Source organism: Triturus cristatus, chromosome 6 (assembly GCF_964204655.1).
Source record: "Triturus cristatus chromosome 6, aTriCri1.1, whole genome shotgun sequence".
NCBI classification, from domain to species: domain Eukaryota; kingdom Metazoa; phylum Chordata; class Amphibia; order Caudata; family Salamandridae; genus Triturus; species Triturus cristatus.
The window spans coordinates 843,086,231-843,158,319 of record NC_140589.1 but is presented as its reverse complement, the minus strand read 5'-3'; positions in this window follow the sequence as shown (position 1 = coordinate 843,158,319).

The following is a 72,089-nucleotide window of genomic DNA, read 5'->3' as shown; positions in this document are numbered from 1 at the left end:
TCTATTGGGCTTTGGGTTAGGTTTCTGATTGGCTGATAGGTCTGGGGTTATGATTGGTCCTGGGGTAGTGATTGTATTGAACTTAAGACTTAGGATTCTGATTGGTGGATAGATGTAAGGTTTATATTGGTTCCTGGGGCAAGGGTTTCTAGTGGGCCTAGGGTTTAGGGTTTGTTCTATGATTGGCTGATAGAACTTGGGCTGTGATTGGCTGTAAAGGCCTGGTCTCCTATGGTACTAGGGCTAGTGTTGTGACTGATTAGGGCTAGGGTTCCCATAGGCTGAAGCTGTCACCAGACCACTAGGGCTATTTAATCATAGGGTTCAGGGCATCTCAGTCCAGGCGTCGAGGCTAAAGGTGGAGACGACAAGGGAAGTTGCCTGTTTGGGCCTGGTCAAGCATAGGGCCAGATATGCTGCCCTTTTTTCTATTCACCAGCAACCACCTTAAGCCATTAAAAACCACAAACATATTAATACGCTCACAACAAACACACTCTACTCTTTTACTACAAACAAAACCTAACCAATTTTCATTGTCACTAAAACCACCAAAAACACCACATACTACATGTATGCACCCTTCCACCCCAACTACCATACAATGGCACCTTCACTCACACACAAAACACCACACTATTCTATACCACTAACAAATCCACACATCGCAAACACAACCCAAATCCACACTACACCTAATTATATCTCATCTAGACACACACTCTATGCTCATACAAAGCTTATATTCAACATTCCATCATTTCATCCACCAACATCCTCTTTTTACTATTAAAATATTACCACACAATCGTTACATTCCACTCCAGCACACATATTACCTCTTTCAGTGATCATTACTAACACAAACACTCTTAACTCTTGTCCATCCCCTCTCACACACCACATGCACTCCTTTCCAAAACACATCAACACTCCCTTTACCCTTCAGCTTCCAAACACCAACAATACTTTACATATAAATACTTCTCAAAAAGAAAAAACAACTACATCATCATATGCTCTCACTACTCCTTAAAATCAAAACATAATACACACACCAACAGAACAAAATCACACACACACTACTTCATAATACTTTCCATTGCAAACTAGAAACATGCACCCACTCTTACACTCCTGGCTGCACAAATAATGCACACCACAAACCAACTCTACTGCCAAGCTTTCTCTCTTTCTCCAAACCTAACACATATACAGCAATACAACAACTCTCTGTCAACCACTTGTCATCTATTAAACCTTGCAACATGACCCATATGTTGCACCACCACCCCTAACTCATATGCCTTCCACCCAGAACATACACAAACATAATAAACAACATGCCACTCTTCACAACTTTGCATCTCCATGTCTACTGCACAACAAGGCTACTCTACATAAACAGCACAGCTGATCAACTCACTCTCAACCACCCATCTCCACCACCGACACATGCACACCCAACAAAATGCCTTCTTAGCCTGCTGGATAAGGACTACGATACACAAAAGCTACACTGTTGCTTTCCTCATACAGCTAATACCAGCACTAAAGACACACCTGCTGCAATTCCACAGAATACTACTCACTCTTCTACCAACCAAATTCACACCATCACCAAAACACATTTTCTAAACTGCCTACTAATTAATTTTCGATCACTCTCTAAAACAAGCATCACATCTATGGCCTTCTCACTGACAAACAACGTGACCTACTCTTCATAACTGAATCATGGTAGGGAGATGACATGACTCCAGTGTTGCATGAAGCTGTTCCTCTAGGCTATCACACTATCACCCAAAAATGTATAGACAAAAAAGGAGGTGGCCTAGCTGTTGTACTCAAGCAAATATTAAGTATCACTAAAGATGACAACGTCTCCATGGAAGGTTCTGGGTCCCACTTCACCAGTTGTATTCCTTCACCATCTTCCTCCTGCAACTTCCTTCTCCTTTGCAGACCTCCACCTAGCAATGCAACATTCCAACACTGACTTCTAGGCACAGTTTCAAACCTGATAATACTACACTCCAACCCATGCGTTCTTGGTGACCCAAACATTTGGTTTGACAAATCCAATATGCCCCATCCGAAAACAATCATCACTGGCCCAGATGCACTGAACTTACATCAGAGCATCCACAAACCCACACACATTGCTGGACAATGGACATATCCTAGATGCCATATTTGCAAATACAGAACTAGTTACCTTTCAAACAATGATTCCAGTCACATGGTCAGACCACCATTTGTTTGCTTTCCATCATAAAAAAGCCCAAAGCAACACACCAAAAGCCACCTTGCATGCATCCACCTATCAACCATGGAACAAACTCAATTTTGAACACTTAGAAACACAACTATCATCCAATTCAGATCTAGGCACAATAAATTCAGTTTATAAACTATATGACTAGCTACAGGAAGCTTTTGATACCCTAATACCACTAAGGACAACAAAACAGGACAAACGAAAACAGGCACCTTGGAGAGATACAGAGCTAAAAGAGATAAAACAGCAAATTGGAAATTGCAAAACACATGGCTCAAAACAACCACCAATCAAGACAAACTTCACCTACAGAAGCTTAACAGATTATACAAGTCAGCAATCAAAAAAGCTAAAGAAAAAAGATACTATTTAGACAAAATTAGAGAAAATTTAAAATGCTAAATATGCAAATAAAAAATTCAATAATTTCTTAAGCCAAATTGCCTAGAAGGAACTCATTCCATTGCTCAAGAATTCACAGACAAACTGGCAAATCATTACACAACCAAAGCAGACCCATTGGACTCCTATTTAAAACAACGGAAAAGCACCAGCCCCGCTGCATTATTTTTAAAAAAACTCCAAGAGTAGTCTAACCCAGCCTCCTCATTCTTTCCAACACATATCACACAGCATGGATCTGGTCAAAGCAAGCAAGCCTGCTGGCAGCCCTTCTGATCCAAGTCTACCACTAACCTTCAAGAAAATTATTCTAACTACCACTGCTGCCTCATCAGTAAGAAGAATCATCAACAATTCCTTAACTATGGGCATATATTTAGAAGACCTAAAATAGACATACTTACGTCCATTAATAAAGAAATCAAACCTGGACCCCCTTAACTTCGACAATTACAGACAAATTACAAATGGACCTTCCTTGGCAAACTGATCAAAAGAGTAGTATTCACCCAGATTTGCCAATTCATTGAAGATAAGTGCATACTCTCAGACTTCCAAATGGGATTCCATCCAGGAAGGGGCACAGACTCTAACCTAATTGCCATCTGGGATGACTTTAAGAACACAGTTGACCCGGAAAAGGGTTGCTGCACTACTTCCCTTGGACATCTCAGCTGCCGCTGACATAGTTGACCATGATACTCTAATACAAAGACTCTACAAAGCTGGAATAGAGAGGACTGCTTGTGACTGGATCACATCCTACCTTCAAAACAGAACACATGACATCCATTCTCCCCTGTTCTCATTAAAACCATACTTCACAAAAGTAGGGGTCCCTCAAGGCTCTATCATCTCACCCATGGTTTTCAAAATCTACATGAAGTCATTATTGGCACTGATCAATGAATTTTACCTCACAGCTATAACTATGCAGATGACACACAAATACTCCTTAAACTGGAAATCCTCAAAGACATGGGACGCTCACAAATGTTCAGTAGCCTCAGAGCTGTGGATCAGTGAATGACATGGAGGCATCTCAAATTGAATGTTTTCAAAATAGAAATACTCAATTTAATGACTTGAAAAGTTATGACCCACTCGCCACCTGGCTTGACCAGCTGGGAACACCATATAAAGTATCTAAGGAAGTAAAAACCTCAGAATTACCATGCAATTCAAGCTATTAAGAATGCCCAAGTAGACAAACTCACAAGATCAACCTTCATTACTGTAAAAACTTCTGAGATGCATCTTCCCCCACCCGTGATTTCCATACAAGTTCCAGGCTACCATCTCTTTTGTACTGTATAAACTCGACTACGCCATTAGCTTCTACCACGGATGATCTTTAACAACCATATAAAGACTACAACAGATTCATAACTCCACTGCCAGACTACTCCTACATGTAAAGACACAAGCCCATATCTCTCCTGCCTTAAAGGCCCTACATTGTTTACTGGTTGCCAGAAGATCCACATTCAAACTGCTTTGTATCATCCACAAAGCAATACATGTAACAGGGCCTACGTTCATCAGGAATAAAATCACCAAATACTTTCAACAAAGGAACCTCCATACTAGATTGGCACCTCAGCTCAAAATTCCAACATACAAGAAAAAACCATAGGTGGCACATCCTTCTCTGTTCAAGCAGCAAAACTATGGAACTATTTACCCCCAAACATAAGATCCACGGATTACTATCTGATCTTCATAAGATTACTCAAGAGTTGGCTCTTCCCACATAACCGCCATTCTCAAACATAAATGTACAACAAATCCTTGTATATAATAATTTTGGGGATTATATGTATGTATCTAGACATGTCTATTCCTTTGTATAAATGTGTATAATATTCATGTTTATAAATATATACATATTCATTAGGTGTGCTTAACAAATATAGATATTACTCATGGTTATATTATTCTCTATTTAACATGTATATCGGTCACTGCATAAATAAGCACATTTTTATCATAACTATCTATAATAGCTTTACTATTGAATATTGAAAGGAAAAAAATAAGAAAAAGTGAAAGGAAACATTTACAAAAATTAAAATAAATTGGCTTAAAGTACAGCAGCACATGAAAGTCTGAGTTTATTAAATACAACTTAAATCTAGATATATTACCTTCCTTATACATATATGCCTTCCTTGTACTTGTGTATCTTTATATTTATTACTTTATTCCTAATTCAGCATCTGAAATGCACTACCCTATATCTCACCCTGTACCTCTCTCAATATATCCTCTCATTCCTCTCTCTGACTCATTTAAAATCCCATTCTACTGCTATGATCTCCAAAATAACCCTTTCTAGTCTCTTCCCTCTTCTACCCCTCAGTGCACCATATCAAACCTATTTTACTACTCAGATCCCCCAAACAAGCCTTTCTAAACCCTTCCCTCATATATCCCTCCTAAACCCATCCATTATCTCAGCTTTCTCCCTAATCGAATTCTAGAGAGTCTTCCTTCCTCCTTCTCTCCTTTACCAATCCCACACCTTCTCCTACTGCTATGATTTCCAAATAAACACTTTCTAGACCCTTTCCTCTTCTATCCCTCCACTATCCTTTTCAATCCAAGTAACAGACCCACATGTCCACTGCTCAAATTAATTTCATATTTCCCTATATCAATTTAACGCTAATACTGTTTGGGTTCTGGAGTAGCATGCTACTCGCCAAAAAGAGCTGTAACACCTCATCAGGGGTAGTAAGCACTATATAAATGCAATTACAAATGTATTACATGTAAAACCAATCAGGGATACTATTCTTTCTAAAACCTCATTTTGTGATCATCCAAGGATCTACAGGTCTACAGGAATATTACTCTGTGCTTCAGTTGGATTGCCACAGAAACTCAGCCCCAGCCTGACACATGGTTTAGAGTGGGCAAAACCCATTGCTAGGCCTTGATTTCTGCAGGATGAACATACTGATCCCACATGAAAATTATATTTTCACCAGCTCAATATATTAAAGTTCAACATGTAGCCGTCCAATATGTGAGCTCAAGGCTGTGTGATACTCTGAAGGGGTCTGTGTGTTATTGCTAGTTCCCAGGGGGAACAACCTTTACAACGCAACTTTTACAACGCACTACCTTTACAACGCATTTTTTACAACGCATAATCCATTACAACGCATGACATTACAACGCATGACACTACAACGCATTTTTAAAAACTACCTTTACAACGCATTCCATTACAACGCATACTACCATTACAACGCATACCATTACAACGCATAATATTACACTACACTATCCAACACTTACCCTACTGTTGCACCCCCTGGAGTTAGAATAGTAATTTTTACCCCTATACTATCCAACACTTACCCTACTGATGCACCCCCTGGAGTTAGAGTAGTAATTTTTACCCCTATACTATCCAACACTTACCCTACTGATGCACCCCCTGGAGTTAGAATAGTAATTTTTACCCCTATACTATCCAACACTTACCCTACTGTTGCACCCCCTGGAGTTAGAATAGTAATTTTTACCCCTATACTATCCAACACTTACCCTACTGTTGCACCCCCTGGAGTTAGAATAGTAATTTTTACCCCTATACTATCCAACACTTACCCTACTGTTGCACCCCCTGGAGTTAGAATAGTAATTTTTACCCCTATACTATCCAACACTTACCCTACTGTTGCACCCCCTGGAGTTAGAATAGTAATTTTTACCCCTATGCTATCCAACACTTACCCTACTGTTGCACCCCCTGGAGTTAGAATAGTAATTTTTACCCCTATACTATCCAACACTTACCCTACTGTTGCACCCCCTGGAGTTAGAAAAGTAACTTTTACCCCTATACTATCTAATACTTACCTTAAATGTAATTTAATATTATGCGTTGTAATGGTATGCGTTGTAAAGGTAGTATGCGTTGTAATGGAAATGCGTTGTAAAGGTATTTTTTAAAAATGCGTTGTAGTGTCATGCGTTGTAATGTCATGCGTTGTAATGGATTATGCGTTGTAAAAAATGCGTTGTAAGTGCATGCGTTGTAAAAGTGTGCGTTGTAACGTCATACATCCGTTCCCAGACAACAGTTTGGCAACCCCCCCTGATCTAGGCTGAGTTATATGTGGGACTGTACAGATAGCTACCATGATCCTCAACTGATTTTTACAGACTACATACACAGCTCATGCTGCAAAGGCTATACATTTGTTAGCATATTTAGCATTGTCTGATTAGTAAATATATCATAGGTACAATGAAATGTATACATACATAGATGTGTACATGCACCACAAGGAGAATCTGGGGCTTTCGTAATAGCACACATCCCAATGGTAATGTTAAGTACAACATGTATAGTTCTCAACAATCCCTGACATCATTGTCCTATGTAGGGACCACAAAATGTTGAAACAGTAATCAGACTTAACTCTGGAGCTCGAGGCACATTGGAACCCGTGGGAATGGAAATGATGGAATTAAACAGAGTAACATATGTATGTGAGATAGTTACCTGTTCTTCTGGTAAGCCATACAGCTGGTCATACAGGGAACGGACCTAATCAGCCAACAGCTCCAGCTCCTCTGCAGAGAAGGCATAGGCACTCTCACTTACTTGGTCTGATTGCTCCAAAAGGTGTAAAACAGTAGCTAAAGTGGCGGAGGTCTTGATAAAAGCGGTGTCAGGAGTCAAGTGTGGTATTTTTCAAACCAGGACATGCAGGTACACATTGTACGCGGTCATCAGCATATACAGACACAGCCATTGGCCCTCTATCATCACAATCACTAATGTTAGCCTATGGCTGTGTCCGTTGTGGAGTCAACCACCTGCTGCGCGGTCAACCTCTGGCGGCGGTGTCAGATGCACAATGTCCAATATACGAGGTCAGGCAGCCGACATTATAGTGATTGAAAGTACTGTATTGGTGACTGCTAACTGTGTCACGACCACGCCAAATGAGGGGTTACATGTTTCAATATGTACAAATTCATTGCCATTAAAAGTTTACTACACTTTTAATTTGTGTAGTGTGTTACTGTGCATTAAGGTTATATAAGCGCGGTGTAGTGTACACCGCCATTGACGTTATTTGGCCCAAAAATTTTAAATAAGGGAAGAAATAATATATCCATGATGTATTATTTACACATAAATGGCCAAGACACGTGTCAAGGCCACAATGAGAATTTGAGATGGATGTTGCAAAATATACTATTTAAAGTAATATATGTATTTTGCAATCTGAAACATTTATGTAAAATTTGGTTTACTCTTCACATATGTCACTGTGGACATTGTGACCAACATTCAAAAACAGTTTTCAATTCACACATAGGTACCCTGGGAGAGGGAGGAGATGACAACCTCCAGTGTACCACCCATTCCCAGACCTTCAGACCATGGAAGACAGGGATATCATCAGGAAGTTTCCTTGGAATAGGCAAATCATACTGGATGTCATCAATTGGAGCCTGATCTCCTTCCTCACAACACTAATCCCACATGTATCACATCAATTGTGAAATGTATAGCAGTATTGAATTTTCTGGCCACATGTACCTTTCAATACACAGTGGCAATATCTGGTGGTATGTCACAACAAAGTTTCCGTGGAGTACTACAGGACGTGTTTCCGGCAATGATGAGGCACAGTGACACTATATCCAGTTCCACAAACATGAGGATTTAGCCAATGTGAACATTGACTTATATGGATTTGGTCGCCTCCCACATGTGGTTGAAGCCAATGATGGCACCCATATTGCCTCAGCTCCACCGCAAGCCAGGTAACAAGTTTACCTTAGTAGGAAGCACTTCTATTCTATCAATTTGCAAGTTGCCTGCTTACCAGATTTGTATATCTCAAACATTTGTGCCTGATTCCCAGGATCAGCCCATGATTATTTTGCACTGCAGAACATATCCATACCCCAGCTGATTTCAAAATGACTACAGAAGAGGGCCTGGTTATTGGTAAGTATGATCTGTCCTAACTTTTTGTGGGTAATGTCAGTTCATATATTCAAAAAGTGTGTAACTTATTGTTGCACTATGTCTGTCTTCCATCTAGGAGACTCAGCCTATCCCAACTGCCCATGGCTGTTGGCACTGCTGAAGAATCCAACAACGCCAGAGAAGTCCACTTCAATGAGGGCCATGGAAGGACACTGCCACCATTGGAGCGGGCTTTCTGATTCCTGAAGACCAGATTTAGATGTCTGGACAAAACTGGAGGAGCCCTCCTCTACTCACCCGGGAAAGTGTGTCAAATCATCGTGGCTTGCTGCATACTTCACAACATCACCCTGCGTCGGAACATCCTGGGTGAGGATCCTGAAATACCAAATGACGGTAATAGAGGTGAAGAGGAAGGAGCTGACTTGCATCAAGATCTCATCAACAACTTCTTCTCATGAGTGCAAGTATTTTGTCAAATGTCATGACTTTGAATGTTAAAGCAACTCTTGTTGTGATAATGAGAGAAGTATGTTAAGGTGTAATTTTTATTTGTTTTTTATATTTCCCCTCATATCACCAAAGAGCAACTGTAATAATCGAAAAAAAACACATTGTCTAACTATCCGCCCAGCGGTCACTGCATTTGCCGGGGTGGTACATTTCCAACCTGGAAAGTCACCTTTACCAGTGAGTCGGTGTAATCATAGGGACGGAAAGCCAACACCCACGGAGCGATACCAGATTTAGGGCCAGATGTAGGTGGCCAAATAGTGAACGGTAACACTGAAATTTGCAGAATTCCAGCGTTTGCTATCACTATTTGGCTGCAAGCAATGTAGGTGAGTTTAAGCGTACTAGCAAAATAAGGAATCGCAAAATTGCGTTTCCTTATTTTGCTCTTGCATTTGAGGAATCGGAAATTACGATTCCTTAAATGCAATGTAAGTAGCACAAAAGTAAGTGCACTTTGGCCTCAAGGAATCGCTAATTACCACCAACTTCAAGTTGGTGGTAATTAGCGATTTCATTTAAAAAAACACTTTTTTGCTTTTTTTAAAGTGCCATGTGGCACACATTCATGCCCTTAGGGCATGTATGTGCGCCACATGTGCACACATGCACATTTCAGGGGTGCAACAGGGTGTCCTTTTTACACCCTGGCACCCTTGAAATAGCGCCCGCTATTTGCCATTCTTTAATAGCGAATCGCTAATAGTGAATATCTCCCCATTCATTCCCATGGGCCTCCTAGCCCATAGGAATGAATGGGTAGGTATTCCTTCTTAGCTAATCTCAATTTGAGATTCGTTATTAAGGAATGTTAAGGAATTGCTAATATTTTTGCGATTCCTACCTACAATCAATTTTGCGAGTCCTTAATAGCAAATCAGTAAAATTCGCTATTAAGGATTTGCAAATTTGATTTTACCTACATCTAGCCCTAAGAAGTCAGACCATATAGTCAAATTAGGGCTCTTTGCTGTTCTGTGGTGTAAACAACAGATCCTAACAGCGGCCCTGACTCAATCTTCTACTCTCGGAGGCAAGGGGCCCCTCCATTTCAAACAGATTTCCCTCCTGCCAATAAGAATCAGATAGAATAGCAACCTTCTGTGGGACCTCCTCGACAACATAGTTAGGGCTCCATCTTCTCCTAGGAGGATAAGCGTTGCGTTTAGTTTGATCTCCCGATCAAAGATACCTTTTAGTGCAAGTTCTATACTGCCCCAAAATTTTCTCAAGCACGAACATTCGAAAAAAATGTGGAAATCGTTAGCTCTTACGCAACCACACCTCACACACTTAGTAGGGGTTGAGGGGCAAACTTGGATATTTTGTGTGGAGTCCAGTAAAGGTGATTAATAGTGAAGAAATGGTTCCTCTTCAAATTAGCTGGTTTAATAGTTATGTACAAAGTCTTAAATGAATTGTCCCACATTGACTCAATATCGCCCTCTAGGAGGGTTCCTCTCTACACAGAATAGTGGGTCAGTAGCATCTTTTCCTCTGCCACCAGGAATCTTCCATACCACCTTCCCACCTCCTTGTTCTTTTGTCTAATATCCTGAAGAGATAACTTCAATTTATGGTCACCCCCAATCTCCTTTTTTTGATGCCACAAACCAGGAGGATAGTTGGATAAATTTAAATCTGGACAACTCATTGCTGGTTTTAGGCTTTAATACTTCCCAGGGGTATACTCCCTCCTATGAAAACATATCTGACCAAATAGTGGCCCCCGCCTTTCTAAGTGGAAGACTTAAGGCATCCTTTAAACATTCTGGGGTTACGGGGGAGTCCCAAACTGGAGGTAAATCTGAATAGTAACCAATGCTTCACCTCCTCCTGACTCTACAGATATCATTTTTGAAAGGGCAAGCTCCGGGTTATCCTGATGAAAGGTTTTGACACATGGTCATTTTGTTTGTGTTGCTTTGTTTGCTGAGATTTTTGTCACTGACTGTGTTCTCCAGAAGTTGACTATGTTAATTATCGAATATACATGGTTTGATAGCTAATTTCTTGTTTTTGGTCTGTATTAGGTACTTTCACCATGGCATCTCCATGCTCCATGATGCTATTGTAAGTGCAAAGGGAACATGGGTTGTTCCTGGGAATGTTGAACGCAGACTTTGGGTGTACAAATCATATATAAAGAACAATGGGAGAGCTAGGGAAAAAAGGGGGGGGGGTTCGTCCGTATCCCCTGGATGTAAATAAATTTTGTCAAAGGTGGACAGACCCAATGTAGTGTGGTACGGTCAAAATGAAGCAGTGTTTGGGAACCCACAAGGTGGGTTAAAAGGCCCCTCACACACCAACCTGGTTGGTGTCATGCTTCATCATTGGGGCCCCAACCGGGTGGCCGAATGCCCCCCGGTTGTGCTGCAACGCCTGACTACAGCGGAGCTGGTGTGGTGCAAGAATGTGATGTAGTGGTGATTAAAAACATATATCTCTGAGAATCCTTACCATTGGAAGATTTATTATTGGCGGCTCAGGATATAGACTAAAAAGATATGTGATGCAACTAATGAAGAAATAATTATCTGCTAGTTAGCTGTGTTGTGGGTCTACATGTTTCAGCTCACGTATAAAAATAATAAGGAGCTTTCGTCAGGACCAGTGTATAGTGAGTGGCAAAAAGTGAAGTGCCACGTGGTAAGTGAAAAAATATTAAAAAGGTTATTTACCTACACACTCGCTAAGGTGTGTGGACACAGTGTCGACACAATTGTGGACACTGCGGCGCAAACCTGTGGGAGAAAACAAGACAGCACAAAAGACATATATGAGAATTACATTTGGTGCCCTGGAAGGCAGGCAACAATCAAATAGATTTTTAAGTGCTGTGATTAATCAAACCTGTCTTCAGAGAACGTACCGTTGGTGACACACACACTATTGAGGTGTATCATGCTGCTAAGCGAAAAGGCGGAGGCAAGACCATTAGAGATGCTAGGTAAGACGCGAAGCGCTCTGTGAACTAGGGGTGCCAGGTGGTAAATAACACGGCAATACTACAATGAGCAAATGGTGAAATGTACACGAATAGCGCCAGGTGATTATACCGGTAATGGTCGTGAGACCTCTACATGAGGTGTGTACATAGTGAGAGGCCCACTGTGCGCTAGTGAGAAGAGGCTAAATGGAGCCCGTGAGCGCTAGAGGTATGGGGTGGGCACAGTCTAAAGAAGAGGAACACAATGCGCAAAACAGGGAGGGGAAAAGGGTAATTACATTATGGCTGAGTGAGAGCGCTGTGCAGGAAGCGGGAGGGGGGCGCTCCTTACAACAATTCTGTGGACAAAAGAAATAACAAGTTAAAAAGCGAGGTAGGAAGGGATGTAATGGTATCCAGGGTGAGTGAGTAAGAGACACCTTACTTGGTTGTGAAGCTACCATCGCCTGGCACCTACTGTGGTCTCCCGAAGTCCCGGATGCTGAGGGACCCAAGGGAAAAGGAGATCAAATAGGGAGGTACTCCATTGTGTACGTGTGTGTATGCTGGTAAACTCGGGCGGGGCCGAGTAGACAACGCATGCGTGTAGGGGTAGCGCGTGGCTGGCGCGCATGCGCGAATGATACCCGGGGGTTAGGAGCAAAAGCGCCTGCTCAAGGGAGCGATGTGAGTTCTGCGCGCATGCGTAGGAGAAGAGAGCCTTGGTGGGTGTTTCACTGTACCCGTGCATGCGCGGAGGCTGGGGATATATCGAACCCATTGGTAGGACGGAAATTACACAAAAAACTGATGCCCACTAGGTAGTTTAAACCTGTACTTGAGAAAGTCGGGAAAAATTCAAAATAATGAACGAGGTGGGGATGCTAGATGAAATAAAAGCTGGTATTGTGGAAAAGCCACAGGAGTGTACATAAACATCTGGGGCCAGCTGAGTAGTTGAAGCCAAGGCCTGTACGGTGGTGGAAATATCAGATGGCAAGATAAGCCGGTACTGAATTGGGAGAAGAGGGAAAGAAGGGGTGTACCTGACATGTTGTGGGTAAAGACCATGGATTAAGCATTAACCTGTGGTTCCAGATCAGAATGTTTAAGCCTATTAAGAAGATACTGTCAGGACCTTCTCAAGCAGTTCCAGGGGATATTATCGTTCAAGCCAATGATGTGGCTCAAAAGGCGATATATCCATCTTTGTTCCTGTTCCAGGAGGCGGGTCTGAATGTTGGGAAGGTTGTGGTCTAGGGCTTCGAGTATGACCCATCTCATATCGTTGGTCATGTGGCCTTTTTCCAAGAAATGATTGGTCATTTTTGTAGTGTTTTTCTTGCAGCGTATTGTGCTGCGGTGCTCACAAATGCGGGTTTTGACTTTGCGGGTGGTCATACCAATGTAGGTCAGATTGCACGGACATATGATCCGGTATACAACATTCTCTGTGTTACAATTGGTATGTTTGCGTAACTCCCATGTCCTACCAGGTTCCAGCTTCAGGTATTTGGTTGTCTCTGTGATATGGCATACGCTGCAATTACCGCAAGGGTAGTGCCCTTTGATGTTGGGGAGGCCCCAGGCGTTGAGCACCGTGTTGGAAGGTCTGGCGGGGACATCCGGTCTGGTAGACACTATGGTGTCCTTGATGGATCTAGCTCTTTTGGTTGAGAGAAGGGGAGGTTCCCATTTCAGGTGGCCTGTGTTGAGGATCTTCCAGTTCTTTTTAATGATCTGGGAAACTTTGTTGGTCACCGTGTTGTAAGTGGTAACACACGTGAGTGGAGGAGGGGTGGGTTCTTTGGGGTAGGGTTCCAGTAGAGCTTCACGGTTTTGATTTCTGGCCCTCTTACTGGCGGTCTTAGTTATGTGTTTCGGGTAGCCGCGTTGGTGCAGCTTATGGCAAAGGTCTTGGGCTTGTATTTTATAGTCTCTAGGGTCACTGCAGTTTCTGCGAAGTCGCAGAAATTGACCATACGGGAGGTTTTCACGGAGGGCTCGGGGGTGAAAACTGGAAAAGTGCAGGAGGGAGTTGCGGGCAGTGGGTTTGAAATGTGTTTTACTCATGAGTCCTCCTGAAACTGCTTGGATGTCAAGATCTAGAAAGGTGGTTTGGTGTCTGTCAGAACTATGTGTGAAACGTAAGTTTGGGTCACACGTGTTTAGCCAGTCACAGAAGGTGGTGAGTGATTCGCTCGATCCTTCCCAGATGAGGAATTCGGCCACCCGGTTGGGGCCCCAATGATGAAGCATGACACCAACCAGGTTGGTGTGTGAGGGGCCTTTTAACCCACCTTGTGGGTTCCCAAACACTGCTTCATTTTGACCGTACCACACTACATTGGGTCTGTACAAATCATATACCAAGACAACTTGCACAGTGATAGGATGGAAGTTATGAGGAATCACTTGGACTTGTTCCCTGTAGTGTGGTGGTCCTAAGGCAATATGTGTGCCATCATGTGCTCTAACAAAATGTTGTGGAGCCAAATCATGCAATGCGACCTTCACATTGGGTAAATCCTCATTTCGTATAAGGTGTATGTAGCCTTTGATGTGTCTCCTCATTGTAGGGCAAAGTGCTTGTGGCAATAGCAATAGAGCATAGTGAATTGAATACAGGTTTAGAATGTTGAGTTTGTAGTTACACACAGAAAAATAAATACATGTTATAATAAGCTCAATGTGTGGCGGGAACCATAGCTGGGGAGGATGTTGCACCACCCACCAAAGTAGCCTTCTAAAACATGTCTCAGGCCTGGCACTTCTGCCTGTATTGCAGTTTTAAACTGCCATTTTGACCTGGCAAAATAAACCTTTTACAGGTCCTAAACCTTCCTTGTTTATACATAAAAGTGAGCCCTAAGGTAGGGCCCAAAGGCTTATAGAGCTGGGTGCCTTGTATTTAAAAAGTAGGGCAAATGTGGGTTTAAGCTTTTGATATGAAATACTCCTCAAGTCATTTTCACAACTATAAGGCTTATCTCTCCCATTGACTAACATGGTTTTACCATATTGTATGTTATACGTGATAAAATCTGATTGGGAGCAGATTGAGATATGCTGTTTAGACTATAATGAATTGTAATTTTAAATGTTCTTTAATGGTTAAGATGGATTTTAATTAAGAATTCTGAAAATTCCACTTTTAAAAAGTTGTTTTCTTTGTCTAACCATTTTTTCCTTCTGCCATTATCTGGGGTCACATGACTGTAAACATCTCTGCTGTTGGGGCTTGTGTATTCCTTCCAGACAGTAGCACAAAAAGGGATTAGGATGGGCCATCCTGCCAGGATGATTAGGGGGCTGAGATGTACCCAGCCCCAATTAAATTTAAAAGGGCTTTGTCTCCTGCACACACAATTAAACTTGACATTAATCTTTTGTCACCCCAGACTTCTTGGAGCTTTAATAGGGAAAAAGAGGAAATGTCCAGAACCTAATACGGGGGTAGTATAGGGAATCCCCCCACTCTTCAGCACACTCTTGGACCTGTAGACATAGCAGAGGAAGCACTGCCCTGTTCCCCCGAGAGTGGCCCTGCTGCTTGAGGCCTGCCTTGTTCCCCAGAGGCCTTCATTGCTGCTTGAGGCCAGCACTCTTCTCCAGAGGTATTCCCTTCTGTTTAAAGCCTGCTTTGATCTCCAGAGGACTTCTCCACTGCTAGAGGACTACCTTGTTCCCCAGAGGACTGCCCTCCTCACTGCAGCCTTTCCTGCTCTATGAGAAGAAAGACTGGACCTGCTCCCTTCATTTGAGGCGAACATGACCCCAAGTATCACTTGTTTGATCTCCTGTCAGAACTACTTGGACACAAGATCCTGGGTCTCTCTGCAACTGTCCAGCTGATCTGCTGCACTGAACCTGCCTGCACCTGCAACTGGACCTGACTGAGCCCTTCTGGCCTCTGCTGGATTGACTTTACGATCCCCGTGAGGTGCCTCTCCAGGTCCAGGACCCTTGGCTGGCATCAGTTGAGCTCCTTTTGTGAAAAAATATAAAAACCCATTCATGCTAAGACTTCCGCCTGGGACTACCACCAACGCAAAGCTTTGGTGAAATCCGACTCTTCACGCTACAGCCACTGCCTGCAAAGACCGACAATGTAGGATTTGCACTTTTTGTGCTTAGAGGGGCTTAATCTACTTGAAACTTTTAATTTGTACAGCTCTGCTTTTACTTATTAGATTTGTGTCTTTCTGGTAGAATTGTTTTTACTAGAAATTACTCTATTTTCCTAAATTGGTTTGGGATTTTTCTTGTGTTATATTTTCACTTTATTACTCTTTGTGTGCTACATAAATACTTTACCCTTTGACTCTAGGCTCAGCCTGACTGCTTTGTGCCAAGCTACAAGAGGGTTAAATACAGTTTAATTTAGTGACTTTTGTGGTTCACCCTGAGAAAGGATTGTGGCTGTTGCCTGGGTAGGTCTTCCAACTCCTTCAACAAATTACCTGATTTCTTATACTTTATTGCATACGTTTTTAAGAATTAATTCAAACCAAAACACTAACAACACACATAAACGCATTTGAATTTAACATATGGAAAATGGAAAACAAAAATTTAAAATATTACAAACATTCCAACAACCTTACAAACAAATTAAAATGCCTTTACTAAAACATGTGAAAAAACATACACAATATATTAAGAAAATTATATAAATGACCCGAAATTTCTTAAAACTGCCCAAACACTTATACTAACACATTAAATATAAATGCTTTGAAGTGAAATTCTAAATAGTTATATAAGTTAAAGTAAAATTATTAATTAATACAATATAATTTACCAACCTAATTTTAAAATTAAAAATTATCGTTAACATATTCTACTCTTAATTTCTCAAATATTTAATAATTGATTTACATTCAAAATAAACAATACGCAAAAAAGTAACAATTAAAAAGTAAATCATTGTGTTTTAATTAATTTCAATGAAGTTAAAAAAATAATAATTAACCATTTTTACTAAGTTAGAAAACATCGCCACTACTAGCCTTACAACTGACTCCTCAATCACATAAAAATTATGGGGCCGATTCACAGAACTAATCTAATCTAAAATCCTAAACTTACTACTTTTGATATTCACGGAAGGCATTTTGTAGTAGTAAAGTTAGGACTCCTAACTTTACTACTACTAAATGCCTTTTGTGAATACCAAACGTTGTAAAGTTAGGATTTTGTCTTAGTTTAGTAGCAGTAAAGTTAGGAGTCTTATCTTTACTACTACTAAATGCCTTCTATGAATACCAAAAGTAGTAAGTTTAGGATTTTATCTAAGATTAGTTCTGTGAATCGGCCCCTATATTTTCATACATTACAAAATCAAATCAAATATTTGAACTTAAACAAATAAAAAGTGCATAGCAGCAATATTTAGAAACACAATACTATGTAAAATATATATTTTTTCAAAGTAATAAACAATATTCTTACTTCTAATATGAAATGCCACAATATAAAATACATCATAATATTACTGCCACAATACTAATGACTGATGGGATTTTTTTCGTAAAATTAAGTTTGGGCAGAGTGCTGAGTGTTCTCTCCCGCTCAGAAATGCATACCTTCACTGCACTTGCCAAACACAGCAGACATATCTATTACCTTTGTTCAGGGCAGGTATTACAACAATCCCTTATTTGTCACAAACAGCAGAGCTGCCAACATTTTGTTACAAGCAGCAGAGCCTCCACTAAAGTACTACAGAGAGCAGATCTATGACCTGCTCAGCACATCTATCCCTTGATAGGTGTGTACCAGCCCATCCATCTGTTTCTCGTATGTTTTTCTCTCTGTTTACTAACCACAATGTATCATAGGGAGCACTGGAATATACAGACTTAAGTACAAGGACTCAGGACAGCTGGGGAGACAAAGCACAGGTGGTCTATTGTACAGGGAATCTCAGAGCTGCCACTGTAGGGGCAGATCTATTCAGAGACACTGGATCTAAGCAACAAAAGCTAAAAAGATCAGTTCCAACTGCAGAAAGACAGTGGAATGAAATATTGGACAGGCCTCAAGCAGTGGAGGAATCCTCTGGAGACTGTTAGAACCTATATAATGAAGATACTCCTGACTGTGAAGGTCTATATACAACTCACACACAACCCCCTACGTAATTTGAAAGGACACATTGTCTGTGCATGATAGCACTGCCACAGCTAACACAGTTTTATTTTCTTAAAATGTTGTTATTTTCCATTTACCATAAATAACAAAAACATATAATCAAACATAGTCAATCAAACCAGCTAACACAGTTTTGGTGGAGAGCAGCAAGCACTGCAGCAGACTCAGCAGGTATTGCCAAGGTTGAATCTCTGACTCATGTGTTAGGCTAATGGGATATCCACTGGTAATACAACACCAGATTGAATAAATACATTATACAATCACATGAGCAACATTTACCAAGTGTTTTTGGCTCCTAATGTAATCTGTAGAGCTGTGATGCAGGTGTCACAGCTTAATTCTATGAAAGCTTGTTTTAAAATGTTGAGTTTGCAGTTACACGCAGCAGAATAAAGATGTATAATACTAAGCTCCATGTGTGGTGTAGTCATTGGCAGGTACCCAGGCTGGGAAGATGCTACAAATGGCTATGAGATAGGGGATAAGTAACCCCAAGTATGATCATCAAACAATCAGGGGGCTTATATAGCGCGCTACTCACCCATGAGGGTCTCACGGTGCTGGGGGGAGTAGCTCTGGATCAGTTGAAGAGCCAGGTCTTGAGGTCCTTCCTGAATGTGTGCAGGGTCGGGGAGCGTCTGAGGTTCACGGGGAGCTTGTTCCCGTTCTTGGCTGCGATGTAGGAGAAGGCTCTCCTGCCAGTTCTGTTTCTGCGGATGCGAGAGACCTCTGCCAGGGTGAGGTCGGTCGAGCGTAGGTTCCTCTTGGGTACGTGGAAGGATACTCTCTCGTTGAAGTATTTAGGTCTGATGTTGTTGAGGGGTTTGTAGGCGTGGGGGAGGAGTTTAAAGGTGACCCTCTTCTCGATGGGGAGCCAGTGGAGGGCTCAAAGGTGTTGGGTCAGGTGTTCGTGATGCGGTGTCCCGAGGACGAGTCTGGCTGCGGCGTTCTGGATGGCTTGGAGTTTGTGTAGAAGAGTTCTGTTGATTCCGGCGTACAGGGCGTTTCCGTAGTCCAGTCTGCTGGTTATGAGTTTGTGGGTGATGTTCCTTCTGCAGTCGGGGGGTTCTATTTGAAGGTCTTACAGAGGATGCAAAGGCAGTTGAAACTAGTCGAAGCGAGGGTGTTGACCTGGCGGTTCATGGAGAGCGAGGAGTCGAGGATGATGCTGAGGTTCCGAGCGTGGTCTGTGGGAGTGGGAGGGTTCCCGAGGGTGGTGTTGTCCCAGGTGGAGGTGCAAGGTCCGAGGATCATGCTCTTCTATAGAGTTTGCGGTGGTCCAAATAAAATGATTGTGCGTACCGCATGTGTTGCTGTCTAAGAACTGGATCAACGCTTCATACAAGTGAATCAAAGCATCACTTTGTGTCCTTCAGTCTTTTGTTTCGGCTTATTTTTTATACTCATGACTGATCCACTTTTGGCACCTCCAGCCTCCATGCCCGCAGCTTGTCTTTAAGCACACTCCTCAGCTCTGGCAGCCATTAACACTCACTCCAGACTAAGAGTTTCTCTCAGTATTCGGAGTCTGAATGAATCTGAGAAGCATCCAACAGTAACTCATTTTTAAGTTTTTTATAATTCCATTTCCTAACTATAACGTCCCTGGAACCTTTGTTTTTTTCAGTAAATTTCTAAGGTTTTTTAAATGCTATTTTCTAACTATAACGTTCCTTTAACCTTTGTTTTTTTTCAGTGAATTCCTATGTTTTTTTTAAACTAGTAGTCACATTTGCATAGTGGTGGAGAAAGGAGACTGGGCCTCTAATGACCTCTCAGGAATCACACCATGTAGGACTTACATGAGGTACCAGGAGGGTTTCTTGGCCTCCAAGGACACTCAGGAGTAAAATGGACTTCATCCCCCAACAAGTAGTGCATCACAAGCCATGTTTGAAGAGTGGTGGAGAAAAGGCCGTGGCCTCCAGAGACCTCTTAGCAATCCCACTGTGTGGGACTTACTGGAGGTAACAGGAGGGTTAGTTGGCCCTAAGGATGTTCTTTAGGGCCAATTACCCCTCCTCTTATCTCCAGTAAGTCCCACACAGCAGGACTGCTGAGACGTTGTCAGAGGCTAGGGCCCCTTTCTCCCCCACTCTGCAAACATGCCTCCTGGCACACTACTGGTAGGGGTATTAAGATCCCTTGGCTCCAGAGGGTCCTTGGGGGCCAACTACCCCTCCTGTTAACTCCAGTAAGTCCCACACAGTGGGTTTGCTGTAAAGTGGTTGGTTGCCATGCCCCCTTTCTAAACCACTCTGCAAACACATCTCCTGGTGCACTACTAGTTGGGGGATGAAGTCCCCTTGGCTCTTGAGGGTCCTTGAGAGCCAACTACCCCTCCTGTCACCTCCAGTAAGACCCACACAACTGGATTGCTGAGAGTTTGTCAGAGGCCATACCCCCTTTCTCCACCACTCTGCAAATGCGCCTCCTGGTGCACTACTGGTGAGGGAAGTAGTCCACTTTACTCCTGAAGTGGAATTCATCCCCCAACCAGAAGCATGCCAGGAGGTGTGTTTGTGGAGTGTTGGAGAAACGAGGCGTTGCCTCCAAGTCCTTTCAGCAATCCCACAGTCTGGGACTTACTGGAGGAAACAGAAGGGGTTCCTGGACCCCAAAGTCCCTCAGCATCTAAGGGGACTTCATCCCCCAACCACCATTGTGCCAGGAGGTGCATTTGCAGAGGGGTGGTAAAGGTGGTGTGGCCTTTGGTGACTTGCCGGAGGTTTTTTTCAATTTAAAAAAATATATATTTTAAGAGAAGGGTGTTGTGTGGGCCCCCTTCTCTGGGCCAATTTTGGCCTGGGAATTTCCAGCCCTTTTAATATTTTTAAAAAAGAAGGAGAGGGCTGATTTCGGCCCCAGGGACCCAATTCCCTAGGGGCCTAGCCACTTTCTTTTTTCTTTTTGAAAATAAGGGAGGGGGCCAAGCTGCCCCCCCTCTTCCCTGGGCTTATTTTGACCCTTGGACCATATCCCCTGGGGCCTGGCCTTTTATAGATGGAGGGGGGGTTGTGCGGACCCACTCTCTCTGGGCAAATTTCAAGTGGATACCTTTAAGCACCCATTCACCAATGGGACCGTGGGGGGAGCCTGAAAGCACCTAGAGTCCCAGGCAGCACCCCGCCTCCTGCGGGAGCCGACATTGCTTTGGGAACCTGGATGCTGGTGACATGCCATTTATATTATTCAGTGCCCCGGTGAGGTGGTGATCCCTGGGGCTTAATAAAAGCTTATTAGGGGGGCCCCACAAGCCCCGCCTCCTTTATTAACGTTATGCCCCCTGAACCTGGCCCAAAAAAGTTTTGACTCAGATTTGCGGACCCACACACAAGTCCATAGCAAAATAAAAAGAATGCTTTTTATCACTAGCAGAGTCCCTCAGGGACCCCTCCCCACAATATCTGGGGGGTCAGGGTATTCCTGCCCTGCCCCCTTTTCTTTTTTTTTACTTTTTTTCTGGGACTCAGCTTCAAGCTGAGTCCCAAGATGGCTGGCAACACTTCCTGGTTGAAGATTCGACAGCCAATCAAATTTTTGTAGGATTCGCGAGTCCACTGCAAGGATTTACGTCCCCAGATAGCTACATTTTTTTAAGCTAGATATCTCAAAAACTACTGAATGGATTTACACCAAATCACAAATAGCATGCTTTCTGGACCAACATCTAGCTTTCTGCCAAATCTGGTGTAATTCCGTTCAGCAGTTCAGGCTGCAGTCATGTTCAAAAAATGAAATCACCATGGATTTAACATGAGAAAAATGCATTTTGAGAGCCCCCTTTTTTGTCTGCCCCCGCTTGACTGATCACCCTGAAACCCTCAAAACAGCAGCTGAAGCAAAAAGGGGAAGTTATGTGAAAATGTTGTGATATTTTATGATGGAACCCTTTTGGCTTCTGACAAACTCCGAAGAGCTGTGACGTAGGTGTCAGAGCACTTTGCTATGAAAGCTTGTTTTCGAATGTTGAGTTTGCAGCTACACACAGCAGCAGATTAAAGACGTGTAATCCTAATCTCTGTGTGTAGCATAGTCATTGGTGTGTACCCAGACTGGGAAGATGCTACTAATCATATGTTAGGTTGATGGGATATCCATCTGTAATACAACACCAGACTGAAACTACATTGCAGAGCCACACGACCAACATTTACCAAGTGCAGGGGAAAGTTGAAGGCCTACATATCAACGGTAAACTTCTATTGGGTTAACTCACAATCTCAGACACATGTAAGCACTGAAGAACCTAAAGCCCCATGAGGCCCAAGGAATTACTGAACCCAGTGCTGCACGAAAACCCTGTATTATAAAACTAAGGTAATCTTTTTCCTCATAGGTCCAGGATTCTCACATTTCCCCATTCATTCTCCCAATTTATCATAAAGTATTTACCGAAACCCTAAATATGATTGTAGGGAAATGCGGTGTCACCCTACAACAACTGCACAACTGCATTTTTTCTTGCTGTGTTGCTAGTTCACTATTGGGAAGAACATTATATTGTAGAGATATACAACATGAACTGTGACTATAACAAAATATTGTGAGACTCATATTTGAAATCAACATTTTGAATTTTACTGGTCTTGCCACCAGGTGCGAAAGTGTAGTATGAACCTAACTCTGAGTTTGGCTCACCTTTGGCAGCCCAAGACTCAGGCTTACCCAGGCAGTGGTATGTTGCCCCAGCAGATCTGGAAGACTATGAGGCGGAGGTCATGTTGGGTCACCTTATGGTACTTCAGAACTTTGGCTGTAAATCATAACTGGGAAGAGCATCCCTCACGACTCCCCCTGCTCAAGACCTTCAGATGTTCCTCTTACCTAGTAGGTGGGAAACGTATTCCTACTAGGCGTAATGCATGTGGATTCTTGGACCAATGTACGGAAGGTGGTTCACTGGACCAGAGAAAGGGTAGGTAGTAGTTGTTTACCTGCATACACCAGCAACCATCGGCCCATCTCTAATCGGGTGGCAGATTCTTCTGCCTGGTACAAAAGGAATCTGTACATAAACAAGGCTAGTTCTTGCAAAGCTGGCAAAGGACGCAGTTCTCAATCAAGTGCTCTAATGAAAGGCGGCATGATTGAGGTAATATATACTGCCACCACTCGGCACACAAGAGCCCATAAGCGGTGCAATACTTAGTACAGTGAACTAAAACATGAAGTAATAAAGTGCTGAAACTGTCGAGGGGCACTGATAAATTCCAATACATATCTGTGGCAACCTAACATTTGTCACATTCCTCCATGTTTGCTTAAATCCACTGCTGACTTTGAAGAAACTTTTAATTCTGCCTTTTCCTATCCTCTCTTAATCTCTATTTTTCTATCTTCTCTAACTCTCTATTTGACGAATACTGATGACGTCTAATTAAGGCAGCAGAATGCAATAACTTTTTCTTTTTAGAAAGGAGCTGAAAAGAAGAAGCCTTAGGGTAAAAGTCTGGACACGAATTTTACTTTAAGATTTTCAGTGACAAGTAAAACAAAAAACACTGCATTTCACGAAACAAACTGCAAACAAAATGAGTTGTTTACTTTCCACCTAGAAGTGGTGTGATTAGTTATTTTATTTGAACTTATGCAAAGCTACCTCCGTAACGTGCTTGGAAAATTAAAGTAACTCTACAATAACAGATAAGGCATTTGAAGGGATTGTGTGACTTAATGAAACCTTTCCAATCATTTGCATAACAGTCCGGTTAGAATTCAGATACGGTGATTATATTCTCAAGATAAAAAAACACTGTCAATGAACATGCAAATTAGGAACTAGATTGTATCCTCTTTTAAAATAACACTTTTCATAATATATGCTTTGTACATTATAATTAGGGACAAAAGACATTGTTAGACTGTTTAAAAATCAGACTTCTCCCATGCAGTTATCGCTCAAAAGGGAGATTGCAGATTTATGGCTGATGCATCTGGCCCCAGCTGTAGTAATCATCAATTGTTGTTCCGTGCGGAAGTAAATAGCGCATCTAGACAGACAACTGTGTTAATTACGAACACAAGAAAAGTAGTAGATGATTCAGTATGTCAAAAAAATATAGGGGCATATCAACAAGGGCTTTATCTCTGCTTTTTTGCCTTTAAAAGCCAAAAAAGGAGAGATAAAACTAGCGTCCTATCAACAACAGGGTGCTAACATGCAAATTTGCATGTTAGCACCCTTTTACTCTACGCTTCCACTTGCATCTCTAATGAGATGCAAAGGGGGCGTTCCAGAGTAAAATAATAGGAGAAATGTCGCTAAGCGACATTTCTCCTATTATCAAGAATGTCGCTAACCCTGTTAGAGACAAAAAAAGCAGCGCTAACCGCGGTTAACGCTGCTTTTTTACGTCTGGTATTTTTCAGACTTAGCCATGATATCCTATGGAAGGAGGATATCATGGCTAAGTTTGCCTGTCCCTATCAACAAGGTAACGTGAGATTATCGCTGTGTTTCCAGCGATAATCTCACGTTAGCCTGTTAGCGTGAGGATTTTTATCGCTATTGAGATAAGCGTTGCTAATAGCACGCTATCTCAGCGATAAAAATTCCCGCTAGCCGGCGATAATTATCCTAGCGCTAAGTGCGCTTAGAGATAATTATCGCCGGTTGTTGTTGATATGCCCCATTGTGTGCAATCTAATGAAAGCGCTATTTTAACAAGTCACATTGGGAACATTCTGGGCCAGTTCATCTAATCCTGATAACATCGGCTTGCTAGGTAGGTTTGTGTCACTGTGAACAATGTAAGCCTGTAGAAGTGAACTTTTAAAAATATGGAAGTTTTGTTTCACTAGGAACCTTGGGACACAGCCGTCTGGTTGTTCAGGCTACTGAACAGTTCCTTCCATCAGAGTTTATTCATCTTATTCCATGATAGACATTTGTTTCCACAGCAATGGGGCATATAGTGAGTTTCTGTAAAAAATCTGAGTTTTTGTTTTTAATACAGCGTCAAAAGCGCATACGCTTAACTTTGAAATTCTCCAGTGCATGAGATGCATAAAGCCAAGCTCTTACACAGGGTCCAAGGGTTGCCTCTTCCTGTTCCTGAGCTGTGCTGCCAGCCGCTCATGAGCTAATTAAAAAATGTAGGGGGATATTTATTATTGTTGTTATGTTACCCTTGCACCGCGCACAGCCAGATTTATCAAGCCACGCAAGGCCACCTTCCGATGCCTTGAGTGGATTGATGAATATAGAGTAGAGCAACACAGTGCAAATCGCTGTACTGCATTACTTTGCCCCAGGGAGGTATTTCCTGGGTAGAGCATGCTATCATTACTTACATATAATGTCATTACTCTTAGTCCTTTTCTGTCACTTTCCTTTGTAGCGTATGAGGCGCCCTTGCGTCCAATAGACTCCTCCCCTCTCAAAATAAAAGCACTTTCCACCTCAACCTCCTGTACATAAACATGCCAAACCAGCCATTCGAGTTGTTCTGTACTGGGAGAGTGGGAGGAAACCCAAAGGAAAGTGAGGGGAGACTAAGAGTTATGGCATTATTGTTAAGTAAGTGAAGCATTACCTCCCCGTTCCTTCCTCGCCTTCCTTTTAAACGTATGAGACATGGGTATTTAACAGAAACAGACAACTGAGTTGCACTCCCGCCCAAATTTAACATAGTGCAAAGATCACACATAGAAACAACTCTATTCCTTCATAGAAGACAAAACTCTGTGACCCAGATCATTGTCAAGACGTTCCAGCACAGCACTGCTATAGTGTAAAGGAGTAGCCTATTTTGCAGCCCTACAAATCTTCACAACTGAGGTTCCCTGCAATTGAGTCACAGTTGCAGCCATACTGCATGTGGAACGTCCCTGAATTCCAAGAGGAGGCACCAAACCCTTCACCTCATATGACAAGATAACCAAAGAACATATCCATCTACTCAAATTAGCCATGGATGGCCTATCCTCTTTCTTGGCAGGTCCAAAATTTACAAACAAGGCATTCTGTTTCTTAATCGACTTCGCCACATCCAGCTATAATAGGAGAGACTTCCTAATATCAAACAATGACATCTGCACTCCTCCAAGGAAGACTCTGAGCACAATTCTGGCAAAATCACTTCCCGACTAGTAGGAAAAGCTGAATTGACTTTAGGCACGAATGATGGTACCCGAGCCAATACTAAACCTTACAAAAAAGATACTTACAAGACAAGGCGCCTTATTCCCCTAAGCACCTAGCAGAAGTAATTGCCACCATAAAGCAAGTTTTAAATGACAACGGTTTTAAATCCACCTGAGCAAGTTGCTCAAATTGAGAACCATTCAAAGCATCCAACTCCAACTGAAGATTCCAAGATGGAAAGGAACAGGCAGATCTGGGAAAGAAATTCAACAACCCCTGGAAGAACCTAGGCATCACCCTCTCCTCAGGCTTCAGATTTCGCCAGGAAAAGCCTGGAAAGCAGCCCACTGAACCCTTAGAGTCACTACGGACAAATCCATGCTATCCCCATCCCACAAGAATTGCATAACCAGAAAGAGGCTAGCCAAAGTAGAATTCACCTGCTTCTTCAAACATCAAGTAGAAAAATCTTCCCATAGGAATGGAGAGTAGACGACCTCCTAGATGCCTGCAAAGTGAATGCCAATTTCTCAAGGACCCCCAAACCAGCTAAAATTCTCTGCTGAATCTCCAGGCCTTCAAGTGCAACTTTCTCAACGACCCCAGAGAAAGAGATGGAAAGGTGAGAAGAGAAGGTAAAAATGGCAGAGTCCACTCCCTGCCATTGTTCAACAACTCCAGGAGAAGAAACCAATTTGCTTGGGACCCTCTCCCTCCTGAACCTAACGAGAAATGACTGGTTCAATGTAAAGAATGAAAAAGCATAAGTCAGAGAGCAAGGCCAGGGACATGTCAGACCATATATTGCTCATGCCGGAGGACAGATCCCCCTTGAGAAAAACATCAGCACCGCTGAAGTCCAGTGACCCTGAACCACAATAAATCCACTGTTCTCTGAGTCCTCTAAGCCATCAAACCAAGACCTTGAGCCTACAAGCTGCCCAGTCTCCTTTCTGATAGAGTCACAAGCCCACAGTGAGTCTGAAAATAAGCTCCTATGAACACCAGTCCTGGGATGGAACAAAAAAGACTTTTCCCAATGTATCAAAAAGCCATGGCCAGGGAACACCTGCAGAACCCTCCCTACGTATTCCACCAACTGTGATCCTTTTGAAGATTGGCCCAACAGGTCACCTAGATAAGGATGAATGAACACCCCTTCTGCATGATAAATCACCACCATTAGAGCCAGAATCTTTGTGAACACCCCGAGTGACGTTTTGAGACTAAACGGAAGCATGAAAAATTGGAAATGATCTTCGCCTACTGTCAAACGCAGAAACCACTGAGAGGAAACTGCGATAGGAATGTGGAGATCCATTGAAGCCAAAAAATCTCCTGGAGCCGCCAGAGGAAGATAGGTTGTATTTTTAGCATCCAAAAATGAATAGACCTTATCCAAGAGTTCTTCCATTTTCAGTCCAGGACAAGATAAAATGCCCCTGACACTTTCTGACCAGGAACAGAATGGAATACGACCCATTGCCCACTTTTTTGACCGGCACCCTGCAGATGGTCCCTTTTTTCAACAGGTCCAAGACTGCATCCACAATAGCCAGCTGCCTTATCCGTATCAGGGGAGTGTGCTCGAACTTGAATGCGTAACCATTCGACACAACATCCAAGACTCACTGATCCATCACATTCCACTGCCATGCCTGATGGGAGTGCCTATCCTGCCCCCCACCAGCAGATCACACAGATTGTCAGCAGCCCTTCTTTGCAGCACTCTTCTGAGTTGGGACATTGTGCTTAGGTGAAAACCCAAGCTGAAACCTCCTCCTCCGATGTGAGGATTGATGGGCCTCATGTTTAGAGGAGGATTTATAGGCCTCATTCCAATATTTCCCCGTTTAAGAGCCACCCTTAGGCCAGCACATGTTTATGCTTCTTAAAGCCTTGGAAATCATAGCGGGCAACTGTTCCCCAAAGAGAGACTGTTCTTCAAAAGGAATCTTCATCAGTGATAACTTGTCTCGTGGGTCCGCCTTCTGTTTCCTCAACCAGAAAGATTTCCTGGCTTTAATCAAGGCTCCTTCGCACATAGCCGAAGATGGATAATATCCAAAGAAATGTCTGCAAGCAACCTCGCCTGCTGCTCCATAGCTGCCAAGATATCAGGATGTTTCAAACCTTCCTGTACTGCCACAGCAAGCTAACCAAAGTCCTGAACCAAGGATTGCACTGAGGAAGCTAAAACAATACTTGTTTCAATGTCAGATTCTCTGCAGTAAAGGCCCTTCTAACTCTAGACTCTACCTTTCTATCAGTCACATCAGTGGTAGTACAATCCTTAAGAATAATGGCAGAATAGAGTCCAGATGAACTGAATGAGGAAGAGTGTCCTACCCTTTAAATAGATACAGCTTCTGCAGGAAATGAGGATCCTGAATCTTATCCATATCATTCCACTCCCTCATTACCATATCCCTCACTGGACACTGAAAGGGCATGGCAAACTTGGAGGGTTTACCATATTGAGGAAATGAGGCTCCCCCAATCTGTTGCCTAAAAAGATGGAAGTCCCAAGTTCCCATGTACCTGTGGTAGAACATCCCACAGTTCTTTCCGGGACAAAAATTTACCCCCCTGAAGAAGTCAACCTTCAAATCCGAGGCTGAAAAATCAGTGTCTGGCTACACAGTCTTTAGCTTAGCCACTTTCACAGGCTTTGCTGGATGAACCTAAAGGTCTCTAGCCACTGCTGCCTCAATCGTGTCGTGTACGTCCTCCCTAGACATGAGAGGCGCACGCCCCATGTCAGGACTCTGTATTGTCCAAGCCCTCTTGGAAGGGAGAGAACCATCCCCTTCCGAGGAAGGAGTAGTTGAAAAGACATGCCCCGGCTTCGATACTCTCTTCCCTTCCATTACCAAACCAGAATGAAGAAGCACCCGGAGCAGGCACTATAACAAGGGAACTGGGCCCCAAATCCAACACATGGGGAAAGTCCAGCACCCCAGAACCAAACAAGCACCACACCAGCCTCACCAGGACTGCTAAACTCTGTTGCAGCATCTCCCGACAGCGTCCTCACCTTGCCAAACTGAGGACACCAGAATGCTGCCAAACTGGGCACCCACTGCCCATAAGCTCCACTCACCGCCAAGCATGACAGGCAACACCATGTGGAAAAGAAAAGGTACGCTTGAATGGAGACCAAAAAGAGGTGGAGGGGGTGGGAAGCACTTTTATTTTGAGAGGGAAGGAGGCTATTGGTGGCAAGGGAGCCTTATATGTTAAAGCAGAAGGTGAGGGAGGGATGGGAAGGTAATGTGTGTTCCCACACATCCATCCACTGATTTTGGGGCTTTACCAGATTTACCATTACTGGTAGACCTGGGAATGCGTCAAAATGCTGAACTATCCCAGGGAAAGCGTAACAAGGAGAAACGTCTTTATTTCTCTTAATTTGCTCCTGTTCCTAAATGTGCTGCATTCTGCAGCACACATTGAAATGCCTCAGAGGTGTCCCATCCTGTGCAAACAAAATCCTGCATAGAACACAGGCACCATTGCACCAGAGGTTGGCGTACTTAGCCAAGGGTGGCAGTGACTGGAAAGGACTGGAATGTGCCATACGATGTTAAATGTGGCACATTGCTGCCCTTTCACATAGCACAGCGCAGCAAGGTGGTTTGCTGCATTGCACTGCATAGAAATTTGATAAATGTGCCCCTCACTTGTTAACCGTATGTGCTGTAAACATTGTATTGCGAAGTTAGGTGCACAGCTCTGCCCCAGTGTAACATTTAATGATTTGGCCCCTGGATTATGTGATGAGAATTCTTCAGATGTTGATTGGTTGGTTTGGATATATTTCTTGAGCGTTCCAGTGTAAAACGTGCTTCAATACCCAGTCAAGACAACATTAAGATCCTGATAATCCCTGGTAATTGAAATCGAAGGCTCTCTCTCAGCATATTAATTTGGCTGTTGAGTTTTGTGACAGCTGAAGAAGAAGAGGTGTAGGTTGAACCATATGCTAGGATTTTTTACAGCTTAACCTGGAGTAGACTAGCTACTAGTTTCTTTGATCACATAAATGGCTAAGCTCCTCCTGGTGTGTATCCAATTACAGAAAAATGTTTTCTTCATGCCATTCAGAAAAAGGTATTTCTCTTTCAAACAGAAGATAATGTAATTCAGAGACAGAGGTGCTTATTGATTGGTCTCAGATGCTGCCCATTTGCAAATTCATTTGAATATCATTTGCATATATTTGGAAAGGTAGAACTACTCTTGCAATGTCATTTTTAGGAGAGTCTCATGTAAAGCTGAGTGTAATCAGAAGATAAGTTGAATGATAGTGTTATGTTGTCTACTAAAGAGATACTGAACAGTGAGTTAGCTATTTTAATTCATTTGCTACTGTTTGTAAGATAAAAACAAGAATCCATTCAGGACTGTTGTTTCCAAGTCCTATCGATCTCTTAAGGTCTTTGATATGACTTCATGATTTACTGTGTCAAATGCAGCCGAAAGATCTAGGAGGTAAAGAAGACTTGAGTCTCCTGAATCAAGCATTGTCAGGGCATCTGAATTATATTTATAATGGCAGATTTCATGTGATGCTATTCTTAAGACTGAATCATATTTGTCCTGTAGGATGTTATCATTAGTGTATGGTTGAATTATATTGCCATTTTCAAGAACTTTTATTCAAAAAGGTAGGTTCAGTTGTGATGGAAGTTATTTGAGAGGCATCTTGTGTTAATAGGCTGCAGAGTAAACATATCTGCGACTTCTGCCCAATTTGACCACATGCAATTCTGTTCTTTTATCCTGTTTGGATCTAAACTCAGCTTCCAAAATGGGTGAGAACTTAACTAGATCTTTTTCACATTTAATTCCAAGAATTTGGCAAATTCCTTGCATCTTTTTGGGTGCTTCAACAGTAAAAATACTGAAAGGCGCGGTTGTGATTTTTAACAACCTCAAACAGCTTTCTGGAGTGATTTTTGGCTTTGTTGATTTCATTTCATGTTCTGATGTTCCTAGGGTTTGTCGTTGTCAACAAATTCTTTTAATAACCATTGCACAGATCTTTTGATTTGTGGTGTTTTAATTTTTGATGAGTGATATTGTCTATAATTCAGACATGGTATCTAATTCTGATCTTGCTTTATTGTTGATGTCTTGATTTGTGGTGATTCTTTGGAGGGAGGAGATGATGGGCAGTTATATAGTGTCACGTTTGTATTTTGAAGTCCCTAAGCCACTGTTTTGGACCTTTTCTGTGTATCTCATATGAAGGGCAAAGTATACCAGACAGTGATCTGACCAATCAATAGGAATAATCCTTACGATGAGATACTGGCATATTTCATATTCGTAGGAGTTAGAAAAGTTGTATTAGGTTATTATTTTCTATGAATGTTTATAGTTGGGAAAATTCTTTGTACTTTTCTTGTTTCCAATTCATGGTAAAGTCACCTAGCAATGCACCATTCTCAGAGCAAATAATTTTATCGGATGTGAACTTAATAAGTTGATCCACGAAGTTGATGATGTTTCTGGGCAGATGGTATATGGTGTGAATGCTTATGGAATGAAAATGTTGCAGATTTTTTACTTTTATTGACTTTGGGAAAAAGGAAATTGTTCACTATTCAGGTTGTAGCTGATGCTCAAGTCTTTATGTGTTAGAGCAATGCTTCCTCCTTGTTTATCTTCTCAGTCCAATTTCTCTATAGAGAATTCACCTGGGATTAGTTGGTCCATCACTGCCGGACAAGCTTCAGTTATCCAGGCCTCTTCTAACAGTCTGCGGTTGTGTTTCTGGAATTTACTTAGTTCAGCAATTTCATTTTGATATTGGGCCATTGACCTATAGTTGTATAGGGTACATTTGAAAAGTGTTGGGTTGTCAAAGTTTTATTTTGGAACATGAGGTCTTAATCTCAATTATGTGGTATCTGTGGGTGCTTTCTCTGTTAGCTTTTTAATGGGTTTTGGTGATAAACTGGATATTGTAAGACAGACAATAAACTGGATATTGTAAGACAGACAGGTGCTGTAACAATTAAGCAGCTTTTCCATGTTTCCTGCATTGAGCTGTTAATTATCTCTTCTCCACATAGGACTCAATTAATATGCAGTCTTGATGTATCAGGAAACATATTTATGTTGAATTTGGTGTCTGTATAAAGTATATATGACAGGCTGAATATGTGGGTGTGAGTGAGTTTCAGTGCATAGGAGCTGGCTTTTACTTTAGAGAGCAAAGTGTCAATTTTCATGGATGGGACATAGTGCTCTTGGATGTTTGATGGGGAAATGAGGGGGATGTTGTTGTCATCCTTCCTGTCTCAATAAAAGCCTTGAATGTTTTGTCTGATTATTTTTTTTCTCTTAATACCTGAAATAGCGATCTCTCAGTCACTATGCAAACTCTGAGATGGACAAAATAAGGAAAACCGAGGACATACATGCCTCACAACAAACCACAAAGGCCTCCGGATCTGGCTATCAGATTGCCCAACTGGATGACATGCTCTATAAGATCAAGAGAGCAAACAAACTAATTATAGTTTGTGCAAGAAGTGTAATGCTCACCAGGCAGAGACACTGTTGGGAGACTTATCAATTCTGTGTGCTGTACAAATTCATACATTTGAGCAAACCCGTTCAAACACTTTTGTGCTGGAACTTAGCACTAAAAGTAACACACATAGGACTTTGGTCCACTTTAATTTATATTACTTTGTGTCAAGGTGCATCCCATTGATGTTACTTGCTGCTCCCAAGCTATCACCTGGTTTTTGATGCAAAGCTCCATATACAAACAATGGTCAACAGCACTTTGTGACAAACAATAATTCTTCCTCAAGGCGGGTGCTAACAAGGAGAAATGTATTTAGTTTTCCTACCTTAACACACATTGCATGTCTGCTGCGCGGTGCAGAACACATGCAATGTTGGAAATGTTTTAAAGGGCACTCTTCTATTACAAAACCTATGCTACACATCATATGGACACCTTTGCACTATAGTCCAAAGTAGTTTGCATAAAAGTAAGAAGCATAAAAGAGTGCCAGCACTGGGAAAGAGAGAAGCAGCACCAACTCTAGAAAAGGATTCCCTTCTCTCCTAGAAGAGCTCTTCGCTGCTCTCTCTCTTAGTAGTATAACGCAGCACAGCCTGCTTCCGTCAGTAGTGAGGCCTTTGCTGGGTACACCAGATTTTCATGAACACCAGCAGTCATTATGGCTGTTTTTTCTGCAGCATGTCAATATCAAGGAGCCAAACCAGTTCTCTTCCATTCCAGGATTGGCGAGGTCTTTTATGTATGCTATAAAGTAATTCAGCAAACCTTCAGCATTACCTTTAGATGTAGCACTAGTCAGGAAGAAGTGGACAACTTGTAGAGCAACACTCTGTGCTCCAAGGGGGGCACTCATGGGGTGATATAAAATGTTCATTTATTTATGCAAATGCGTTTCGCAAATCAGCCTTCCTCAATGCTTTAAATGTACATCTTTAGCGCACAACATTAAATTTCTTTAAGTAATGCAGACACCTTTCTCATTGGTGAATACCTAATGGTGGAAAACAAAGTAGAGCTGCAGTTAGATTCCGTCAATTACGGCCGCCATATTGGAAGGGCAATGTCTCTGTACTTTATAATATTGAATATGTTCAAAATAGATGTCCCAAGGAATAATTCAACCACAATTGGTGAATACAAAATCCTAGTCTTTATTTCCACACTTTGCCGTCCTCTGCATACTAGTCTCTTCTTGCACCTTGCCCTTTCCGACTATAACAGTGTCGTCCTGCTCTGTACACCCCTCGCCCTGCGGCTGTTTGGTACGCCAGGTAAAATCAGCTGGTAGCGGTCTGATGCTCTCTTCACCATAGGTTTGTAAAACCCCAACCTCGATCGGCGGATCATCCTTCAGCGACGGTTCTGGCAGAAAATTACATCACAGCTCCGACCCAACCTGCTCTGCCATACTCTTAATGCGGGTGCCTTCAAACGTGATGGTAGGACCCACGATTCATATCAAAGCTCCAAGAGGGGCACTCACGGGGTGATATAAAATGTCCATTTATTTATGTACGCGTGTTTCAGGAATCAGCCTTTCTCAATGCTTTAAATGTACATCTTTAGTGCACGACATTCAATATATATATATATTACCTACTGGCGGTCGCCAGTAGGTAGTTATAGTTAAGACCTAGTTACTATAGGAAAATGGCAACATTCTATTCGCAATAACTTTGGTGCCGATTGATGAATCTTTGTGGAATTTTCAAAAAAAGTTCTTTGTTGAGATCAGCTCCTATGTTGAAAGTTTGAGGGTGATTCGTCAAGGGGGGCCGAGAAAAAAGGGGGGTTCCAAAACGTGTTTTCTCCATGTTAATTTCCATAGGAACCTTTAGACAAGGCTACAGGTCGAACAGGTGAACGGAATTACCCCAAATTTGGCAGGGAGAAGGGTTTTGGTCTAGAAAGCATGCTTTTGTTCATTTGGTGTAACTTCGTTTCAGTAGTTTTTGAAAAATATTGTAATTTACAGATATCGATATTTGGGAATTCTGGCATCTGATTGGCTGAGGCGTTACGAGCACGAGCTTGTTGCTGATTGGCTGCGAGCGGTGCGTGCGGTTGCAATAAGGAAGTGTTGGCCGCCATTTTGTGATTCCGTTGAAGCGAGTAAGGTGAAAAAAGGGGGGAAAAAGGGGAAAAAAGTGGGAAATAGGAGGGTAGGAGCACTGTAACCTCTGTGGGGTGTTTAGGGTGTGCTATAGAGGGGGTACGAAGCGAAGTATTTACTCCTACCAGTGTGTAGGTGGTGGGCTATGGAAATTAAGTGAGGTATTGGGTAGAGTCTGCTGTGGGTAAGGTGAGCTGGTGTGGGACTCGGGGATTAAAGCGTGAGCCCAAATTGTGTGTCTTACACTGTGAAGTTATTTGCCGTGGCCGCTGCACTACAGGAGGCCGCACCCGACGCGATTTTGACAAAATATATTTATCATAATATAAGTTTATTACAGTTAGAAATATATAAATGTTTTAAATAATTTAGATAGATTTTTGCGTGCTCTCATATACTGTTTAAAGTTATTTAGATATACTTTTGAGACAAAAATAAAAGGGAATGGTGTACCCGGCACGATACTATACGTCTGTGACGGAACACAGGGCCTGGCAGTGTGTACTCGTTGAATACGCAACGCGCAGTAGGCGCGACCCCATACTTACATGACATAACGCATAGCTTGGTACTGCGTACCCGTTGGATACCAAAGTAGTGCCTCGGGTGACTTCATGAGTATCTGATGTTACTCGGGACGCGGTGCCACGAACTTGTTGGATACGAAATGCTCATCATTTACGAGTTTAGCAATATGGTGGATAGGATTCGTGTGGTGATGGAGCTTGGTACGCTACCGGAATAGGAGTGCAGTTTTCTCCCCCCCAAAAAAATATATACATATTCTTTTGGGAAGATATAAAACATTACATGATTTTTAAAGTTAAAAACAAGAAGTATAATAGAGTTCCAAAATATTTTCAAATATAATAGAAAAAATATAGGTTTTATAAATATTAAAATATGAAATTAACATTTAAAAAACCTTCGAAATTCACTGAAAAAACCATAGGTTTTACAGACGTTATAGTTAGGAATTAGCATTTAAAAAACCATAGAAACTCACTAAAAAAAACATAGGATTCAGGGACGTTATAGTTAGTTGAACATTTGACTCATACCAAACCAGAGAAATTTGCCTGTTATAGTTAGTTGAGCTAACTATAACTCGCACGTCCGCCAAGGCACTGCTGATTATGTCACATATTACAGCACTCATGACATGGTCAGTGATATCCCTCATGACATCTCAAATGACATCACTCATGACATCATCCACGTGACAATCTGATGCACATACTGATGCTCTTATATAAACTTTGATACACCCATTCTAAAATTCTGACTACTATTTTCGAAACCATACATAGAAGAATGCCATATACTACATAGCACTCACTATTTCCTAGGTCTACACACACATCCAGTCACTTATACATGTAGTTACTCATCAATAGAGGACTATAATATCCACTCATACATCTATACATGCAGTCACACGCTGCCACTCATCCATAGAGTTACTCACACGCCTAGTCAGTAATGCAAAGAACGAATCTCATACCCATTTAATCATGTATACAGTTATACACACCAAGTTCGTTATTTTTAGACATACCACATCACTTATTTATATAGATACTAACACATATTTACTGTCTTATACAATCACTAATAGAAGCAGACACTTATTTATAAACCCACTCTTGAAATAACTTAGTCTCACGTATACTCATTTATATACTCCAACACTCACATATAGTGGCTTAAAACATATGTAGTTAGTCACAGATATACCACTGAGACATTTATTCACTCACCAACACACCCATAGACACACTAACACACCCATATAGCCCTTTCCAGATGCACTTTTTAATCCATACAACCACTGAATCACCCACTCAGACATATATGCACAGACTCATACACCCACCCACACAGACACTCAGGGACCCATACAGATACTCAGACAACAAATCAATAACCTATATAGACACTCATGTAGGTATTCAGCAACACATGCAGTTGCTAACACACCAATGGAGAGACTAATACAGACTTTTACACAGTTTAGTCACTAACCCATGCATTCAGTAAGACACCTTCAATCACTCAATTCAATTCAATAGTTTTTTATTCGGTGGTTAAAAACCATCATAAAAAAGTACACATATATACAATTAAAACAGTATTAAATCAATATACAGAACATTGAATGAATCTATATACATGCAAATAGTTCATTAGTCACAGGAAATCCTTGTTGGTAGCTTGATAAAACTAACAAGTTGACAAGTCTACAGTGTTCATAATTAATGCTGGCCTCTATTTACCCTGAGTCTGAGTGCAAATTTCAAGAAACTTGTCACCGCACATAATGTTAACGGGTCACTAGCCCTTTGTAGAAAGGTCAGTGCCTCTTTGGCTCGAGTGAACCTTGCCTTTTTTAAAATATCTTTTAAGAATCTACGTCTTGGGATTGTGTATATGGGACATAAAAGTACAAAATGAAGGGTGTCCTGCGGAGACCTATTGTCGCAGCCGCATGCACCCTTCTGCTCAATTGAATTACTAAAACCAGCTGGATCAGCTAACAAATAAGGTAAAAAATTGAGCCTAAAACGTGACATTAAAAACCTTTCCTGGGCATTGTACAGGACACAAAGATACGGTTCCATCCCTTCAGTGGTTTCAAGCCTACTGTAGATGCTCACTGTTGGTTTGCTCCCTTCTGTTGTAATCCTGCCCGATACTCTTGATTCCATAAAAATTCTCTTCAGGTTAAGCTTATCCTGAGCAGTGATCAGTGAGGGGTTTAAGTACAGCTCTTGGTAACCCATACTTTCCAGGCTAGTCTTAACATAATTGACCCATGGGATATTCAGGTGTTTATCTCTACCAAGGCAATCTTGTATAATCAACCTACTCAGTGCTGCTTCTGGGTTCGTCCATATTTTAAGCCAAGCCAGGATTGGTCTAAACTTGATCTGATCCTCTAAGTAGGGTCTTCCTAGTTCTTTGTGGACTATGAGAGCTGGTGTACAATTAGGGACTTTCAATACTGAACGAAGTATTTTATTTTCTTCCCTTTGTAGTCCATCAAGATTTATAAATCCCCATACTTCTGAGCCGTACATGGTTTTTGGACAACACATTGAGCCATAAAGGTTCATTGTTTGTTCCGGACACCAGCGGCCAACTCTCCTCCCATAACCAGAAATGGCCCCAGATGATGCCACCAATTTACCACACCTTTCCTGCGCGAGGGGTGTGAATTTTAGTGACTCATCGAAGAGCACACCTAGATACGAGAATGATTCCACCCTTTCTAGTGTGTGGGTGCCAATTCTGTAAGTGAAGCCAATCCGTGGCTTGTGGCCTGCTGTCATTACATATGATTTTTTTAGGTTGACAGACAGGTCTATCGCCTCCATGAATTTGACGAACCCATCAATAAGGATCTGCAGACTTTTAGGGGTTCGTGCAAGGAGAACCGCATCATCTGCGTACAACAGCACTGGGATGTTACGTGTCCCCACCCTTGGACAATCTGTATTTAGATTATTAAGAGATTGTTCCAAATTATTAATATATAACGAAAACAAAAAAGGAGCTAAAATACATCCCTGCCTCACGCCACTTGTACAGCTGAAGGATTCTGTCAGTCCCCCATCCTTGTTATAACGTACCCTGGCGGAGGTTTCCCTATGCAATTCCCTCAGTATGCAGATTATCCCTGGGTCGATTCTGAGTTGGTTCATCATTACCCATAGCTTATTCCTATTGACATGGTCAAACGCAGCGGCCAAGTCCATGAACCCCAAATACATGGCTTCGTTGCTGGTTTTGGTATACTTTGCGACCAGCATGTATAGGTTCAGGCATTGATCGCTGGTGGACCTACCGGTCCGAAAACCGTACTGGGCATCTGAAATGATGTTATTATCCTCGGCCCACTCAGTCAGTCGATTCAGGATTACTCTTCCCAGGATTTTGGCTGTAACATCTATCAAGGAAATAGGGCGGTAGCATTGAGGGTCATCTTTGTTGCCTTTTTTTAAAAATGGGTACAATAATGGCCGATGACCAAGACCAAGGCAGACCGACCATAATGGCCGCATTTATTACTCTAGTTATAATAGGGGCCACAAATCCACGTGACTCAGGAACAGGTCTGGGGGGTTCCCATCTGGGCCCGGGGCTTTATTTTTGGTAAGTCCCTCGATACCCATTCTAATCTCTTCCAGGGAGAATACCACCCTCTTTCTCTGTATGTTCACCTCCCTCTCCTTTATCGTATCCTCCTCCCCGTGGTTATACAGGCCCTCAAAGTGAGCAATCCACTGTTCCGGGAGGATGTTTGTTGCGACCTCAGGGGCGTTGTTATCTTGAAAACAAGGGGAATTTATTAATCTCCAGAATTCTGTGATATCCCTTTTTTCAGAGGCCTCCCTCAAGGCCTCCCATGCTTCCCCCTGCAGTGTAACTTTCCTTCTTTTTAGCTCCTTCCTATATATTGACCTGCATATTTTGACTTTTACTTGATCCCTAGGTATACTGCTCAGGGCTATTTTTAGGTCCTTCAGAGCGCGTGTACAACCCCCATCAAACCATTTCGGTGAATTAGGGTGAGTTTTCTTGGGGGCCTTGGTCAACAGTAGCCCATCCACCAAGCTAGTTATTTGTCCAAACACGTTTATTAAGCGAGCCCCTACCACAAAGAGGTCTAAACATTCATCAATGAGTGACTTGCCTCTTTCCATCAGGGACCAGTAAAATCTAACCCCATCTAATTTTGCCCACTTGAGTCTTCTGCCCTGGGCCGTCACACTTTCAATGGTGCCCTCAACTGGCTTGTTCTTTTGCTTGACCTGATACAAGAGCTCCATAACCAGAGGGTTATGGTCGCTAAATGGACTCCACTCGATTCCTACTTTGATGATCCGATTTTTTAGGCCTCTAGAGACAAAAATATAATCTATGTAGGACGAGCACCCTCTCCCTTTAAAAGTAGGGGGGAGTGTGCCATCCGGTCCCAGTGGGATCATATCGACTGTATGTTCGAGGTCATGAGAATGGATGAGCTTGCCCAATTCAATACCACTTAAGGAGTGGCTGAAATGGGGGCCTTTTTCTATTGGGCATTTTGACCAGTTAACACTGATCGGAAACAACCACGGGCATAAGTGACAGTTCAAATCACCCATTACTAGTATCGAGGGGGCCAAAGCACCATGGGCGGGAGCGAGTTCTTGTTTCAGCTTAGCGTCTAATTCCCTCATAATAGTAGTGTCATTTTCCGAGAGACCGGTATTATACACATTGAACAAAACAAGACCCAACCCTTTGTTCCTGAACCTCAGGGCCTGGATGTTCCATGCGAACCAGTCCACGTTAGACCATTTACCTTCTATACTTAGGTCAACGTATATTATCAAACCGCCCTTGGCCCTACCTGAGGAGGTTTTTTGGGCAGGCGTGAAAAAACATTTATAACCAGCTATTTGGAGATGGGTGTTATCCAATGCCCAGGTTTCTTTTAGGCAAATTATATGGAAATGGGCCATATACTGACGCCAATCCTTGTTATCAAATTTCCCTGCAATACCTGCTATATTCCAAGATATAATTTTCAGGCCCGCTTCTCAATAGTAACGGGCCCTACCCCTGCCATGCCTTGAGTGATATTAGCCCGCCCCCCTTTATTCCTGGAGGATAGTTTCTGCAGATCACTGTCCTGCTGTCTTGGTTCTGGGGCTATGATTCCTGTCCCTAAGGGCGTTTGTAAACAACCCCCAGCGAGAGGCTCGAGAGCTCCTGTGGTCCTTGCTAGGGTCCTGCGCCTACCCAACCCTGATGATAACTGTCCATCTTCTTTGGTCAGGCAATGTATGGGTAAGATTCCTTCTATCGAATCAAACCGATCAGGTTTTGTCTGATCCGTGTCAGCCTGCGCTAGAGGGAAATGTGAAATGAGTAGTCAGTCAGTCTCCTCTAGCGACCTTAGTGGGGTGAACCTATTTGCCCAACATGGGTGTCCTCCTTCCCAAATCCCTGTCGCTTGTCGTGTACGATTTGGGACCCTATTTAAACTAGGATTTCGTCCCTCCACACATCTCCATATAGTGTGCTGTCCCTCTTTTGGTGCCTGCTGCCTCAAATAGAAATAGCTAAGTGACAATGGCCTTATGCCCGTCGTGCATCCAGGTGGACCCTGACTTAAAATATGCTCAACCACCCTCCTGTCCCTAAAATTAGCAATAATGCAGTTTCCTTCGATGTTTTTAGGTCTAGTCCCTATCCAATTCACTCGTCTAACCAGGAGAATTTCCCCATCCTGGTTATTAGATATTGGTCTGTTTTGAGTCAACCAATAAACGAGTTTGTTTTTTAGCTCCTGGTGTGATTCTCTCTGGACCTCTTTTAATTCTGGGACCCCAGCAAAAACAACGACCAACGGGCACGCCTCAGGGGGAAGATTTATGGTAGGGAATCTCTTGTGTGTTAAAATAGACCTGTCTTCGTGGTTTGCTGCATTTGGTATGGGGTCAGCAGGGGGTTGAGACTGTTTGTCCAACTTTTGTTTACCTGGGCTATTGTTAGGGTGCGGTCCGCTCTCACTAGGGTTGTGATTACTGAGCACTTGACTATGGGGAGCCGGGGCATCATGAATCTGTGCAGATGTTATTTGTACGTTCCTTATATCACTGATGTTATTCGCCCTTTGAATTACTGGATTAGTCTCTAGGGTGCTAGTGGGATTGCTTAGGACCCCTAGTGAGCTACCTTTTGTCTCCCTGTTCTTTAATTCACTTAAAATTTTGTCCAGCCTACTTGTCACCAGCTTCAGCTGGTTTGTAATCAGTATTTCTATCTGGGCCTGTAGGTCTGACATGATCTTAGTTAACCAGATTGGAGGATCTGCTTGAGAAGATGTCTGTGTAGCTCGCTCGATCCCACTATTATTTCTACTCGGTGGATTAGGGTAGGTGATTAAGCTGTTTGTATTCTTACGCTTTTTTTGGGCGCATTTCTTCTTTTTATGTAGAGTAGCACGTTTGGTGGGGCCTAGATCCTCCTTGTTCCTAGTGATAATGAGTTGGGCACATGAGATATCCCTCTCACTGGTTTCTGAGGGAATAGGGGGTGAGATTAACACAACCTCCTGCTCCTGATCTTGAGTGGTTAAGAGAGGATCAGGATCTGGGGTTAAGGACAGGCGCCTCTCTGTGCGCTCAATTTCGCTCGACACAGCCCCTAGCGCTCTTTTGAGCATGCGATCAATGGCAGTAGGCTGCATAATGACAGGGAATACAGAGCTAATGTCGTCTTTGTGTGCCAGAGGAGCCTCGGAGGTACTACGCTTTGCTCTTGTTGAGCGTGCCACTGTTTTGCCTGTCATACTTCCCACTACTGCTAATCAATACCTGTACAAATATCTTGGGTATGTTTATTCACCCCTCCCCTACCACACATTCACTACGCCCCACGTGAGATAAAAACGTGTTAGACCCCTCCACCCCTTATCACGGCTTTCACATGAAACAAACCCAGCATGAGTATCTTATCATATGGTAGAGTCTCGGGTGATTGGAGTGGTGTCTATCCTCTATAACCCCTGAGTCACAACCAGCATTACTCACATATAGGTGTCCTGAGAGTGCTAGCAAGAGGGGTGGCCCGGCCCGGCCTCTTGTGGCCCCTGACGGCCACAGACGGCCCGCCCTCTGCCCGGGCTCTGCCCGGTGCTGCCCGCACGCGTCCGCGAGGCGGAGGAAGCTGTCTGTTTTTAAGCGCCTCCAGGCGCGGCAACCAGGAAGTGGGCGGTGTCTTGAGGCAGGCTGGGAACTTTAGTCCGCCCCACTCCGCGTCCGAGCGATGTCAGCAGCTCGGCGGCGGGGGCGACCACAGCGTCAGGGCTCCTGCGGTGCGGTAAGGTCAGTGGTGGCAGCGCGACCCCCTCTTTGCTCGTCTCCGGTGGAAAAGCTCCCTGCTCCTTTGAGGGAGCTGTCTGTTTTTAAGCGCCTCCAGGCGCGGCAACCAGGAAGTGGGCGGTGTCTTGAGGCAGGCTGGGAACTGTAGTCCGCCCCACTCCGCGTCCGAGCAAAGTCAGCAGCTCGGCGGCGGGGGCGACCACAGCGTCAGGGCTCCTGCGGTGCGGTGAGGTCAGTGGTGGCAGCGCGACCCCCTCTTTGCTCGTCTCCGGTGGAAAAGCTTCAATCACTCACTTATACAGTCAGTCTCATACATACAAAATAATTCCTTTAGGCACTTGTAAATGCATTCATTCTTCAATACACCTTGGCATATATATGAAACATGTTTACATTTTATAGAAACACACATTCACTAGATGATGTCATGAGTGATGTCATCAGTGATGCCATTTGAGATGTCATCAGTGATATCTCTTCAGTGATGTCACTGACCATGTCATGAGTGATGTAATATGTGAGATCATCAGCAGTGCATTGCGGGCGCGTGAGTTATAGTCAGCTCAACTAACTATGACAGGCGTAGTTCTCTGGTTTTATATGAGTCAAATGTTTAACTAACTATAATGTCCCTGAAACCTATGTTTTTTTTTAGTGAATATATGTTGCAATTAGGAACTTGTACAAAACCAGAGAAATTCTGCTGTTATAGTTAGCTGAGCAAACTATAACTTGCTCCCCCACAATGCACTGCTGATGATGTCACATATTACATCACTCATGACATGGTCAGTGACATCACTGATGACATCACTGATGACATCATCCTGTGAGTGTGAGTGTTTCTAAAAAAATTAAGAATGTGATTAAAGGTGTCTTGTGAATGCATGGGTGAATAACTAAACTGTGTGAATATCTGTATCAGTCTGTCAGTTGATGTAGGAAGGTAGAATCTGACTGCATGGTTGCCCCCACTTTTTTCGTGGGGTTTTGATGGTTTTTGACTTAGTTTGACTGGGAACCTGCTGTTCAGGTCCCCAGTCTATCTGCTTTCTCTTATAAACTGATTTTCTGTACTTTAGATACAACACAAATTGGATCCTGAGGTACACTTGTGAGTCCCTAGTATATAGTATACTATGTACCCAGGGCATAGGTACCCCAGAGGCCTACCAGGGGCTGAAGCATGTATTATGCCACCCCTGGAAAGCCACCCAAAATGTCACTACAGGTCTGCTACTGCAGCCTGTGTAAGGTGGTGCAGGCACCCCTTACTGAGATATAGGTTTACTATATCTCACCATATACTGCACATACAAACCTATCAGTCACCCCTATGGTAGGCCTTATCAATCCTGAAGGCAGGGTGCTTGGATATATGTGAGGGGGTGCCCAGGCATGATCGGAGACCCTCTGCAGCCTTCGGAATCTCTTCTCTGGGGTTGTCAGTAGTGCAGCCTGACCATATACTCTTAAGTGAATTATAACCAAATGGTAAATGCTAACTTTGGACTGGCTGCACGGAAACATGTCGTGTTTGGTGTCAAACACCTTGGAATCTTCCCCCACACCAGTAACTGGTGTGGGAGTATGATCCCACCCTTCTAGAGGGAGAGACATGACAGTACTGAGTTACCCGGTAGAACCTTAATAGAGCCCAGGCATCACAAAATGGATGCTGCAGCCACAGACACGGGTCTGGCCTCCTGCTGCTGACTGAAACTCCAGCAGGGGAGGCCTGGACAATAGGTTTCCTGTCACAGGGAGGTGTAACCACCACCCAGACAGGCTTGTGTGTATTGGGGCTGGGTGGGAGCACTCTCTGAGTGCTTTGAAGTCCCGCACTAGGGGCACATTTGGTGTCCCTGTGCATAGTCCAGCTCAAACCGGTTCAGGGGCTTCCAGCCCCTGCTCTGGCATGAAACTGGACAAAGGGAATAGCCACCCCTCTTTCCAAACCCTCCCATAGGTGGGTCCCCAGAGCTAGTTCAACCCCTTCCTTAGGTATAAGTAAGGAACCTCTGTAACCAGAATTTTAGATCTCCCTGGACAAAACTCTGAAGCCAAATCCTGGACCTTCGACACTCTGCTAAAGACCAGAGGACTGAAGAAATCTTCCTTGGGGTCAAGGAGTGACTCCACTGCTTGGCAGGTACCAACAAAGCAATTTTCCTGTCTGCATTTTTTAAACTCCTGCTGGACTCTGAAGTATTTGCAGCCCAGGAAGAGGATTTCCAGACATCTCAGAGGCCGACCTAAGTCCCCAGCAAAGCTGAGACCTGCAGCCCTCGTGAGTAGCGTGGAACCGGAACTCCTGGTCACCGTGCACTTTTGCAAGTGCATTAACTTTTTGACATTTCCTGAAGTCATGCTTGGGCTGACTTGTAGCCCCCACCTCAAGCACTAACTCCACTGAAGATTGTCAGCCTGGTCATTCTGAGTGACCCGCGGGCTGCCATTTTGTGTTTCATCTTGAGATCCCTTCGCAATCCCTGGTCCATTGACAGGTGGGTCCCTGATGGGGTAACTCTGAATTTCCTTGGGCTTCCCTGGTTGCTCCAGACACACCCCAACTCCCTACCAAGTGGTTAGTCCCTCAGACCTTTCTGGTGTGCACCGAAGCATCTTTCTTGTTACTGTATGGGTTGCTGTTGCCAAGGCTTGTTGTGTCCAATCCAGGCACCGACACTGTAGCACTTGACATCCTTTGTGGGACAGCTCAAATCCAGCTCCTGGTCATCCTTGACACCTTCTGGTCCTCGTGGCTGAAGAGTCAAGCTTCACTTCTTTCACCTGAAATCACCCAACATTGGTGGGCATCTGTTCATCACCTTCCTAGGCACTGGTTAGTGACCCAGATTCTGTCCCCTCTGCTTTCAGGCTCTTCTCATTTTCAATCCAGGCTTTGATCTCTTCGGACACTTTGGATCTTCACGGTAGCAGCACTTATTTGCCAGCTCCCATTGAAATCGACGACCCGACACCAAAAGACACCTATGCACCCGACTTCCCTGGGTGACGTAACACGAGTACTCTGGTGCTCCCATGGGTGCTAGCCATAGAACTTCCTAAGTCCAAAAGGGTTTGGTCCCTAATCTTTAAAAATCTAACCACGACTTTCCGCATAGAAGCTATAGGGAGCTTGTGTGTTCACACACTGCACATGGCCCCCGTGGGCCCCCTGTGTCACTACCTTGGGTGGGTCCTTGGGGTCCCAGTGATTTTACAGACTCTAGGCCTTGTGTCTAGTTAAGTCATGGTTCTTATACCAATATTTTAGTATATGGTTTGGCTCGCCCCTAGGGCCTGACGTGTATTTGTGCTATTTTACTGTGATTATTGAAGTGTAACTTATGTGTTTTGACCTCTAGTCTCATAATGAGTCTATGAGGGTGTGTTTAGTAATAAATACATGTATTTTATATATATACCTGGTGTGGATATCTTTCATTTAGGAACTCAAGAGGTTATAGACTGGTAAAACAAGCTGCTTTTCATTCCTCCAAGACTTAGCCTGAAGGCTGCTCTCCAGCTTTCAATAAAGGTTGTCTTTAACCTATAACCAATAAGGGGTTGTTTGGACTGATACAGGGTGCCCACAATAACTAGTGGACAGCATATATCAGGCCAACTTCTCACAGTTGATATGTAAGTAGCTGTGTGAGTCGGTGAGTAGCTAAATGAGTGTCTATATGGGTTAATGATTGGTCGTCTGAGTACCTGTATGGGTGCCTGAATGTCTGTATGGGTGGGTGGGGGAGTGTGACTTCCTGCATGGATGTGTGAGTGGGGAAATCAATAGGTGTATGGGCTCATGAGTGCATGTGCGAGGGGCTGTATTGGTGAGTGAGTGCTCAAATGGCTGTGTTTGTGAGTAAATGGATATCTCGGTGGTATATCTGTGAGTAACTACATATGTGAAAGGCAGTATATGTAAGTGTTGGGGTATATAAGTAACTATATGTGAAAGTGAGGATTGTGAGAGTGACTGAATGAGTGTGTGCTTATATCTGTGATTGTATAAGAGAGTAAGTATGTGTTAGTATCTGCATGAATAAATGGCAATGTGATTATTTCTTTGCATTACGGACTAGGTGTGTGAGTAACTCTATGGGTGAGTGGTGGTATGTGAGTGTCTGTATGGGGTATATGATTGCATATATCAGTGGCTGTATAGATGAGTCACTGTATGGGTGAGTGAGTAAATGTGTGTACATCTATGAATCAGTGAGTGGGTATGTACTAACTGGTATTGGTGTGGTATTGGTGTGTCTATGGTTTCGAGAATGGTAGTCTGTATTTTAGAGTGGGTGTATCAAAGGTTATAAAATGGTGTGAAGAGGTGCATCAGATATTAAGTGGATGATGTCATCGGTGATTTCATTTGAGATGTCATCAGTGATGTCATCATTGTCATGTGATGTAATATGTGACATCATTAGCAGTGCATTGCGGGGACGCGAGTTATAGTTAGCTCAGCTAACTATAACAGCCGAATTTCCCTGAAACCTGTGTTTTTTTCTGTGAATTTCTGAGGTTTTTTAAATGCTAATTCCTAACTCGAACGTCCCTGAAACCTGTATTTTTTTGTGGGAATTTCTAAGGTTTTTTAAATGATAATTACTAACTATAACTTCCTTGAAACCTATGGGTTTTTGTCAGTGAATTTCTAAGGGTTTTGAAACCTGTGGGTTTTTTTCAGTGCATTTCTAAGGGATTTGAAATGAAAATTTCTAACAATGCCTACATAGGTAGGACTCAGAAAAAAAAAGAGAAGTGCAGAAAGGCAAGAGGGGTACAGCAATAGGAAGAAAGGAGCAGAAAGAAGCAAGAAAATGCAGAAAGAGGCAACAGAAGTCCAGAAAGAGGAAGAAAGGTGCAAAAAGAAGCAAAAGATGTGCCAAAAGAAGCAACAAAGGTGCAGAAAGAGGCTTTCTTCAACTGTACCTTTCCACAGACTCATACAAAGTAGCCTAATCACTCATCCCTTTCCCAAGGTGTCTTAAACCTCACTTTTCTCTTCTAGGTTCACTATTCATCGACTGCTCAAAATGTTAGTCCTACCAAATGTAAAACAGCAATCCTAACCATATCACTGTTGTAAGTCTCACCAAGTTGGTGAAGGTATGCATGCGTGTGTCTCTGCTTTTACCTAGTGACATGTTACATACAAATAAACATACAAATACCTGTGTTTCAAACAGCATACTCTGTAAATGTGTGTACAAAAAGGTGTATGCATTTCTTTCTGCTCATAATTAGCACTGGGCAGAGAACTCTGCTCCACTGGCAGAGCTTGCAGATTTTTTCCTATTCCGCGTTCCGCTGAGAACGCAGAGTTTAGGCAAAACTCCATCTCCGTAGCGGAGTTCTGAGCCCCTGGCCCCACCTTTAGCTCTCCGCCTCCACCCCCCTAAATAAATATAAAAAAAATTAAAATAAGTAACATTTAAAAATAATACACTTACCTTTATACACGGCGTCTCCGGGCTAGTCTCCTCATCCTCGCCGCAGTCCTACCATGATATACGTATGACGTAGGGGTTTGCAGAGACCACGACAAGGAGGAGGAGGAGAGCCCGGAGATGCCACGTCGAAAGGTAAGTGTATTATTTTTAAATGTTATTTATTTTGTTTTAAAAAATATTTATTAGGAGAGTGGAGGCGCGGAGCGGAGTTCCATGGAGTTTTTGCCCAACTCCATGGAACTTCGCATTGTGGAACTATGCCAGATCCGCCCTGGCTTACTCATAATTAAGGCTCCCGGTTTTCCGTTTAAACGGATTTTTACGTATAAATACAGACGGGAAACTTTTTTTCCTTTGTCTGTATTTATAAATAGAAACGGTAAAATACTACCGAAACTGATTTAGAAATTTGTGCTGTGCAGCCCTGCTCCAGCTCAGGGTTGCCACGCCACTCTGCCTGATTTAGATCTTTGGATGCACTCTGCCCCCAACCCCCTGCTGACATTTCCTAATTAGTTTCTTTCACCTAACCTTGGTTGGACGTATGTGTCACAGCGTGGGCATAACAGCCCCCCTCAGCCACTTCAAATCCAGTGTAAGTGAAAGGGAGGGTGCTCATTTATGTTTTATTATTTGAATAGCGCGGAGGGAGGGAGGGGGAATGGCCTTTTGTAGTGCAAACCTCACTTTAAGTGGAGAGGTGAGCGATCCTTCACGCCTGAATCACACTTCTCTGCGCCACCTTGAAACTCAGGTTTTGGGCGCTATATCTGGTGCGGGTATCGTGGTTTAATCCCTGACTGGTGTTAAGGGAGAAACTACAGCTGGATGGGGCTAGTGCAGATACCCTCTACGTAAAGCATGCCTTGTGACCAGGGTATCAGAGTGCACTATTTCGACATTGAGCTTTTTAGCTGCAGGGGGTGGGAGGCGAAGCAGGGTGTGTAGAGGGAAGTTCACAAAATAATAGCTGGACAGAATGAGGTGCGAGATCGGCATGTATTCCTGGTGTGCAGTGGGTGGCGAACAATTACTGCTGGTTGCTTTTCTCTGACCGGGATAGGGAACGTATAACTTTTGACAGACACCGATGGCCTATTTTGTCTTTATTGTTTTGGAACATTGTACATTGTAGCTATTACATGACATCCGTCTCAGTGTTGTACTGAAGATCATTTTAAAACTAAAGTATAGGAGCTCCTAGGAAGCACATATAACAGCGGGTCACAACTTGCCCTATGTCATCGATCCTGCTTTGTATACCAATAATTACACACGTCATGAAAAGTGCTACACGACTGGTGGCAGGTTGCAAAGGGAAACTGCTGATATGGTCCTCCGAGCACTCTGACTCTAGGAGCTTGAACATGTGCTTGTACTACAATGGCAAAGTTTTCAGCTGAATGTATTGTGTTGAACAATAACAACTGGGCGCAGGTGTGCCTTGTCAATGTAAATAAATGTGGAAAAATACTAGCTGTAGCGTCGCCTTTTGCTTGTGTCAAAAATAAATATGGATAAATACAGAAAAAAAGCCCCAAAAATAAACATGGATAAATACAGACGGAAATGGCAAAAAAATAAATACCATAAAACCGGGAGCCCTACTCATAATACAGGGCATATGGGTATTCAATAGTTTATTTGAGGGGCTCTTTAACACCTATATACATAAGACAAGTCAACCTGTGCAACTGACTGACAGAGCAAAACTGAAAAGATGTGATTACCTACAGGAGAAACTACCGGCTTTCTAAGCCATAATCTTCAGATGCATGATACATGTTAGAATTCATGCACAAGACAGTAGACATATACCTCAGTCACGAGAGCATGAAGACCTTTAAACTTGACAGCTTTAACTTCCCCTTAGAGTACACAAAAAGAAGCAAGAGAAGTTCAGAGAGAAACAGGAGAAGTGCAGAAAAAAGGGAGAGGTACCTAAAGAGTAAGAAGAGGCAAGAGAATTATGGAAATAGGCAAGAGAAATACAGAAAGAGGCAAGAGAGGTGCAGGTAAAGGGGTGCAGAAAGAGACAAGAGGGATGCTGAAAGAAGCAAGAGTAGTGCAGAAAGAAGGTAGAGAAGTGCAGAAAGAAGCAAAAGAGGTGCAGAAGGAGGCAAGAGAAGTGCAGAATGAAGCAAGAGAGTTGCAGAAAGAAACAAGAAAGGTGCAGAAAAAAGCAAGAGAAGTGCAGAAAGAGACAAGTGAGGTGCAAAAAGAGGCAAGGGGGTACAGAAAATGGCAAGGGAAGTGCAGAAAGAAGCAAATGAGGTGAAGAAACAGAGAAGAGAACTGCAGAAAGAGGGATAGAGAGTTGCAGAAACAGGCAAAAGTTGTCAGAAAGAGGGAACAGGGGTGGAGACAGAGGCAAGAGAAGTGCAGAAAGATGGAAGGGGTGCAGAAAGAAGCAAAAGAGATACAGAAATTTGCAAGAGAGATGCAGAAAGAAGCAAGAGCAGTGCAGACAGGACCAACAAAGGTGCAGAAAGAGACAAGAGGAGTGCAGAACAATGCCAAAAAGGTAAAGAGGAAAGAGAGCTGCAGAAAGAGTCAGGAGAGGTACAGAAAGAGGCAAGATAGGTGCAGGAAAAGGGAAGAAGTGTACAGAAAGAGGGAAGAGGGGTGCAGAAAACACCAGCAAAGGTGTAGAAAGAGGCAAGAGGGGTAGAAAAAGAGGCAAGAGATTTGCAGAAAGAAGCAAAAGAGGTGCAGAAAGAGGCAAGAAACCAGCAGAAAGAGGCAGCTGAGGTGCAGAAATAGGCAAGAGAGGTGCAGGAAAAGGGAAGAAGGGTGCAGAATGAAGCTCGAGGGGTACAGAAAAAAGCAAGAGAGGTACAGAAAGAGGCAAGAAGTATTCAAAAAGAAGCAAGCTCAGTGCAGAAAGAACCAACGGAGGTGCAAAAAAAGGCAAGAGGGGTGCAGAAAGAGGCAAAAGGAGTGCAGAAAGAAGCAAGAACAGTGCAGAAAGAACCAATAGAGTTGCAGAAAGCGGCAAGAGGCGTGCAGAAAGAGGCAGAAGTGCAGAACAAAGCAAAAGAGGTGCAAAAAGAGGCAATAGAACTGCAGAAAGAAGCTAGAGAGGTACAGAAAGTGGCAAGAGAGGTGCAGAAAGAGGCAAAGCAAAATGGAAGTAGGATGCAGAAAGAAGCAATAGAGTTGCAGAAAGAGGCAAAAGGGGTGCAGAAAGAGGCAAGAGGGGTGTAGAAAGAGGCAAGAGATGTGCACAAATAATGGAAGGAAGGCACAGAAAGAGGAAAGAGGGGTGCAGTACGAAGCTAGAGAGATGCAGAAAGAATCAAGAGAAGTCAAGAATGAAGCAACAGGCCTGCAGAAAGAGGCAAGAGGGGTATAGAAATAGGCAAGTGGGGTGCAGAAACAGGCAACAAAGGTGCAGCAGGAGGCAAGAGAACTGTAGAAAGAGGCAAGAGATTACAGAAACAGGCAAAAGAGGTGCCGAAAGAGGGAACAAGAGAAGTACAGATAGAGGAAAGAGAGGTGCAGAAATTTGTAACAGAGGTGCAGAAAGAAGCAAGCTCAGTGCAGAAAGAACCAACGGAGGTGCAGAAAGAGGCAAGAGGGGTACAGAAAGAACCAATAGAGGTGCAGAAAGCGGCAAGAGGTGTGCAGAAAGAGGCAGAAGTGCAGAACAAAGCAAAAGAGGTGCAAAAAGAGGCAATAGAACTGTAGAAAGAAGCAAGAGAGTTACAGGAAGAGGCAAGAGAGTTGCAGGAAAAGGGAAGAAGGGTGCAGAAAGAAGCAAGAGGCATGCAGAAAGAACCAACAGAAGTGCAGGAAGAGGCAAGAGGGGTTCAGAAAGAGGCAAGAGATGTGCAGGAAAAGGGGAGAAGAGTGCTGAAAGAGGCAAGAGGGGTGCATAAAAAAGCAAGAGAGGTGCAGAAAGAGGCAAGAGGGGTGCAGAAAGAGGTGAGGGAGGTGCACAAAGAGGCAAAAGAGGTGCAGAAAGAGGCGAGAGAGGTTCACCAAGAGGGAAAAAGGATGCAGAAAGAGTCAAGAGCAGTGAAGAAAGAAGCAAAAGGGGTGAACAAAGAAGCAATAGAAATGCAGAATGAAGCAACAGGAATGTAGAAAGAGATAACAGGGGTGCAGAAAGAGGCAAGAGGGGTGCAGAATGAGGAAACAGAGGTGCAGAAGGAAGCAAGAGAACTGCAGAAAGAGCAAGAGAGTTGGAGAAACAGGCAAAAGAGGTACATAAAGAGGAAGACAGGGATGCAGACAGAGGCAAGAGAGGTGCAGAAAGAGGCAAGAGGGGTGCAGAAAGAGGTGAGAGAGGTGCACAAAGAGGTGAGAGAGGTGCAGAAAGAGGCAAAAGAGGTGCAGAAAGAGGCGAGAGAGGTTCACCAAGAGGGAAAAAGTATGCAGAAAGAGGCAAGAGCTGTGAAGAAAGAATCAAAATGGGTGAAAAAAGAAGCAAGAGAAATGCAGAATAAAGCAACAGGAATGTAGAAAGAGGTAAGAGGGGTGCAGAATGAGGCAACAGAGGTGCAGAAGGAGGCAAGAGAACTGCAGAAAGAGCAAGAGAGTTGGAGAAACAGGCAAAAGAGGTGCATAAAGAGGAAGACAGGGGTACAGACAGAGGCAAGAGAAGTGCAGAAAGAGGGAAGACGGACGCAGAAAGAGGCAAGAGGGATGCAGAAATGTACAAGAGAAGTGTAGAAAGAAGCAAGAGCAGTGCAGAAAGAGCCAACAGAGGTGCAGAAAAAGGCAAGAGCTGTGCAGAAAGAGGCAAGAGAAATACAGAAAGAAGCCAAAGAGGTGAAGAAAAAGGCAAGAGATAAGCAAAAAGTGGCAAGAGAGGTGCAGAAAGAGGCAAAGCAAAATGGAAGTAGGATGCAGAAAGAAGCAAAAGTGTTGCAGAAAGAGGCAAAAGGGGTGCAGAAAGAGGCAAGAGGGGTGTAGAAAGAGGCAAGAGAGGTGCAGAAAGAGGCAAGAGAGGTGCACAAATAATGGAAGGAGGGCACAGAAAGAGGCAAAAGGGGTGCAGTAAGAAGCTAGAGAGATGCAGAAAGAAGCAAGAGAAGTGAAGAATGAAGCAACAGGCATGCAGAAAGAGGCAAGAGGGGTATAGAAATAGGCAAGTGGGGTACAGAAACAGGCAACAATGGTGCAGCAGGAGGCAAGAGAACTGAAGAACGAGGCAAGAGATTACAGAAACAGGCAAAAGAGGTGCCGAAACAGGGAACAAGAGAAGTGCAGATAGAGGAAAGAGAGGTGCAGAAATTTGTAACAGAGGTGCAGAAAGAAGCAAGCTCGGTGCAGAAAGAACCAACGGAGGTGCAGAAAGAGGCAAGAGGGGTGCAGAAAGAGGCAAGAGGGATGCAGAAAGAAGCAAGAACAGTGCAGAAGGGGGAGGAGCCTAGCGCGCAACCAAGATGGCTGCGTAGGTGCGAGGCTCCCGAGGACCTCCGCAACCTCCTACGTTTATCCTGTCTTCATCCTGAATTGGTTGAGGGGACTGTGTCGGTGAACCTGAGCCGAGGTGGTACCCGTTTTCCGTTTTTGAATCGGACCCCGGGGGCCAGGATGAGCATCGACTGAAGTTTGAGGCCTATTTCTCTCCTGACCCCGGACTCGAGTTTGGGGGTGATCCAGTGGAGAAGTGAATAACAACGGCGGGACGAGCCAGGCGAGTCGCGTACCCCACACTTTCACTTTCGCTTTTGATTCCCCTTGCCGTCATCGCGAGTGGGATTACGGCGCTTCTTTGTGTGGTGGTGGCCTCGCTGGGGGACCCTGCCTGCCTGCCTGCGGGGACCTGCTCTGCCTTCCTGAGGTGACCTCCGGGGTGCTTGGCCTCGATTGCTTGCTCTCCACTGCGTGACTAGTGAGGGTGCGCGATACACGACGATGGCCACGAAGCAGGATGGAGATCGGCAGAAGGCCAAATCTACCCGGCGTGGCACCGCACTTCAAGTCAACAGTATGGATCGCTACACCCTCCCGAAGGGGTCTCCTGGCGGGTCGCATAAGTCTTCCGAGTGCCCCCCGGATGCTCCGGATTTGCCTACGGATCTGACTTTGCAGGACGTCATGGGCACCATTGCTGAGATGAAGACCTCGGTGGGCCAACAATTCAACACCTTGGCGCACAAACTCGATGCGGTCCTCATCGATGTCAACCTTGTTAGAGCAGATCTAGCTAAGAAAAATGACCGGGTTGACTCTTTGGCCCATACAGCGTCGGGCCTCACGACTGAGGTAGCGGCCCTCCAGACGGAGGTGCGCCGGCTCCGGCAGGCAAGTGCGCTCACGGATCGGCGCCTGGAGGACTCCGAGAGCAGGGCCCGGAGGAATAATGTTCGCATTATCGGAGTGCCTGAGGGACTGGAGGATTCGGCGGCGGATCTCTTTGTGGAAGACCTGATTTCTACCCATCTCCAGCCTCGAGGACTGAGTAAATTCTTTGCTGTGGAGAGGGCCCATAGAGTTCCTGGCGGCAGATCGAAGGTCGGAGCTCCCCCGCAGCCTCTTATTGCCCGTATCTTCAATTTTCGGGACAGGGATGCGATTTTACAAGCTTCCAGACTGCGAGGGCCGCTTAAGCTGGAGAACATGGAGGTGAACTTTTATCCTGATTTCACGCAGGCGGTCCAGAAGCAGAGACTGAGTTTCATGGGCGTCAAGCGGCGGCTTCGAGACATGAACTTAAAATACACAATGCTTTTCCCGGCCAGGCTGCGTGTGGAGGCTGATGGTCGCACTCACTTTTTTGACCGTCCTGAGACGGCCGGGGACTGGTTGGACACTTTGTCTGGGGGACATGATCGGGATGGGATGGGGGCAGCGGGAGGAGAGTGCCCACCGGACCGGGTATGAGGTATTGACACTGGGGTTCTTTTCTGATGATGCCACCTTTCGGCCAAGCTTAGGGTCTCTTGGCTGTTGTGTCTTGTTCCCCCTCCATTGGAGGTTGTGTTGTGTCTCGAGGGGGTTCTCTTTCCTCCTCTAGGGGGTCTTTGTAGTTTAGTTTACACAGGGGCGACAGGCACACTGCAAGTTGGGGGGGCTGTTTGGGCTCATGCAGGGGTGCAGGGAGGGGGAGTTTTGTTTGGGATGTTGGGTTGGGGTTGGGTATTGTTTATTTGTACCACAAGGCAGAAGTATTGTTGTGCTATCTTTAAAGTGCTCTCTGGGGGGAGACTGAGCGGTTTTGGCTATGATGGGGGGTAGGGGACTGAGGCTTTTGTCCTGGAATGTTAATGGACTGGGGGACAGGATAAAACGGGGGGTGGTCCTGCAGTTCTTAAAACGGATTTCACCCGATATAGTATTTCTGCAGGAAACACACCTCATTGGAAATTCCTTTCGTGCCATGAATAGACGGGGCTATCGCCTTGTAGCTCACTCGGGCTTCACATCTGGTTCAAGGGGTGTGGGCATTATGGTTAAAACCTCGCTCCCGTTGGAGGTTGATGAGGTGCTCCATGACGATAGGGGACGGTATACGGCTCTGGTGGGTAGACTGGAGGGTAAAGTGATTGTTTTGGTTTCTGTTTATGTCCCGCCAGGGTTGCAGACGACTACTTTCGCTGATTTGGGGCGCCTTCTTCTTGGCCTGCCGGAGGGGATTCTAGTGGTTGGGGGGGATTTTAACGCTGTAATTTCCGGAACTGAGGATCGTCACCCACCCAGGGATCTCCCCCGTGCCCAAGCTTGGTTATCTGGCCTCTTGGATACCCTGGGGCTGGTGGATTGTTGGCGGCTGAAACACCCTACGCAGATACAATACACCTTTCATTCCGGGGCCCATGGCAGTCTTTCGAGGCTTGACTATGTTCTGATGCCAGCAGCACAGGCGGGGAGGGTTGGGGAGGTGCGACATCTGGCTCGGGGTATTTCAGACCACTCCCCGCTCCTGTTGCACTTCGACATTGTCCCGAGGGGGGAGGGGAGGGTGGTCCCGATCAATCCCTGGTACCTGCATGATCCCACAATTCGCGCAGATTTGGTTAAATCTCTTGAGCGATATTTTGAAGACAATGTGGGGTCTGTGTCATCCGCTGTTTCTTTGTGGGAGGCATTCAAGACGGTACTTCGGGGGGAGGCCCTATCCCTCATTTCCCATTCCCGGCGGCGCGAGCGGGAGGAGGTGACCCGTATCGAATCTGAGATAACTGAGTTGGAGGGTGATCTGGAGTGTGGGGTCACGGACGATAAACTGCATGCTATCAGACTCAAACAGGCAGACTACAAGGCCCTAGTCGCGGAGGCAGCCAGGGGCCTGAGTAGAGAGCAACAGGGGCGACTGTATGATGTAGGTGATAAGGCTGGTAAACTGATTGCGTGGCTGGATAAAAAGGAGAGGGCGAGTCGAGTGGTCCCGTCGATCGAGAGACTGGATGGTGTGTGTGTCACTGAGCCGGAGGAAATTGTTGATTGTTTCACTGAGTATTTCCGTGGGGTGTACTCCCCGGTATCTTCCCGCTCGGAAGAGGATTCCCACGACCTGCTTAAAGACATTGCGCTGCCTTCCCTTTTGGAGGAGGATAAATTGTTGTTGGACGCGGCTCCGACATCTGAGGAGATTGCCCTCGCCATACGTTCGGTCGCCTCTGGCAAGGCCATGGGTCCTAATGGCCTTCCCATCGAATTGTACAAATTAAGACCGGATACACTGGCTCCGCATCTCCGTGATATGTTCCTCGCGGCCCGGTTGGCGGGTTCCCTCCCGCTGGACCAGCGTCTTGCCACTATTGTGGTTATTCATAAGGAGGGGAGGCCGCGGGATCGGGTCACGTCTTACAGGCCCATTTCGTTGTTGAATGCGGAGCCGAAAATTCTCGCCAGGGTACTGGCTAATCGGCTGGTTAGCGTGGTGTGCGATCTGATCCATCAGGACCAGTCCGGCTTTATCCCTCATCGCAACACCGCGCTCAACCTGCGGCGTCTGCATGGGGTGCTCGCGAGGGTCCCATTCATACGAGAGCCAGCCATTTTGGCGTCCTTGGACGCCACTATGGCGTTCGACACGCTTGAGTGGGCGTATATTTGGGCGACGCTGGCTAAGTTTGGGTTTGGCCCTGGATTCATTGGCTGGTCGAAATTGTTGTATTCCGGACCGCTGGCGCAGGTGGTGGTGAATGGTAGAGTATCGGCTCCTTTTGAATTGGGCAGGGGCACGCGGCAGGGCTGCCCGCTGTCGCCGCTCCTCTTTGCGCTTGCCTTGGAGCCCCTGGCGGAGTGGCTGCGGTGGCACCCTTCGATTCGTGGTCTCCGATGGACCCCCGAGTATGAGGATCGCGTCTCCCTGTACGCGGACGATATTCTTTTGTACCTTGCTACCCCGCGTGAATCACTGATTGTGTTAGTGGATGTACTGTGTTCATTTGGCCGCAACTCTGGCTTAGTCATCAACTGGGCTAAATCCTGTGTGTATGTCCTCTCGGGGGAGACTCCTATCCTTCCGCGGGGTTGTCCTATCCAGGTTGCGCAGCAGGGATTTAAGTACCTGGGTATCTTTATTACCCTGGACGCTGCGGCCCGATATAAACAGAACTTACTCCCCCCCCTCCAGCGCCTGAAGGAGGATGTGGCGCGTTGGAGGCGCTTGCCGCTCTCGCCGCTCGGCCGTGTGGCACTGTTTAAGATGATGTCGTTGCCGCGTTTCTTATACGCTCTACAAAACACGATGGACGTCGTCCCGGCGCGCTACTTTCGGGAGGTGGAGGGGCTGCAGCGCCACCTGTTTTGGGATGGGAGACCGCGTATCGCCCTCGCGAAGCTGACGCTCCCGTGGTATGACGGGGGGGTCGCCCTCCCAGACATCAAACGGTACTACTGGGCCTCCCAGCTGGCTGCGATAAACCACGGCCTTTACGGGCCCGCCCTTAACCCGGCTTTTGAAATGGACAAATTGTTGCTGCCGGGTGGCGACTATAATCGTGCGCTCTACTCTAGATCACTCGACGCACGTCTGATGGGTCCTACGCGGGTCGCGGTACGGGTGTGGCACGCGGCCAACTTGGCGATGGGATGGAAGGATCGGTTGACCCGGGCGACGCCACTGTATGCATCTGAGCGATTGGGCTGCTTGTGGACCTCGAAAGGCTTTGATAAGTGGGACACGATAGGCATCAGCAGGGTGGGCGATCTCTGGACGAGGGGGGGATTCAAAACGTTCGATGTGCTGCTGACGGAATTCCAGTTGCAGGACAGGGAGTACTTCCGGTATGTACAGGTTCGTCACGCGCTGTGTTCTGTATTCCCGGATGTGGCGACCATCCTGGAGTGCTCCCCTCTGGAAGATAGAGTGCTAGATGGGCATGTACCGGATGGCACTATCTCATTGATTTATAAAAAGCTCATCAACGATCGCTCGGGACTGCTGACTGGCCTTCGTGAGGCATGGGTTGCCGATGGATTGGAGCTGGATGACGAGGACTGGGTATCTGCGGTGGCCTCCCCGAAAGAGGTGGCATACCGGCCCGCCTTCGTTTCGTCCAGCTCAAAATTCTCCACAGGGTCTACGTTACGGGGCCGGGTCTGATGCGTATGGGATATGCCGTGGATGGGATGTGTAAGCGTGGGTGTGGTTTGTCGGGGACCTTCTTCCATACTTTGTGGGAATGCCCGGAGGTGGCGCGCTTCTGGCGTGGTGTACATGCGGTGTTGCAAGCGGTCACGCATGTGACGCTGTTTCCCGAGGCTAGGAGATGTCTGCTAAATGTGTGGGAGCCGACTGATTACACGGTGCCGCAGACGTGGTGGGTGACACTGGGATACATGGTGGCCAAGCGTGACATAGCGCAATTGTGGGGCTCCCAGAGGTCACCAACGGTCTCGGTGTGGAAGGACAACATGGATTGGTGTATGTTTCGGGAGAAGGTAGTGCATGTGGCGAGAGGTAAGCCTGGGAAATGGGTGAAAGTGTGGGGCCCCTGGAACTCCTATCGTGGCGGGATTTGTACCCCGCCGCTGACGCCTGATTTGGCAGTGGCCCAGTCTCCCTAGTCTGCTTGTTACCTTGGTGCTGTGTATCGCGTTCGCTTTGTTTCTGTCCCGGCCCGTCCCCCCCCCCCCTATTTCTGTGGATCGGTAGGGTCCTCCCCACGGGAGCCCATAATGTTGCTTTGACTTTTGCTGCCTTGTGGATTTGTATGTCGTTTCTCATAAAAAATGAAACCGCCATTTGGGTGGTCCGGACGGTTTGGCCGCCAACGCTTCCTTTGACTTCTGGGACCTTTATCACTTGCTGCTTGTGTTTCATAACTGTGTTTTATGCTCCCATTGCTTGCTAGCGGCCGGCCTAAAGGTTGTAGGCCCATCTTTGTATATCTTTTGCATTCTGTAATAAAGGTTTAAAAAAAAACAAAAAAAAAAAAAACAGAACAGTGCAGAAAAAACCAATAGAGGTGCAGAAAGCGGCAAGAGGCGTGCAGAAAGAGGCAGAAGTGCAGAACAAAGCAAAAGAGGTGCAAAAAGAGGCAATAGAACTGCAGAAAGAAGCAAGAGAGGTACAGAAAGAGGCAAGAGAGGTGCAGGAAAAGGGAAGAAGGTGCAGAAAGAAGCAAGAGGCATGCAGAAAGAACCAACAGAAGTGCAGAAAGAGGCAAGAGGGGTTCAGAAAGAGGCAAGAGATGTGCAGGAAAAGGGAAGAAGAGTGCTGAAAGAGGCAAGAGGGGTGCATAAAGAAGCAAGAGAGGTGCAGAAAGAGGCAAGAGGGGTGCAAAAGAGGCGAGGGAGGTGCACAAAGAGGCAAAAGAGATGCAGAAAGAGGCGAGAGAGGTTCACCAAGAGGGAAAAAGGATGTAGAAAGAGGCAAGAGCAGTGAAGAAAGAAGCAAAAGGGGTGAAAAAGAAGCAATAGAAATGCAGAATGAAGCAACAGGAATGTAGAAAGAGATAATAGGGGTGCGGAAAGAGGCAAGAGGGGTGCAGAACGAGGAAACAGAGGTGCAGAAGGAAGCAAGAGAACTGCAGAAAGAGCAAGAGTGTTGGAGAAACAGGCAAAAGAGGTACAGAAAGAGGAAGACAGGGATGCAGACAGAGGCAAGAGAAGTGCAGAAAGAGGGAAGAGCAGGGCAGAAAGAGCCAACAGAAGTGCAGAAAGAGGGAAGAGGGGTGCAGAAAGAGGCAAGAGAAGTGCAGAAAGATGCAAGAGAGATGCAGAAAGAGGCAAGAGTGGTAAAGCAAAATGGAAAGAGGCAAAAGGGGGGAGACAAGAGTCGTTCAGAAAGAGGCAACAAAGGTGCAGCAGGAGGCAAGAGAACTGCAGAAAGAAGCAAGAGAGTTGCAGCAATATGCAAAATATTAGGGGTGGGCGGAATTTGCGAAATCCACTTTTGCAAATTATCGCGAAAATGTTAAAAATTATCGCAAACACGCGGAAATATCGCGAAGATGCAGAAGTTTTTTTCCCGCATGTTCGCGAGATTTTCTGCATGGTTGCGGCTCGCCAACTTACCCATGTGGTTGCTCGCGGGCGCGGCCAACTTGTTTTCAGTTGTCTCGCGGTGCATGATCTCGAGAAGAAAGACGTGATTGCGCGACGCATGATGTCACTGCGGGCGCAAACTGTCGCGAGACAGCGCAAATGGATAAAAACAATACAACATCTCATGCAGAACGCGACCGGATCAAGAAAACTTGTCGGCGAACGCAGGGATTCAGGAATGTATTATTTTACAGCGCGAGTAAGAAACAAATTATCGCCAAGTTGCGGAATGCGGAATTGCGGAAATTTGGACATTTTCGCGCTCTCCGCGGAACGCGAAAATGTCAAATTATCGCAATTTCCGCGAACGGAACGAAATTTTCACCCAGGCCTACAAAATAGGTCAGAAAGAGGCAACAGGTGTGCAGAAAGGAAGCAAGAGCAGTGCAGAAAGAACCAACAGAGATGCAGAAAGTCACAAGAGGGGTATAGAAAGAGGCAATAAGGGTGCAGAAAGAGACAAGAGGGGTGCAGAAAGAGGCAACTGAGGTACAGTAAGGAGCAAAAGAGGTGCAGAAAGAAGTAAGAGAAGTGCAGAAAGAACCTACAGAGGTGCAGAAAGAAGCACCTGGGGTGCAGAAAGAAGTAAGAGAAGTGCAGAATGAAGCAACAGAGGTGCAGAAAGAGGCAAGAGAAGTGCAGAAAGAGGTAAGAGAACTGCATAAAGAGGTAAGAGGTGCAGAAACAGACAACAGAGGTGCAGAAAGAGGCAAAAAGGGGTGCAGATAGAAGCAAGAGAGGCACAGAAAGAAGCAAGAGAAATGCAGAAAGAAGCAATAGGGGTGCAGAAAGAGGCAAGGGAAGTGCAGAAAGAAACCGGTCCCAGGAAGCTTGTTTCCGGTCCAGGGAAGGCATGGCTTGGCAGTTCGGGCTGGACTGTTCCCATGAGGCACAGGGTCAGACTGATTTGCATATGGCCATGTCGGAACTGGGGTGGCAGAGTGGGCTAAAGAACGGTGATGGATCAAACCCAGATCTGTTGACTGGGTGTGAGTGTTTGATTGGTTCTGATGCTCCGTCCATCACCACCCCCTTTTGTACTGCTTTGTTCGCCATAAGTTGGCAGGGTATGCTCAGACGTGAGTCCCTTGCTCACTTTGCCACTGAATTCAAGCAAGCCTGGCTGAAGACGGCTGAAATGCCAGAAACCGGTCCTAGGAAGCTTGTTTCCGGTCCAGGGAAGGCATGGCTTGGCAGTTCGGGCTGGACTGTTCCCATGAGGCACAGGGTCAGACTGATTTGCATATGGCCATGTCGGAACTGGGGTGGCAGAGTGGGCTAAAGAACGGTGATGGATCAAACCCAGATCTGTTGACTGGGTGTGAGTGTTTGATTGGTTCTGATGCTCCGTCCATCACCACCCCCTTTTGTACTGCTTTGTTCGCCATAAGTTGGCAGGGTATGCTCAGACGTGAGTCCCTTGCTCACTTTGCCACTGGATTCAAGCAAGCCTGGCTGAAGACGGCTGAAATGCCAGAAACCGGTCCTAGGAAGCTTGTTTCCGGTCCAGGGAAGGCATGGCTTGGCAGTTCGGGCTGGACTGTTCCCATGAGGCACAGGGTCAGACTGATTTGCATATGGCCATGTCGGAACTGGGGTGGCAGAGTGGGCTAAAGAACGGTGATGGATCAAACCCAGATCTGTTGACTGGGTGTGAGTGTTTGATTGGTTCTGATGCTCCGTCCATCACCACCCCCTTTTGTACTGAAAGAAGCAACAGACGTACAGAAGGAGGCAATAGAACTGCAAAAAGAGGCAACAGAGTTGCAGAAACAGGAGAAAGAGGTGCAGAAAGAGGAATCAGGGGTGCAGGCATTCTATGTTTGCAAAGGGCCTTTCACAAGGCAATAACACTTGTTGCTGCATTCTTGGTAAAGTTTGAGTCATTCTTTTAAGTTAAAATCTGCAGATTATGCAGCAGGTGATGGATTATTATGTGGCAAATGCGGAAAATGTCTAATTATGCAAACATCGGTGCAGCTTAACAGTCGCACAATTCCAGTGGCCCTCGTCATACCTCTGACTAGGTCCAGAAGTGCAGGAGGTACCAGGAGGGCTTCTTGGCCCCCAAAGTCCCTCAGGGGTAAAGTGGACTTCATCCCCCAACCCGTAGTGTGCCAGGAGGCGCGTTTGTGGAGTGATGGAGAAAGGGGTGTGTGGCCTCCATAGACTTCAGAGCAATCCCACTCTCTGGGACTTACAGGAGGTAACAGGAGGGGTAGTTGGCCCCCAAGGAAAACCTTGGGGACCAACTATCTCTATTATTACCTCCAGTAAGTCCCACACAACAGCATTGGTAAGTTCTCAAACTGGGCCACGCCCCCTTTGCCCACGAGTCTTCAAACCTGCTCCCTGGCACGCTCTTGGAGGTAATAGGAGGGGTAGTTAGCCCCTAAGGATGTCCTTGGTGGCCAACTACCCCTCTTGTTACCTCCAGTAGGTTCAACACAGTGGGATTGCTAAGAGGTCTTCGGAGGCCATGCCATCCTTTCACCACCACTCTGCAAATGCACCTCCTGGCACACTACTGGTTGGGGGATGAAGTCCACTCTACTGCTGAGGAACTTTGCGGGCCAAGAAGCCCTGCTGGTACCTCCTGTAAGTGCCATGCAGAAGAATTCATGAGCGCTGGTAGGAGGCCCAGTCCCCTTTCTCCACCACTCTGTAAATGAGACTACTAGTTAAAGAAGCATTTACAATGTAATAGGTCTCGCATTTGTTAAAGTTAAGGCTATAGGCATTGTAAATGTAAAAGTTTTTTACTAATGTTTTTTGGAGTGGAGTGGAGCGGATGTACGTTGTGTGAAGTGGAATTATGTGGTATGTTGTGCAGTGAAATTATGTAGATAGAAAGTATTTGGTATTTAGTGCATAGGAATTATGTAGAGTGGGATTATGTGTTATGGAGAGTAATTATGTGGTATGATAGTCTGTGTTGTGGAGTGGTAACCTCAGGTTTAGTCTACCTCATTTCCATAGAAGCTAAACTATGAACTCAATGAGACAAAAAAAGGAACCACTGAGGAGCACTTCTGGACCTAGTCAGAGGTATGAGCAGGGCCACTGGAATTATGCCACTGTTTAGCTGCACTGATTTTTGCATAATTAAACATTTTCCACATTTGCCACAAAATCCATCATATGCTGCATAATCTGCAGATTTGGAAAAAAACAACTTGTTTTGAGCTCAAACGTTACCAAAAATGCAGCGACAAGTGTTATAGCGTGGTGGAAGGCCCTTTACAAGCCTGGAATGGTCATCTGTTACTTATTGCTGAATGTGGATGTTAGAATAGTACTAACGGTGCGCAAACCATTCTTGCGTCTTTCTGTGCCTCTCTTGCCTCTTTCTGCTTTTCTCCTGCTTCTTTGTGTACCTTTCTTTCTTTTTCTGCACTTCTCTTGCCTCTTTCTGCATCTCCCTTCTTTTTGCAACTCTTGCTTCTTTCTGCACCTCTCGTGCTTCTTTCTTCTGCATCTCTCTTACCTCTTTCTGTACCATCTTTCTTCTTTCTGCACCTCTCCTGCCTCTTTCTATACCTCTCTTGCCTCTTTCTGCACTTCTCTTGCCTCTTTCTGCACCTCTCTTGCTTCTTTCTGCACCCCTTTTGCCTTTTTCTGCACCTCTGTTGCTTTTTTCTGCACTTCTCCTGCTTCTTTCCCCACCTCTCGTGCTTCTTTCTACACCTCTCTTACTTCTTTCTGCACCCTTCTTCCCTCTTTCTGCAACCTTCTTCCCTCTTTCTGCACCTCTCTTGCCTTTTTCTCCACCTCTCTTTCCTCTCTCTGCAGTTCTCCTGCCTGTTTCTGCACCTCTATTGCTTCTTTCTGTACTTTTGTTGCCTCTTTCTGCATCCGTCTTGCCTCTTTCTGCACCTCTGTTGTTTTTTTCTGCACTGCTCTTACTTCTTTCTGCACCTCTCTTGCAAATTTCTGAACCTCTCTTGCTTCTGTCCGAACTTCTCTTGGCTCTTTCTGTACCCTTCTTCCCTCTTTGTGTACCTCAGTTGCCTCTTTTGGCACTTGTTTTGCCTGTTTCTTCAACTCTCGTGCCTCTTTCAGCAGTTCTCTTGTCTCCTTATGCACCCCTGTTGCTTCTTTTTGCACTTCTCTTACCTCTTTCTGCATCCCTCTTGGCTGTTTCTGCACCTCACATGCCTCTTTCTGTACTTATCTTGCCTTTTCCCATACCCCTCTTGCCTGGTTATGCACCTCACTTGCCTCTTTCTGCACATCTCTTGCCTCTTTCTGCACTTTTCTTGCCTCTTTCAGCACCTCACTTGTCTTTTTCTGCAGCTCTCTTGTCTGTTTTCTCTTTCATCACTTCTCTTGCTTCTTTCTACTCCTCTGTTTCTTCTTTCAGCACTTCTCTTGCCTCTTTCTGTACTTCTCTTGCCTGTTTCTGCACCTGTATGGCCTCTTGCTGCCCCACTGTTACTTCTTTATGCACCTCACTTGCTTCTTTCTGCATCCCCTTGCTTCTTTCTGCACCCCACTTCCTTCTTTCTGTGCCTCTCTTACCTCTTTCTGCACCTCTGTTGCGTCTTTCTGTACCTCTCCTGTCTGTTTCTGCAACTTTCTTTCCTCATTTTACAGTTCTCTTGCCTCCTTCTGCACCTCTGTTGCTTCTTTCTGCACTTCTGCCTCTTTCTGAACCCCTCTTGCCTGTTTCTGTACCTCACTTGCCTCTTTCTGTACCTCTCTTTGCTCTCACTTTGCATTTCTCTTGCCTCTTTCTGCACCTCGCTTACCCCTTTCTGCACTTCTCTTGCTTTTTTTTGCACCTCTATTATTTCTTTCATCACTTCTCTTGCTTCTTTCTAAACCATTTTTTGCTTCTTTCAGCACTTCTCTTGCCTCTTTCTGTACCACTTTTGCCTTTTTCTGTACCTCTCTTGCTTCTTTCTGTATCCCTCTTGCCTCTTTCTGCACCCCTCTTCCCACTTTGTATCCCTCTCTTGCCTCTTTCTGCTACCTGTTCTCTCTTTCTGCACGTTTTGCCTATTTATGCACCTCTCCTCCCTGTTTCTGCATCTCTGTTGCCTCTTTCTGCACTTCTCTTGCCTCTTACTACACCTCTCTTGCTGTGTTTGAACTTCTCTTGGCTCTTTCTGCACCCTTCTTCCCTCTTGGTGCACCTCAGTTGCCTCTTTCTGCACTTCTCTTGCCTGTTTCTGCCACTCTCTTACCTGTTTCTGCAGTTCTCTTGCCTCTGTTGGCACCTCTGTTGCTTCTTTCTGTATTTCTCTTGTCTCTTTATGCACCTCTCTTGCCTGTTTCGGCACCTCACTTGCCTCTTTCTGCACTTCTCTTGCTTTTTTCTGCACCTCTCTTGTTTGTTCCAGCAACTCTGCTGTCTTTTTAATCACTTCTCTAGCTTCTTTCTACACCTCTGTTGCTTCTTTCAGCACTTCTCTTGCCTCTTTCTGCACTGCTCTTGCCTGTTTCTGCACCTGTCTTGCCTCTTTCTGCACCAGTTTCCTTTTTCTGTACCTCGCTTGCTTCTTTCTGCACCCCTCTTGCCTCTTTCTGTACCTGTTGTGCTTCTTTCTGCACTTCTCTTGCCTCTTTCTGTACCTCTGTTGCTTCTTTCGGTACTTCTCTTGCCTCTTTCTGCACCCCTCTTTTCCCTCTTTCTGCACCTCTGTTACTTCTTTCAGCACTTCTCTTGCTTCTCTCTCCACCTCTCTTGCTTCTTTCTGCACCCCTTTTTGCCTCTTTCTGTACCCGTCTTCCCTCTTTGTGCAACTCTCTTGCCTCTTTCTGCACCCCTCTTGCCTCTTTCTGCACCCTTCTTTCTTCTTTCTGCACCTCTCTTGCTGTTTTTGTTACTCTCGTGCCTCTTTCTGCAGTTCTCTTGTGTAAATTCACACACAGCACAAGGAACTGCAAACAACATTGGCATGCCTGACAAGCAAGGAAAAGGAATTGTGTCCTTTTATTCCTAGAAGTAAGAACTCGATATGAAAATGAAAGGTGACATTTGAAATATAATTAACATTGTGAATAAATTACCTTGCTTACATGGCAGCCAGAATTGCGAGAATAACTTTTGCAGTCCTTTCTTGATTACCATCATTAGAAACTTACCAATAAGGGAACAGCAGTGTTTATTTAAAGAAAATAGTCAAAAAAAGATTAAAAAAGAAGAAAAGGGGGCAGGGTAGAAACACCCTGACCCCCTAGTCCTGCTTAGGGGGCACAACAAGGACCCCCAGGTCCAAACATTTCTTTTTTTAAACGTCTGAATGCACGCTGGGTGCGTGAATCCGGACGAAATGTTTTGTAAAAAATGAAGCGGGGGCTCCCCCACTTCATTTAAATGAGCCCCCGGGTGGGCCAGGTTCCGGGGGCAATCCTATAATTATATTGTTTGGGCCTGCAGGGCCTCTGCAGCTCCGGGGACCGCCACCTCCCCGGGGATTGATTTGTAATTATTGGGGGGACATCCAAGTCCCCCAAGTCCCGGGAATAACCACCCCCGGGGCTTTAATTAAATATGCAGGGGAGGCCTCGACTCGATCTGAATTGTGAGCCCTTCCGTCTGCAGTGTAGATGGAAGCCAGTAGTCAGCACAGACATCGAGGTATGCTTTTTGTCACTTCCTCTTGACAATATCCGAGGACATAGAGTACAATTCTCTCTGCAATTAATAAATCAAGACTTAATTCAAATTGTGAGCCCTGCTGACCGCAGTGTAGGCGTATGGAACAAAAGATAAAATATGTATGGAATACATTGTCAAAATGTATAGGTTTCAGGGACGTTACAGTTAGTTGCCTACTGGAGCCTAAAATTAATGAATCAAGACTGAATTTGAATTGTGAGCCCTGCTGACCGCAGTGTAGGCTGGAGGCAGCGGTCAGCAAGGGCCCACAGGCACATGGCATTGAGTTGAGCTGCACAGTTAGTGGTACCTGAAGCATTCAGCGTGTGCGCAGCCACCGATGATGCGTGATACGGGCGGGCCGCACTGGTAGCAATGTCTGTTGCCTACTGGACTATGTCATCTGCAGTCGCAACCATATCTGAATTGTCAGCCCTGCTAACCACAGTGTAGGCCAGAGGCAGTGATCAGCATGGACCAACAGCCACGTGGCGTTCACTTGAGCTGCACAAAGTCAGTGGGACCTGAAGCACTCAGCGTGTGCGGAGCCAGCGATGGTGCGCGGTCCGGGCAAGCCACACTGTGAGCTATGTCTTTTACCTAATGAATTCTGCGTCAATAAGGCCACGTGGCGGTGACTTGTGGTGCACTGAGTTAGTGGCACCTGAAGTACTCAGTGAGTACACAGTCAGAAATGATGCGTGGTCCGGGAGGGCCGCACTGGGCGCAATGTCTGTTGCCTACTGGACTGCGCCATCTGCAATCGCGACTCGATCTGAATTGTGAGCCCTGCTGTCCGCAGTGTAGATAGAAGGCAGTAGTCAGCACAGACACTGAGGAATGCTTTTTGTCACTTCCTCTTAACAAAATCCAAGGGCATAGAGTACAATTCTCTTTGCAATTAATAAATCAAGACTCAATTCAAATTGTGAGCCCTACTGACTGCAGTGTAAGCGTATGGAACAAAAGATGAAATCAGTATGGAATACATTGTCGAAATGTGTAGGTTTCAGAGACGTTATAGTCAGTTGCCTACTGGACTCTGAAATCAATGAATCAAGACTGAATTTGAATTGTGAGCCCTGCTGACCGCAGTGTAGGCCGGAGGCAGAGGTCAGCAAGGGCCCACAGGCACGTGGCATTGAGTTGAGCTGCACAGATGGTGGCACCTGAAGCACTCAGTGTGTGCGCAGCCTGCCATGATGCATGGTCCGGGCGGGCCGCTCAGGGAGCAATGTCTTTTGCCTAATGAATTCTGCCTTAATAAGGCTACGTGGTGATGACTTGTGGTGCACTAAGTTAGTGGCACCTGAAGCACTCAGGGTGTGCACAGCCAGCGATGATGCCTGGTCTGGAGGGCCACACAGGGAGCAATGTCTGTTGCCTACTGGACTGCGTCATCTGCAATCGCGACCATATCTGAATTGTCAGCCCTGCTAACCACAGTGTAGGCCGGAGGCAGCAATCAGCAAGGGCCAACAGCCACGCAGTGTTCACTTGAGCTGCACAGAGTCAGTGGCACCTGAAGCACTCAGCGTGTGCGTAGCCAGCAATGATGCACGGTCGGGGCAGGCCACACTGGGACCTATGTCTTTTGCCTAATTAATTCTGCGTCAATAAGGCCACGTAGCGGTGACTTGTGGTGCACTAAGTTAGTGGCACCTGAAGCACTCAGTGTGTAGACAGCCAGCAATGATGCGTGGTCCAGGAGGGCTGCACTGGAAGCAATGTCTGTTGCCTACCGGACTGCGTAATCTGCAATCGCGACTCGATCTGAATTGTGAGCCCTTCCGTCTGCAGTTTAGATGGAAGGCAGTAGTCAGCACAGACATCAAGCTATGCTTTTTGTCACTTTCTCTTGACAAAATCCAAGGACATAGAGTACAATTCTCTTTGCAATTAATAAATCAAGATTCAATTCACATTGTGAGCCCTGCTGACCGCAGTATAGGCATATGGAACAAAAGATTAAATCTGTATGGAATACATTGTCGAAATGTGTAGGTTTCAGGGACGTTATAGTTAGTTACCTACTTGACTCTGAAATCAATGAATCAAGACTGAATTTGAATTGTGAACCCTGCTGACCGCAGTGTAGGCCGGAGGCAGAGGTCAGCGAGGGCCCACAGGCATGTAGCATTGAGTTCAACTGCATAGTTAGTGGCACCTGAAGCACTCAGCGTGTGCGCAGCCTGCCACGATGCATGGTCCGGGCGAGCCGCTCTGGGAGCAATGTCTTTTGCCTAATGAATTCTGCCTTAATAAGGATAAATGGTGATGACTTGTGGTGTACTGAGTTAGTGGCACCTGAAGCACTCAGCATGTGCACAGCCAGCGATGATGCTTGGTCCAGGAGGGCCGCACTGGGAGCAATGTCTGTTACCTACTGGACTACGTCATCTGCAATCGTGACTATATCTGAATTGTCAGCCCTGCTAACCACAGTGTAGGCCAGAGGCAGCGATCAGCAAGGGCCAACAGCCATGTGGCGTTCACTTGTGCTGCACAGAGTTAGTGGCACCTGAAGCACTCAGCGTGTGTGTGCAGCCTGCGATGATGCGTGGTCCGGGCGGGCCGCACTGGTAGCAATGTATTTTGCCTAATGAATTCTGCCTTAATAAGACTACGTGGCGATGACTTGTGGTGCACTGAGTTAGTGGCACCTGAAACACTCAGCGTGTGCACAGCCTGCGATGTTGCGTGGTCTGGTTGGGCCACACTGGGAGCAATGCCTGTTACCTACTAGACTGCATCATCTGCAATCGCGACTCGATCTGAATTGTGAACCCTGCTGTCCACAGTGTACATCGAAGGCAGTAGTCTGTACAGACATAACTCTGTGGTGCTGTGCTGCTGGGTTCGCAGGGGGCCTGCGTCGAGGAGGCCGGCGGTCACGGCGGCGGCATCGTGGCAGGGTGAGGGCCGCCGCTCTGGCAGATGCGTTGGCTTTCCCAGAAGTGAACCACGCCCAAAGCTCCGGCCTATTTATTCACACTCCTACGCTGGCGTGGCGTACGTTGGACCAGCCCAATCCACTTCTGCTTATAGGAGGGGCGACACAGCTTCATGACCGAGATATTCTCCATTGCCTGAAGTAACATGGTTGCCTCCACTGTCCACAACAGTTCAAGTACCAGCAGTATATGTACAGACAGAAAGGCCTGTGCTCTGCATAGTGAGGTCTGTCCAGCACATTACAGCTACACTTGGCATTGTGTGCATTGTTATTGATGGGTGAATTGCCTCCTTCACACATACTTGGTTCTTTCGTCTCCCAACATTCAGCTATTGAGTGGGTGAGGAGCCATGACATTTTGGGAAGGTCCGCTGTTCTGTTCTGCGCTGCCTCGGTGGTATTAGAGAGGGGGACAGGGGGGAGGTCCTGGGGGTGGTGGCAGTGGGTGTTGTGGCGTTCTTGGGTGTCGGAACTGCATGAGCAGTGGCTCTATGACATGTGTTGGTCTTCAGATGTGACTCTGTGCTGGGCTTCCTTTCATACTGTGGGTAGTCGTCCTGCTTTACACCAGTAAAAGGTAGATGTTAAATTCTTGCTGCTAACATGGCTTATCGCCTGTTTTTGGATCGCATCGCAGATTTGGCTGGTCGTTGAAAATATTAGGAAGTGGTGTTTTCATGTTTTTTTGGCAGGGGAACGTCTATTCTGCATATCATTAGCGTTAGTTGTCACTCTCATTGGTGGCGATGTTTTTTGCGGAAGCTATCGCTGGAAAACAGGCGATATCTGCAGTTTTCCCCAGGTTGAGAATGGCATGATAATTCATTTGCTGCACTACAGTGCCGATAACTCAGCGACAAGTCCTTGAGAATATACCCCATTGCCTTTTTTAATTTTTAGGACCGGATTTGTGCACCCAGAAGCTTTTTAGAAAAAAAATAGTAATCATTTTTTGGCCCTGGGGGTTTTTTGTGGGATTTCCTGAGCAGCCCTAGGGGGTCAGGGTGTTTGTACCCTGAACACTTTTTCTTGTTTTTTCATCTTTTTTCTTGCGATTCGCATATACCTACAGCAAAGTCGTAATAACCACAAGGGATCGTTTTAGAGTCGCCCCATAACTCAACAGTTGGGTCTTATCGCAGCGTTATCGGCACTTTAGCGCTGCAAAAGTGGCGAAAGAATTATCGCCCCATTCTCAAGTTGGTGCACACTGCCACATTGCCCACAGGCTGATGGTACCAACACAGTGGACAATCAACATCCTTACGAAGACAAAGCTGCTGGCTGTGCTGCACCTGTTGGCCTCTGGTACCTTGCAACTAACATCTGCGAGAGTCAGAGGAGTCTCACAGCCAGCCCGATTAAACTTCCTCACACGTCTTGAATGCATGTCTACAAAAGCAACGTATGGCCCCTGTAGCCGCACCACCCGATTCGTAGCATTCCTGCACAACCAACCCCAACCCCAGCCGTTGCTTGATGCCTCTGTGCTCCAGATCCATGACTGTAGTCACTGAAATGGGGGTGCGCTAGGTCATGAAGTCTAGTAGTTAACAGTAGTGGAAAAACAGTACTTTAATAGAAAAACATAAATTAAGAACACAAAAACATCAAACAATGAGTGACATTGCCAACAGTGAACATCAACTTGTGGATCGAAATAACTGTAGATCATCCTGGAAATCCCAAAACTCTTTATTCAGAAATCTGTTGGATAAATG